A 71,266-nucleotide genomic window follows, 5' to 3' on the forward strand; every position below is an offset into this window, starting at 1 on the left:
TCTGAATGAAAATTCCAATAGATTTTTCTGAGTATCACTCAAATATTAAATGACACTGAATATATTCAAATAAGATTTGAATATCATAACAGTAACACTCAGGTCATAAAGTTCAATTGTTTCCCTTCATTTAAAAACTGCACTCGGTATTACATAGTAAGTCAATCTATCTTACATACTTTAATGACTAGTCATAATCTCTAAGGCATTTGGTTGTCCTGCCGGAGAGAACTGGATTATACTGAATGCAAATTGTTTTTTGTATTGATTTTCTTGTCTACATAGTTCAAAGCAACCATGACCGAATACTGTTGTACTTGAATGCAGAGTGGGGGTTCTGCTTCACCTCTACTGCTTATTTTACAGCAAACTGTTTTTGAAAGCTCTGTCCCTGATGTTGTGTGTGCGATGAATACCAGAGAGTTCCTTTTAAGTCAAATATAACATACCTTAAGAATCAACTGGCTTGAGGGTTGCAGAACATTACAATGGGACTGTAATAATGAGTAGAGATCAAGTCTCATACTTACTCAAAAATTAGTTAAAAGTTATTTCCTGTATCAGCACCCTTTACTCCAGTGCCCCCCAACTTTGTTCAAGGCCCGGTGCACACTGTCAAGGGTACTACTTATATGGCACGCTGGGGTAAGCTTCCCAGCCATCCCAGCCACCAGGGCTTGCCTGGGTCCGCGGCCTCTCCCAGTTCACTGCACTGCCCTGAGGGCGGAGGGTCTAAGTATCTTAGCAACCCTTTTCCCCAATTCAGGGACCCCAAAATGTCAAGGCTTAGGACACTGGGGTAATCCATCCCTATGCTAACCTGATTTCTCTATAGTACAACGTTTTGTAATTGGCTTAAGCGAGTTTAAAACCTGATAGCTGTTTGGCCATTTTATTTCTTTTTAAGCCAGAATAAGCATGACTGTTTTGTTGATTCTTATCTGCTTAGGTTAAGTTTGAGTTAGTCTTCATTCATTTTTCTAGAGTTTTAAATAATTAAGACTTCAGTGCAGATAGTGAAAAGAACACAGGAGTTGGAAGCAGGCGCATTTAGGTTTGAATCACATATGAATTCCAATCCCAACCCTGTTCTTTCCTATGTGACATTTCTTAAATGTTCTGATCCTCAGTTTCCTAATCGGTAAAACTGGAAGGGTAACACTTACATGCAGAGCTGTGGTGAAAATTAGAGATTTCACACACATGATGCCGGGGACAGTGCCGCGGATGTGTAAGATGTGCAGCAGATGACAGCTAGCATCGTTTGCTAGTTAAAGCTGAGGTGGTGTTTCAATTTCTACCACACTGTGAACACGTCATACTTATCAATATTTAACAAGTAAACATTCTATTACAGAGTATTCTCATCCTAGTGCAAAACTAAGGAACCACAGTTTCATGCCAGGTCACATGTGTGAAGTTCTTTAATGACTTCACTTGCATGGAGAAGACAGCTGAAAATTAATGCACCAAAAATCTGTCTTTTCTCTTGAAGCCAAAAGACAGAGCATGTAACATTTATGAACAGTGTCCCTTTCAAACACCTTAAGTGGGTGTATCTCCATTAGTTACCAACAGCTTACTTATAGTGAGTAGTCTAAACAGTTGATTCAGCCCTTTATCCTTTAGACAAGGAACAGTGGATTTTTAAAAACACTTCTTTAGAGATTAACTTTGCTTTTATTCACTTCTGATAATTATTTCAGAGACTGTCATTTGAAGATCAGTGCAACTTAATGAAATGTGTTAATATTTAGGCTCTCCGAGAATCTTTTCAATATGGAGGTCATATGATAGATACAGTAGTGCTCTGACATAAAATAAGAGTTACCGCAAACTCTCTGAAAACGTGATTTGCATGCACAGTCTTAAAAAAACGTCAAGTCAAGATATGAACATATTGGTGGCCTCTCGGGTTCCTCTAGTGAGTGTTTCCACAGGGATTGTCTGAGATCTGGCAGCCCATGTTCTGGCCTGTTACTTGTACTTTGAAGAGAGTTCCGTCCGCACACATACAGAGCTTGTAGCGCACCCAGTCGCCAGAACCGAACTGGTCTCCACTGGAGGAACTAGGTAGGCGAGTTGTGCTAACCATCACAGTCCCATTTAGGATGATGCTGTTCTCCTAGGAGGAGAATCATAATACGATTTGTTTACCTCCACAAGTAGTGACAGAACAAAGTTAATAAACAAAACTTAGAATATTAACAGGAAAAACAGGTAGTAAGAAACAGTAAAGTCGTGACCAAAACAACAACAAAGAAAACAAAACCAATGTCAAGATTCAACTAGTGGCCTCTTAGTAATAGTTCATAATGTAGATCAATGTGGTTATAGCACTTTCTTAAAATTATGTCCAAATTTCTAAGTGTACGAAACTGATACTGATAAAGCCTCAGATCATTTTCATTTGTTACTTCCTAAGAGACTTTTTACAAAGTTACTGATGATTGGCATGTTCTGATGATTAGAAGAAAAAGACTTGTTTTTCTCTTACAGAAAATTAATTTTGATTTCTCACGTTTTTGCAATGCCACAAATGAAGATTCGAACCAGATAATTTTGAAGACCGGGCACTCAAAGAAAATTGCCCGGAGGTTCGCTTCTTCAGGCCCACTGTTTCAGGAACATGTAGCCCTTTTCTTTTGGGGACCTCCTAAGCCTCTCCCTCCCGTCTTTCCTTTTCTTCTTTTCATTCGCTCAGCACATAATTATTAAATGTCTCCTATGGCATATGGAATAGATACCATTCTAGGTGCTTATACAGCAGTCAAGAGACAGGCGAGTCCAAGTTCTCATACCGTTGACACTTTAATGGGGGAGGGGCAGACAATAAATACATGAACAGGTAAAACAAATAAAACATCAGTGGAGAAAAATAACTCAAGGTAAGCAGAGACAGAGAGTGACCGGGCGGGGGCTGTGTTTGCATAGGGTGGTCAGGAAAGGTCTCTCTGATAAGGTCACAGTGCCGTGGAAACTGGGTGATATGAGGGAGAAAGCCAGGCGGGCAGGTGGGGAAGGGCACTTCAGGCAGAGGAAACAACACATGCACAGGCCCCGGTGTGAGGCTGTGCTTGGTGTTCGAGGGACAGGCGGAAGCCAGGGTGGCTAAAGCAGAGAGCACAGGGAGTCGACTGGTAGAAGAAGAGTCAAGGAAACAAGCAGGAGCCAGACATGTTAGGAAAGGGAATGGACTTTGGGTTTTACCCTGAATTATACAGGAAGCTTTTGGAGGGATCTGAAAACAGAAGTGATGTGACCTCTGAGAAAGGGTCCTCCTGGCGCTATACAGAGAACTGACCACGGGGCGGAAGTGGAAGCAGCCAACAGTGCAGCAGGAAGCGGGGGTGGTTTATACCATGAGGGGTGTTGTTGCTGGTGGTTGTGGTAGTGGAGGCGGTGAGAAGCAGCCAGACTCTTATCTTTTGGAGGTAGAGCCAGGCGGCTTCGCTGATGGACTAATGGGCACCGTTTAACAAGATGGGGACACTGAAAGACAGGCATGTTTGGGGAAGGGTGGAGGATATGAAGACTTCAGACCTGGTGAAACTGAGATGCCTATGATGTACTGGAGTGGAGAGGTAAGAAGGCAGCTGGTGGGTGTGTGAGTCTTAGTTCAGAGGAGAGATTAAAGCAGGAGTTCCAGAGGTGAGAGTCATCAGGTTATGCAAGGTATTTAAAGCAGTAAGACAAAGTTGGTTATGAAGTAATGGAAATGGCTAACTGACTAGTGATAGTATGCACATGGTATAAATATAATCCATGTGATGAATTTTGAAATTTTGTTCCAATGTCGCCATCTTGTGGACATTTAATTTATTTTCCTTTAACTACTAAAGCAGTTACTTCTTTAAAAGCAGTTTGATAAGTTTTTTTTTAATAAACTTCTTTCTTTTTAATAATTAGCTATATACTCAAAAACTAACCACTGATGTTAACTGAATTATAAAGCTAATTATCTTTTCAATCCTGGCTTGTCTTTCTTTCACTGTGGAGAAACTGATACATGTCTATGCGTGTTTGAAAGTATTTTAGTATCTCTCATACTAACAACAGTTAGAATTTTCAGACAGGACACACGAAAAGATTCAGGTAATATGCTAATGGCTATATACATATCTCTCACACTTCTTGCTTCTTTGAGTTTCCAGTGCTGTGAACAACAGCCCCTTCCACACTACTCTCTTAGAGGAATGGCTTCTTACTACAATACATGCAAATACTCAGTATCGCTATTGAGTTTCTGGCAAGAAAGACATTTTATGTTCATCTTTATTATTTAAAAATTGGAATATGTGCTTTAGGGGAGAAAAGCTATTTATGAAAATGGAAGAACTTAATTTTCCAAAGCTTATTTTTTCTAGAACTATGAAATTAAATGTAAATAAAAGGAAAGAATTATTTTATAAGTCCTTAGGTTCAAGCTCACTTTTGTCTTATTCTATGCTTAGTAAAATAATTTTAATTAATTTTAGTTAAGTTGCATATAGCAGGTGGGCAAAGACATCTGAATAAATACGCTTTGACCAGAATCGTGAGCAGGTAAACCATTTCTGAACTTCTGGCTCCCTTATGAGATATGTTACTTACTGAAGTTCAGGTATAATCTGTGAAGCACAAAATTTCGACAGCTATAATAAAGGCAAAATCTTTTCCTTTACAGTTAATAATACATGGGTGAGTAAAATACATTTTGTCCATGTGCTAATTGATTTTCACATAACTGGATATAAAACTCATGAAAGGATGTGAAAAATCTTTAACTAAAAAGTAAAAACCCAACAACTTCAGGGAATGGACACTTAGAGAATTCCTACTTTTGAGAATTCTTTCAGAATTTAAAAAATTTATTTATTTTTGCCTTTTAAACTAATACAGGTATTAAATGTAAAAATTTTTTTTTAGAAAACAATAGGCAGGCAGAAAGAAAAATAAAATTAAAATGATCTGTTAGCCTGCTACCCATAGACAGCCACTGCTGACATTCTGGCAGGCCTTTCCAGGTGTTTATAAATGTATATATATGTTTTGAAAAATAAAAATGAGATACTTCACAAATTGTAACTTTCTTTCACTTCAAAGTTCAATTTGAACATCTTTCCATATCAAAAAATATAGAACTGCATTACTGTTTTTACTAATTGTATACCGTTCCACATATGGACTCATGTACCCAAGAATCTAACAATTCTCTAAAACTCTTAAGGAATACTCACTGCCTTTAACTCCATATTACCACCCATGTGAAATTCAATGGTTTTGCCCATAATGAATACACCTTCATTTCCACGCACAATAGCACGACCATCAACTTTTATATTTAAGTCACTGGTAGCATTGCTTGTAATCTGAAAATTAAAAAAAGAAAGCAATAAGAAGCATTTCTAAATTAAGGTGAGAGTTAGTATCAGACACAGAGGGACTGGAGTTTCAACCATGGACTAAGAAAGGCCAGTGTTTGTGGTCAAGTGTTATAGGTGCTGAGGCAGAGAGACATGACTTGATAATGATGACAAATGTGGAACAAATCAGCCCTTCCCGCCATTCCAGAATTTATCTTCGCACATCACTATAAAACAGCAAAACTCCCCTCCCACTTTGTACATTTAGACAGTGATTCTCTTCCATTAAGCAAGCAAACAAAAGAAATCATACCCTTTCAGTAGATGCTTTTTGAACATTCAAACTTTTCACTCCACTTGGCAAGTGAAACTCATGAGTTTCATAGTCTGTGCTGAATAAGATATTCTGAGTCCTCGGGTCAAAAAACTGCATACCAATGTCACTCGTTATAGAAGTTTTGTTCTTTTCTACACTGAGCTTCGTCGTCCCTTGCTGAAAAACAATCTTCAGAAGAACACTTTATCATGAGTATGATTTCAAAGGAGACTGCATCCACAATTCATCAAGAACATTATCAAAAACACTTTATAAAAAGAACCTAACTGCAAATAATTTTAACTGCATCTGTCGGTCCCCTCCCTGTCCACTTGGGAAAAGAGGTCTTTAGAATGAGGGCTTCTATGCTCATTTGCTGACACTGCTCTGCACAAATCATGGGTCACCGGGCATAGCGACCTAGGCCTAAGATGGGCAGGGGGTGGTAAGAACACCTCCGTGAGGTTCTGTTCCATCGAAAACTCGTGTTATAGCAGCCACTAGGCATGGGCTGCCACAGGCTAGACTGGCATATTCTCTTCCAGCCTCCCAGGAAGTGGAGGGTATTCTGACCTGGGAAAGTGCTTCGTTTGCTGGTTACCTCATGTGGAAGAGAGAGTACACTCTGTGTTCTCATGGTAATTAATCTACCACAGAAAATGCTACCAAGTTAAGATATTAAGAAAGCACGTTACACTAATAGATTCTAAGACCAACAATATCATTAAATATGCATATGGATAGTCTCTCAAGGAAAATTCCATTTCCAGTAATCAACATTGGGTTTTTTATAAAGAATTTTTCTCTAATGTCCCTTAACCGATGTGATAACTTACAGGCTGGTTGTTGCCAGTAATGACCAAATTTTCATTTCGCCTTCCTCCTACTGTGCTCTTGTAAAGAGGATGTATAACTCCCATGTCAGATACTTGCTTAAACCGCAGCAGGCCACTTTCATGGAACTCCATGCTGTCACAGCCATTCGGTCCGATGCGGATCACCGCCCAGATAACAAGCGTTATCTAAAAAAGGAAACAGGCCCCCCGTTAATAGGTCATGTACATGTAACATTAACTAGAAAACAGAAAAGATAATTGCCAAAATGTCTCATCAGTGATACGAACAAATTAATTGGCTTCCCACTTATCAACGAAACCAACTTTATCTTTATCAAGGGAAACAGCTAAGAGTCAAAAAAAAAAAAGTGCTAAAAAAAGTTTTTTATTGCTTCTGCTCCCTCCACATCTCGTCCAGGGACAACCATTTTCAACAATTTTAGGTATTTCATCTAAAATTTATTCCATATTTTTAAGTAACTGGAACACGTTATTTCTTTCCTCATCAATTTTAGGCTTTATTTATTAATTTCCTACTTTGCCAGATGAGAATTTATCTTGTATCTTCTCCCCCAACTCCAATCTCAAGTTTTGGCTAGATCCATACTGGGAATTTTCAGTATTACGAGCACGTAAGCATTTTTCACTCCTAAGCCAAATACTGTAAGAGAGAGCACTTCCTTTCTTGTACGCTGCGGCTCCTGGAGTTTCACAGTTGTCTTTCTTTAGTGTCGGACCAGGTTTGCGGAGTTTCTTTGAAAGCCTGACTGAATCTTTTCAGAGCCTCTGATGTTTCTATAAAATGTCACTCAGTAAAATGTTCTGAAAGCCCAAACCTCTCAGTTTATTCTACTGGTTCTAGTTTTCTGTCTCAGGAAATCTTGCTGGAACTCACATCTCCTTGCTCCAGTCTGGACTGTTACCCCTGGGTCTGTTACACAACTGTAACTGTGCATTTTTCCTTCACTTCCGTACTGGAACCTCCTTCTGTCTTTCTCCGATGCTAGATCCCCAGTTTCCTGTATCCTTTTATTCAGCTTTCTGAGAGTTAGTGACTTCTTTGGGTGAGCACCTCCTCTAGTGGCCTCCTTAGAAAGACTCTATGTGAAGTAAGATTTGAGACTGTACATGGTTCAAAAATATCTGTACAAGCCCTCACCTTTGATTGATAGTCTAGCTTGATACATACATTTCTAGGTTTGGTGTTATTTTCTCTCTGAATTTTGAAGGCCCTGCTTTCTGGTTTCCAGGGCTGCATCTGAGAGGTCCAATGCCTCTGATTTTGGATTCTTCCTACATAATCTGTTATTTTTCCTGTGGAATATTTGAGGATCTTCTCTTTATCCCTGGTTTTATTAAGTGTTATAGTAATGGCCTTGGTGTGAGTCTTCCTTATGCAGAACACTGGACCCAGAATGGTGGTTTTCAATCTGTTCTAAGAAATTTTCTTGGTTCATTTATTTGATAACTTTCTCCTCAGTGTTCTTTCTTCTCGCTTTCTGAAACTCCTATTAACAGAATGTTACACTTCCTCGATTGATTCTTTAATTTTGTTAAACTTTCTGGAAAGGTTCCTTTTCTTTATCTACCAATCTCTCTCTTTCTCTCTCCATCCACCCATCCTTCCATCCCTGCGTATTTCTCAAGTTCTTCCTTATTCTTTAATCACTCCTTTTTCATGGCATGTTCTTCTTATTCCATGGATGCAATATACTCTTGTTTCTCTGAAGACACGGAGTTTAGTTTTTTTAGGTTTTCTGTCATTCATCACATTTTCTCTATCTCCCTGAATTCCTATTTTCTCTATGGTTTGGGTGTTTTTAGTTTTCATCATTTTTCAGTTCTGGGAGCTTTCCAAAAAATCTATTGATCCCTGGTGGCTCAGTGTTCATATTTAGCAGTGAGGTTTAAGTAAGTGCATAGAAAGTTCTCTGTCTGGGGTGGGCCTGTGGTAGACAGGCGAGATAGACGAGATGAGGTGGCTTTTTCACTGGGACCTGACAAGTGTCGGTATCTACAGGTCTTTTCTCCGGATGCTTCAGTTTCTCCAGAGAAGGCGGTTTCATCTCGTGCCTGGTGCCAGGAGGCTGGAGACAGAGGACCGGGGTAGTAGACAGAGGGAGTGGGAAACAGTCTCCGCGCTCAGGAGTCAGACTTCCTTGCTTCCGGGACGGAAAACCATCCCTACCCTCTTCTGCACAACGGTGTCCTCAGGCAGGAAGAGTCGCATCCCTTCCATAAAATACCGTGTGGGGATAGGAGGCAATAGTGGCCTAACAGCTGGCTGGAAGGGGCGGGGGGAGGCGAGGGATCTCACGGCTCCTTCTACAGCTTTTCAAACAAGTTGTTTTCAAACAAACAACTTCTCAAACAAGTTCCTGCCTCACTCCTGCTTTTTAAGGTACTTGTATTTCCAGTTCCTGGGGCAATCCCGACCATTCTGCAAGGCACTTAAATGGACACACCCTGCAGCCCCCTCCTCAACACACAAGCAGTTTCTCTTCTTTGATAAGTAATTTGTTGTTTCTCCTCCTACTTTTTTTGTCTTTATGTATTATGGTTTAGGATTTCAGTTGCCTCTTGCTTTCTTTCCAGGTATTTCTGTTTCTTGACATTGTTGTCTTAGGATGAGCTTTTTAAAAGGGATGGGAATAAAAAAAAAGTGTTCCCTCTGCCATCCTAATCGGGAGTTTCTAATAAAATAAATTTATAAGATAAAATAATTTCAGAATATGTGCTCTTAATAGAGGTATTTATAATACCAGCTCTTTTCAGTGTAAGGGAAGTTTTAGACACAAATGGTTTGGATACACACAGAAGAGAACAGGCTGGCTTAAAAGTACTGGAAGTAAAAAATAAAGTAAATGCACTGACTTTAGAACTGCTATAGGCCATGTTCACGACCAGTGGCTTAGGGATACCAAAAACCACCCTCTGAAAATGTCATCTACACACATGCCAGAGGGTTTCAAGTTTAACCCTTAGGTAGTTACAACCTTGGATTAAGTCTTCTTTAAAAAAGCCAGGTTTTGGGAAAAAGGTGACATAGTAGGTCGTCAGCACCTTAGCATAAACTGGCCTACCACATCCTTTCATTGTTCGACAACAGACTTAAGACTATAAAACATAACCCTTGGCTGTCAAACAAGGGTTTACAATTTTAAAATCTAGCTGAGGAGGTAAGACTTCATGTCAGAAAAGCTGAATGAAACAGAAAGGATTATTATTTTTTTAGGAGAGATGAAGGCAGTAAATTCATGGTAGCAAAGGTCTCTTCTACCGAGTTGACTTTACTCTTTCAAAAGTTAGGTCCTTTAAAATACTCCATGAACATTTTCTTCTAAATAAAATTCATCATGGCAATATTAGCATACTAGGTAACATTTATGACAACTCAAGTTGACAACTTGACAACTTCTTACAACTTCTTGTAAGAAGAGGTACAAACTTAAAGTTATAAAATAAGTCACAGAGACGAGAAGTACAGTCAATAACACTGTAGTACCGTTGTAAGGTGACAGATGGTGACCACACATACGGTGAGCCCTGAGTAATGTACGGAACTGCCAAACCCCATGTTGTACATCTGATCCTAATAAAACACTGTGAGCTAAATACACTTCGGTAATAAATAAAAAATGAAAAGGCCAGTGGGTCTTTCCTAAAAGTATTTAAAAGATGCAATCTCCTGCTGACTTTCAAAGTCATATGTCAGAAAAAGAAACATCTGATAAAATGAGCTCTTGGTTGTGAAGTCGGGAAGACGGGATTCTGTAATATAATATTTTGGAGAGCAAGCAGACCAGGGGCTCTCTGTACAAATGATAAAGGTAACGGGGCATCTAAAAAAACCCCTAAGATATAAAACATGTATAGAGAAGCAGAAAGTAAGAGGGCTTCAACAAGAAATTATACAAAGTCCATTATTTCGCTGGAAAGTTCCCCATGGTAATTAAGACAAGACAATTCCGCGGCATATACTTACAATTAAATTGATGACGGCCAGGATGAACAAGAGGATGATGACACAGATGGCTAAATTGCCCTTTCTCCCTCTCAGGCCCGTTTTGTGGAGGCGATCTTCATCAATTGGAATATATCCGGCTTTAAAATTACTGTTGTGCTCCTTATTAACGTTCCTCCTCTCGACAGCCTTCTCACGCATGGACTTCTTTACGGGACCATTGGAACTTTGCTGGAAACAAAATAACAACACAATGGAAGGGCCGTACCCGCTCCCTTCAACGACGCACTGACTTATAAAGTGTAGCTTCCTACCTAAAGAAAGCCGAACTGGTTAGTGTTATGGTTTCCATAAATAAACTTTAAGGTGTTGAGTTGCAGGCTCCAACTCAGGACATTACTTTGCTTAGAGGGCTAGTAAAGAAGAACCATTAGTGTGACTACTTGATAACACACTTCTGAATAGTCCTATTGTCACTAAAGCACACAGCTAGCTCATCTGGGGGAAGAGGTGACACACACATTCCACAGTCGGTAATTTTTTTTTTAAATTAATGACTTATAATAATTTGTTTCATTATATATATTTTTTCACTTACAGGAAAAGAATTTGGAAAGTCTGACACACTTTGCTATTTATGACCCCAAATGGCTAAAGATATTATGTTAGATCAGTAGTTTTCAAAGTATGCGGGGGTGGTGGCCTGGAGGAGCCCCTTGAACTCTTTCAGGAACCTGGGGGGTAAAAACTATTTTCAAAATAACACCAAGATGTTTTTATTCTCCTTCTTTCGTGAATGTTCAGTGGAGCTTTCCAGAGGCTCAACGATATGTGATGACATCATTGCTCTAACAGCCAATGGAATCTGTGCTTGTATGTTCCTGTGTTTTCAAATTTTCGCTGGTTTAATTTCTCATATAATAAATATCAATGGATATAATCCACATAAACAAAAGTTCTTTGGGATCCTCAGTAGCTTTTAAGGGCATAAAAGTAAGCTGAGACCGGAAAGTTTGAGAGCCTCTTAACTTAGACTATGGCTGAATGACATTTGTGGTAACACATCACACACACAAAATAGATAGAAAAGGATACTGCCCAGCTTGCATACATTTTAGAGCTCTGAGACAGTTTACTTTATTGAATAGGCATTCATTAAACATTTTGTGCTTAAACACTAATACCACAAGTAGGGATACAAAAGAAATACAGGGCAGGAGCCTTATCGTCTAGATGTTACAAATGTTATTTGGGTACATAAAGCAGTTAGCGACACAGTAAAGGATCCTGTATGTTCAGGAGCCAAAATCAATACGATGGGCAATACATGCCATGGAGTCCAAGGAGAGGAGACACAAGGGGGCTTGCAGTTTGTTTCAGGGAAACGGGAAGGAGGTGGTCAGAGCCGGCAATGTAGGGAGAAGAAAGTTGCAAAGTAAGGCAGGTTGGGAAAAGTCCTGGACTGTTGGGTACAAATTCCAGTCCTTCTCTCTGTTTGACTGGGAGTCACTGGAGGTTTATGAACATAAATGACATACATTCAGGATCCTAAATGTGTGGTGTTGGTAGGAGACAGGAAACAGGCATACCAGGAAAGTAGGTTGTCGGGGGCTGTTGTCATAATGGAGGTCAGAGGTAATGAGGGCCTGAACTAAGGTGGGATGGAAAAGGACAGATTGAAAAGATACAAAAATAAAGATAAAATAAAAAATGAAAACATACATCATGAGAAGAGTTAACTGAATTTGCAGCCAGCTTCAAAAGAACCCACATTTACTGAAGGGTGACTGGTGAAATATGGGGAAGGAAGGAGGGAGAAGACTCTACCTATGTTGCACTTAAACTGAATGAGAAATAACCACATGACTCAAAGGCAAGGGGAAGGCTGGGAGGGGGTACTAGGTCAGTCAGGGCTAGAGACAGAGATGTGAGATCCTTAGCCTCGAGGTAAATTAAACCCAAGAATGTATCAGCTTGGGGCGCCTGGGTGGCTTAGTCGGTTAAACATCCGACTTTCGCTTGGGTCATGATCTCACGGTTCGTGGGTTCGAGCCCCGCGTCGGGCTCCGTGCTGACTGCCAGCTCAGAGCCTGGAGCCTGTTTCAGTCTGTGACTCCCTCTCTCTCTGACCCTCCCCTGCTCACGCTGTCTCTTTCTCTCTCTCTCTCTCTCTCTCTCCTAGAAATAAATAAAAATTAAAAAAAAAAAAAGAATGTATCCACTTACTATGAAAAACAGTATACATGAAAGAGAACAAAGGGCCGAGGACAGTCTTGGAACAATTTAAACGTGCAGCTCCAGGGGAAGACGTAGACTACAATGAATGGTAAGAGAACCAAGCGTGTGCACTGTTGCTGAACTTGCTTTGTCAAGAAGTGCTTCCGTGACTTTCAGAGATGAACTCCTGAGTAGCAAATGGGTAAGCAGGAAACAGTCTGAAGAGATGCCACATGTAGCCATCTAGTTTTGAGTCCAGAAAGAGAAAAGAGGAAAGAGAGAAGACCGCAGCTGAAGAACCATGTACCATCAGAGGAAAACGGTGCTTTCGTCGTTGCAGCGTCTTCCTCCCCTCCCTGCCCCTCGCCGTGCAATCTGGGGAAAGACTCGTCTGACGGCAGAGGGCAAGATGCCACGAGGGGCAAAGACCAAAGGTGTCAAGAGTAGGGCAGGATGACGTAGGGAATGAGACCCTTGAGGAGGCAAGAAAGAAATGGATACAGAGGAATAGGCTTCAATGAAACCGCTGACACCCAGAAGAGAACACATCTTCTTCTTCTGGGATGGAAACGCAAGGCCATCTGCCAAGAAAGAGTGGGGATGGCTATGGGAGTCTTATCATGGCGGCTGAGGCAGCAGGCTGGGTTAAGGGCTCGTGGAAAATGTGAAAGGATGGGAATAATCATTGTGAGTAAACGCGGTGGGAAAAATTTTTTTTTAATCCCACAAAGCGGTAAGGAAGGCTCTATAGAAGATGACTCAATATACTACCAGATTTTTTTCACAAGACAGGTTGCCGTGTATGGTTGTGCAGGTTGTGTGTCTGGATGAGGTGCAACATCTAGGAGGGCACACTGACACTGCAGACATCTTCGAGCCGAATGTGCATTTTGGAAATGTTTGGGCTGAAGGTGCAGAATACCTTAAGGAAGGTGTGCTTCCTTCTAGTTTTCACAGACCCAGAGGGGCAACCAAAAGTCAGGGCTTGCATACAGGTCTACATAAGAGAGAGGGCAGAACTGTTCCCTCCCGGGAGGCATTTTTTACTCTTCTCTGCCAATTCATGTACATTATTATATTCAATTTGATGCATTTATAATGTGCTGAAGAGTCACTACTATATACCAGATGCCCCAGACCACCAAGACAAGCCAGCCATAGCGCCTGCCCTCAACAAACTTCCTCACAGGCCAGCACAATAGACAGGTCACTAACGACAGCAGTTCAACAAGGCGAGTGCAGTGGTAGCAAATACATTACTGAAACAGTACACAAGAGGAAGGTAACTCTACTTAGCAAGCAGGGGCATCAGGTGAAGGTTTTTAAGAATGGCTGAGATTTCATCTGAATTTTGGGGGAATAACTAGGAGTCAGCCAGGCAAAAGTGCAGAAAAAGGTATTCCAGGCAAAGGGAACAGCATAGAAATTCTGAATCCGAGTCACCTGGGTGTGATCCAATTTTGGCAGTTTCTGTGGAAGTTGAAATTGACGAATACAGAAATGGGGCCAAAAAATGCTGAGAGATGTGGGTAGGGGCCAGTAAATGAATGGACATAAGTCACCATGTCAAAACAACGGACTGTATCCTGAAGGCTATGGGGAACTACTGAAGATTTAAAATCGGTTAGTGATGTAACCAGCTTTGCATCACAGAAAAATCAAATTCACGTGCCAAAAAGAGATGGACTGCCACAGCAGGGTTTAGAGATGAAGGTATCAGCAGCGGGTTTATCTAACAGTCCGAAGGAGCGCTTGACTGAGGTTTGGCCGGGAGAGGCATTAAGAGGAAGAATGGCAAGGCACCTGGGCAGGGGGTTGCTCAGTCAGTTAAGCTTCTGATGCTCGATTTCAGCTCAGGTCATGATCTCACAGTTTGTGAGACCAAGCCTTGAGTTCGGTTCTGCACTGACAGTGCAGATTCTCTCTCTCTCTCTCTGCCCTTCACCCACTCATGCTCTTTGTCTCTCTCTCAAAATAAGAAACATAAAAAAAAAAAAAAAGACAACAGCAACGACAAAGAACTACAGAACCTGGTGACTGACTGGCTGCGATGCAGGGTTTGAACTCATGAACTGTAAGATCCTGACCTGAGCTGAAACCAAGAGTTGGACGCTTAACCGACCGAGCCACCCAGGGGCCCCTGTAGCCCTTTTAACGGCAAATATGATGGGAAATCCAGTTTTGCACATTTTTGAGTTTGGGGTGCCTGTGGAAAATTCAGTTCGTGCTGGAGACATAAATGCTCAACTCTGAAGTGAGATTGCCCAGTTTATGGGTAAAGCAAGACTAGAACCTTGGTGGAAACTCCAGAGTGTTAATAAGTGATGCGGATGAGGAAAGAACAGTCTGAAACAAGAGCTGATAAATCAGAAGGGAAATCAGGAAAGCCGAGGAACCTTTGTCTCCCTAACTTTCACTCATTCCTTTAGATACTGTTAGATCTGTAGCTTGCCCCTTTAGCTGATTTTTCTGCACTTACATGGCAGTCTGACTTTAAGCCCCTTGAAGGCAGGTTTCATGTCTTCTACCTTCCATGTCTGTTCCGGTTATATGTATCTAACGGGTCTCTAAAAGCAGTCAATTAGTTAAGAAGGTCTTTTCTGGGAACAGAATCCTGGCAAGGTAACTCGCATTTACTCTTCCAGCCATCATACTTTTTCAAAGAAAACTATCGTAAACTAGTTTTGTAAAAGAAATAGCAGTTTAGGAGAAAAGTGACTATGAAAATTATTTGTACCATGACAGAATACCATAGCAACGATAGGTATGTATATGTAACACACACCTCCATGTAGGTGCATGCATATGTAGAGCTTGTTTAGGGGAGGAAAATAGCCTTTTGAACTACTCCAAGTTACAAGTTTATAATGCAGATCAGGAAATATTTGATGAAGTATAAAAAAAAAAAATTTAAACCAAGCGGACAGGAGGCAGTTTTAAACCGGTGACTCAATCTGTAAAGCCAAAACAGGAGGAGAAACCTGATGTCTGCACATCGGGGATGGCAGACACAAGAAGTGGCCGCAAGCCGGCACCCAGGCAACAGCTGACTGTTTCTTGGCTGGAGTCAGGGAAGCCTCCCGGCTCGGGGGTGAGGCTATTTTTACCCGCATCTTCTTTGGCCACCGAGCCGGGCACGTCTCCGGCACGTCCTGGCGCAGGCTCGCGCCTGCCACGGCCGCCTCCGCGCCCCGCAGGCGGCGACCCCTCCCCAGCTCGGCCGAGGGGCAGGGGGCCTGGCCGAGGGCCGCCACTTGCTCCCCCTCCTCCGCCCGGAGCCGGAGCCCCAGCCCCGCGGTCCCGCCCGACCCTCGCCAGCATCCCCGGCTGCGGACAGCTCCTCCCGCCCGCTCCGCCCCCTTGGAGCCCGGCCCCCGGCCCCGGCGCGCCCTCGCGTCCCGGCTCCCCCGAGCCAGCCCCGCGGCGGGCCCCGCCGGCAGGACCCGGGCCTCCCCTGCCCCTCCGACCCCCAGCCGCGGCGGGGCTCCCAGACCTGCTCGGCCGCCGCCGCCGCCGCCGCTGCCGCCATCTTCCCGCGCCCAGCGCCGCCGCTCTCCGCGCCGCGGCCGCACCCCGCGCGCCTGCGCCTGCGCCTTGGCGTGGGAGGCGGGGGGGGGGGGAGTGGAGAGGCGCCGCTCGCCGCCCCCCAGCCCCGCCCCTCGGAGGGAGGTTTGGAGTCCCCCGGCTGCGAGCAAGGTCCGCCACCCTTCTCCCAGGCCTGTGGCTCCGGAGCGCCTTCCCGTGCACCGGTGTTCACGCGATCACGGGCCGCTTCTGGATTCTACCCGAAGGGCGCTTCAAGAGAGGAGGGCGCCTCTCCCTTCCCCCTCCGATGCCATCACGGAGAGCTAGCGCCGCCCTCCTTGATTGATGGCCCGGGGTGTCCCTGGCCGGGGTGGGAAGGGGCGTTTTGGAGAGCACGCGGGGGTCGGAGGGTGGTGACAATATGCATGGAAGCTAACAAGTTGCCAATTAGCCAACTAAAGTCTTGCAAACGGAGCGTCTACAAGGAGGACGCGTCTACAAGAAAATCGCGTTAAGGATGCTTCTTATCTTCGGAGGGTCTATGAAGTCTGACCTTTTCTTCTGGAGTATTGGGGGTGGATATTCCATTCAGTAATGGAGGCAGTGTTGTCGAGAGATACGTCTGGGGAACGTAATTTAATATATTCACTGCACACCCGGAACGTGCCACCCAAATGTACAAATGATTTGAGTATATATTACTTGTTCCTTGTCAGTATAATCCAACATTCCTCTTAGTTTGCTGTTGTTGCTGTTTGTTTTTTGTTTGGTTGCTTTTTTTTTAAATGCAGCGAGGGCAGTAGCAACCCAGGTGTAAGAACTGTTCCTCAGGTAGCTGAAACACACTTCTAGAAAGCACCTTTGGGCCCCAGGGCAGCCTAAGTCAGCAGGAGACAGCAAAGAGAACAGCTGGCAAAAGCTTTCTTTTTCTAGGAACTAGGTCAGTTTTGCTTTTTGATGACTGGAGCTGTTATTTCACTGCTCTGCTTGCTATACATCAGAACATTGCTGTTAAGTTTAAATTAGATCATCTGTCGCCTAATAAATCCCTCATAAACTTTTCCCTTCTCTCCTGATTTTGGCTGATGTCAGTAGCTCACTGGTCATCAATCTCTGTATAGCTTCTTTTCCAAATGCTAGAACCGCTGAATTATATCTCTGCTCAGACCTGCGGAGATCTCTAGGACAGCCCTAAATTACAGCCCGAAGCTTTGAGAGTCAGCACTAAGTCTTTAACACTCTGGCTCTGGTCCCAGAGCTGAGTTATCAACTCAGATAACTGGGCTTTTGGCTGATCCTCAGTTCCTGTCCCCAGTGCTGGTGCCACAGTCCTTACGTCCTATGCTTTGCCTCTTTTTTCTCTGCTTGGAGAGAGCTTCTCTTTTTCTCTCTGGCAAGCACACTCCTATTCATCCTCCAAGAATCCATTCAAATGTCGCATTCTTTCTAAAGCCTCCTCAGGCTCCCACAGGCGTTTTGCTGGTCTGTCCCTTAATTAACTGTTCTGTCCTTTGTAGCACTTTATGTTGCATTGTATTATATCTTGTTTATCTGTCTGATGTTACCTGAAAGATGGGGAGCTCTATCTGGAAGGTTCGTGTCTTACTTTTCTTTGTAGTGCCTAGCATAGCAACTTCATGTCTTAGAAATCCGCCTGCTACCCCAGTTTCTAAGACCAGAAGCCCTGCCTTTATTTTGCCAACCTCTCTTCCACTTAGATGATGATAACTAATTTTCTTGATGCCAAATGCCCCTTTGACTATCTGAAAAATCACCTTCTCTTGGGAGCCCTCATTGCTGATCTCCATCTCTCTGACAGGACACCTCACGATTCTTCTTGATGCCAATTGCTATTGTCTTTGAAGAGATCCTGTGCACTCACAGGACCCCATCATCAATGTGGGTCATTCCCAAATGTGTTATCTTCCGGTAAATAACATTTTGAGTCTACCATATGCCTGGGAATGTCTCTCCAATTACCCTGACAATTTTATGTTTAGATCATATTATCCGCATTTTACAGATGAGGAAATCAAGACTCATAGAGGTTAAAAGCCTACCGAGTTTTCAGCTAATACAGAGCTTGGACTGAACTTAGGTCAATCTGACCTAAAGTCTGCTCTCTCTACTTCATAACACAGTCTTTAATTCTGCATTTCCTTTTGCGTGTAGAAGTCAGTTATCCCTTCATTCATTTTGTAATGCATTGAATAGTGTCCCCCTACAAAGATACATCTAAGTCTTAATCTCTGGTACCTGTAATCATGATGTTATTTGGAAATAGGGCCTTTGCAGATATAATTAACTTAAGGATCTCAAAATGTGATCACCCTGCATTCAGGTTGGGCTCTAAATCTCGGGAATGGTGGCCTTAAAAGGAGAGGAGAGGACAGAGACACAGAGGAGATGATGATGTGAAAACAGAGGCACAAATTGGAGGGGTAATGTTTCTAGAAGGCAAGTCATGCCATGACTTGTCACCAGAAGCTAGGAGAGAGGCCATGGAACAGATTCCCCCCCGGGAGCTTTCAGAAGGAACCAGCCCTGTTGAATTTCTGAACTCTAGCCTTCAGAACTGAGAGGAAAGAAAGTTCTGTTGTTTGAAGCCATCAAACTTGTGGTAATGTGTTACAGTAGCCCTTTGGAAACTAACACACCCTTCAAGCTCAACACATCCAAAAAATGAGCTGAAAATCTTTCCCCTCAATCTGCTCTTTGTGAATTCCTTAGTGAATGGCGCTGCCATCTAGTCAGAAACATTCAAAGTCATTCTACACTATTTATAGTGTGATCCATCTCCTCTCCTTCCTTCCTCCCTTCCTCCCTTCCTCCCTTCCTCCCTTCCTTCCTTCCTTCCTTCCTTCCTTCCTTCCTTCCTTCTTCTTCCTTTTCTAGACTGCACAAGTTGGGAAGAGGGGCAGAAGGAAAGAGAGAGAGAGAGAGGGAGAGAGAGAGAGAGAATCTTAAGCAGGCCAATGTGTGGACTCGATCCCATGACCCTGGATCGTGACCTGAGCCAAAATCAAGAGTTGGATACTGAACCGACTGAGCCACCCAGGTGCCCCTGATCTTTCTGAAATCATGACACTCTTCATCCTGGACTTCAAAATCCTCCAATAACTTTCACAATGAAAATTAAATTCCTTATATTAGCACATAAGTTTCCATGCTTTCTGGTCCCTGTCTGCCTCTTTATAGCCTCATTGCCTGCCTCTTCCACAAACCCCTGCTCACTCCAGCCTTGCACAGTATTTATAGTTCCCATCTATTTGCCTGAGTGCATCAAGTTCTCCGTATCTCTGTGGGTTTGCATGTGTGGATATTTCCCTATTTCATCTAGCTCTTCTATTTGTCCACCAAAACTCAGCTCAAGGGATATCTCTTCTGGGAAGCCCTTCGTAATCTTTCTCCTCATCACAAATTTCTGAGTTTTGTGGCCCTCTGTGTGATCCTCAGCATGCCTCTATGGTCACATTTATCCCCTTACAGTGGCCTTTATTTACTTGCCCATCTGTTTTATTTATGAATTCATACCTCCCTAAATTCAAACTGTCTTTAAAAGACCAACCTGAGTCCCGCTTCCTCCTGAAAATTACAGCCAATCATTATTGCTCTCTCTTTGTAATTGTTATTGCACCAATTTGCTATGATGCCCCTTTGATACTTAATAATATACTATTTTGTGTTGCTTTACTTTTCATGCATCTATAGTTTGCTCCCAAGTAGATTATAAGTTCATTACAAAGCAGGGACAATGGGTTACCACTTCTGCGCTCCAAATCTTGAACACACTGGGAACCAAGTACGTAATACGTACTTAATAACTCTGGTGAATGAATATTAGATTAATTTTTCCTACTGGGTAAAAAATATTACTAGCATATAAGTGGCTGTGACATATGTCCATGCTAATGTTCACCATGCATTACTCCAGAGAAGGTCATTAACCCTCAAATCTGTGTCTCCTAAGCATTCTTTCTGGGTGCAGCCGTGCCCCAAACTTCACTTCTAGGAGCTCCAAGATGATATAAAGAAGAGACTCAAACATATCATTTTTCTGTTTACAGCTTTTTGCTGCTTCCCCATTGCCTACAAAATAATGATCGACGTCTTTAGCCAGAGATATAAGATCTATCACAGCTGAATCCAGGACTATCTTTTCAGTCTTGTCTCTGATTCCCTGAACAGCCTACAGTCACGCAGGACTAGCATTCATCATTCCCTGCCTCTCCATGCAATTTCATTCCTCTTTGCTACTGTCCATTCTGTTCCATCTTCTCTTCTCGGTGAACTTCTCTCCATCTTCCAGAGCTGGCTCTAAATCTCACTCTTTTCCATAACTTCCTCTGATCCTTTCTTCAGGGGGCTGGAGGAGGAAGCAAAGGAAGAGTCAGTGTTTCCACAGAATTTTTTATTTATTATTTTAACTGGTCATGTTGAACTATGATTGTGTAGCTCTCTTCTGAAATGATTGTGAGTTGCTAGGGAGCAGGGACTGAGTCTAATCCTACCTTATGATTAATGCAGATGTTTTGGTTGCCTGAGAAATTCAGTACATTTTGGTCAAATGTGATGAAAACCTATTTCAATGTCCTTCATTTTAGGCACTGCTGTCTCAGGTCCTCTCTTGTGATGTTTAAGGGCATCTTACGGTGTAGATGATACCCATAATGCACATTTGCAACAGCTTAACGTATCCTAAGTGCATTATTTTCATAGAGCCAAATATTGGCCATGGCATTTAGCTGGCCGAGCTGAAAAGGCTGAAGACAAGGATGCCTCCATCTTCCATCATAATAGTGGAAACCTGGGTTAGATATGAGGGGTGTATTGTGGCTCTCAAAAATCACACTAAATCTGCTTCCCCACCTTCTTCTTTTTTTAATTTTTAATGTTTATTTTTGAGAGAGAGAGTATGTACATGGGGCAGGCAGAGAGGGAGACAGAGGATCCTAAGTGGGGTCTGTGCTAACAGCAGCGAGCCTGATGCTGGGTACGAGCCCACGAACCCGTGAGACGATGACGTGTACCAAAATCAAGCATTGGATGCTGAGCCGACTGAGCCACCCAGGCGCCCCTTTCCCCCCTTGTGATCTGTATTTGCCACAAATGCTCCGAGTTACTTAGATGCTAAGGTGATACAGTTGTGCTATATTAAAAATTTCCTCTTGTTTTTGTAATTTAACCAATAATGGCCATGGAATAATTTTACAGAAAAATTTTGAACTGTTGCTGTGAGCAAGGCATGCTTCTTGGTACGAAACAAGAATTATCCCTTCCTCTGTCCATTGGGGGAAACTGCTGCTCGGATCCCAACCAGTTAGTTCTTTCTCCAATGGGTGGTGGTTTTTTTTTCCTTTTAAAACCATTTTTCTTTTCTTTTTTTTTTAAGTTTATTTATTTATTTAGAAAGAGCATACATAGACACATGTGAGTGGGGGTGGGGGCAGAAACAGAGGGAGAGAGAATCCCAATGTCTGTGATGACAGTGCAGAGCCCAATGGTGGGCTCCATCCCATGAACCCCAAAATCATGACCTGAGCCAAAATAGAGTCAGACATTCAGCAGACTGAGCCACCCGGGCACGCGAAATCTTTTTTCTTTTTAAATCTTTCCTTTCCTGCTACATGGCAGAGAACAAAAAGGACCAAATGAAGCTGATAAAATGAGTACGGGCAACGCTCAGATTAGAGAGCAATGAATCAATTGGCAAGTGAGTGTTTTGCTACCCGTGAGTAGAGACAGTGCTTTAGCAATGCCATTAGTAAACACTGCAGTTAAAGGAAATTTCTTGCAAGTGGGTGAGAAAAGGTTAAAAGACTTTCTTCAGAGGGTAACAGGTCCCAGCCTAAAGAAGCGAGGTCCTTGGGGTGCCTGGTGGCTCAGTTGGTTAAGTGTCTGACTTCACGGTTCGTGGGTTCCAGTCCCGCATCGGGCTCTGTGCTGACAGCTGGGAGCCCAGAGCCTGCTTTGGATTCTGTATCCCTCTCTCTGCCCCTCCCCCACTTGTGCTCTGTCTCTCTTGCTCTCTCAAAAATAAAAATAAACATTAAAAAAAAAGAAGCAGCAGCAGCAAGGTCCTAACACACAAATAGCTGTAGGACACGAATAGCATGGCGCACAGAAGAGGGAGCAGGGACGCCTACGAAAGCCTCCAGGCCAGAGCAGAACAGAGTATTCTCTTAGCCAAACTAACTAAGGGTGAGGAAGAACTGGAAATTATGAGGATCCCACTGTATATCCTTGTAGTTTATTTGTATATAGTGTAGCATGGAATTACATACACGCTTCTCACTACACTGAGTGGCTTCGGTTAATCTCTCGTTAGCTTCTTAGAATCTCGTTGGCAGAAAAATCTGCCCAGCTGACCGATGGAGGCAAAATCTAGAGTGGACAAAACAAAGGACTTTTAGAAAGCCTATTCCATCCAGACATTGATTACTTGACACTTGTCTAGAACAAATGGCTCCTGGCTGGGCGGTGGAATTATGATGCCATAAAAACAACCAACTGGCTATTAAACTTGCTTTCTTCTGCCTCAATGGGATTATGACATCAGATATAGAGTAGCCAATCGTCTCCTCCCTCCTTCCCTCCCACCCTCCTCTCCCCTCCCTCTCTCTCTTTCTCCCTCCCTTCCTTTCTCTCTTTCTCTTTTACTCTCTCCCTTTCTTTCTTTCTTTCTCTCTTTCACTTTTTAAATTTTTTAAAATGTTTTATTTATTTCTGAGAGAGAGAGAGAGAGAGAGAGAGAGCGAGCAGGGAAGGGTCAGAGAGAGAGGGAGATATAGAATCTGAAACAGGCTCCAGGCTCTGAGCTGTCAGCACAGAGCCCGACACGGGGCTCAAACCCACAAGCCACAAGATCATGACCTGAGCTGAGGTCGGACACTTAACCGACTGAGCCACTCGGGTGGCCCATCTTTCACTTTTTATTAACAATTCAGCATGACAGACTTTATTATAGAGGGTCTAGAATGTGTCCGTTGCTGTGCTGAGGAAAACCTAAACAAGATCACAAACTTATTGGTTGAGTGTCTGACTTTGGCTCAGGTCATGATCTCACGGTTCATGGTCCGTGAGTTTAAGCCCCACATGGGGCTCTGTGCTGATAGCTCAGAGCCTGGAGCCTGCTTCGGATTCTGTGTCTCCCTCTCTCTCTCTGCCTCTCCCTCACCCCTGGTCTGTTTCTTTCTCCAAAAACAAAAACAAAAACAAAACAAAAACAAAATAACTCAAAAGCTTACACTGGAGTCAGACAAGTATGTTTAGAACAGTGTGATGACTGCAGCGATATCAGCATGCCCACAAGTAAAAGAAAGAAAGCCATGAAGAAGAGCTGGACAAACTCTGAGAGACTGGTGTGTGTGGTGGGGGTGGGCTTAGGAAGATTTTGGCAGTTTCAGTTGGGTTTAAATGTATTAAAAGTGCAACTATAGATAAACCCCTTGTTTATTTCCCGGAGGTTAGGTATATTAGTGATTCCAGCAAGGCTGCAGAATAAACTGTGCTCAAGAAAAAGGCTCAACTTTTGGTGACTGACTAAATGCTCTCTGAATCAAGGCTTGATCCAAACTGAACTTGTGAACCACAAATTGGAACAAAGGGCGAGATTTGCTCAATTTGAACCATAACCAGTATGTTAAAAGAAACAAACAGAACAACCAGCACTAAAGAATGTCAGAACTGCAAGAGATCTTACAGCTGATCTAATCCATGTTTTTCAATATGTAAATGTGAAAAAAATGGGGCTCAGAGAGATTAAAGACTTACGTAAAGTCACAAGAAAACTTACTATTTGGCAGAGGCTGAGATAAAGCAAGAATTTCCATTATGATCCAAGTTTATTGTTCTTTCAACTTCTTCAAGATACCAGATAGTGTACCACAAAAGAAAAACCTGATTTTCATTTTTTCTTTCCAAATAATTGCCTAGTTGATAATACCCTAAAATAATCAAATTGGGACAAAATTAGAGCATCAAAGTATTGTTTAAATAGAGCCTTTACTAATCTGATAGTTCTTCCATATGTATAAAAAAGTAGGTTTTAAAAATAGAATTTCAATCTTATTGTCTGCATCCTTGTAATATGAAGCATATGGATTCTTCTTTCATTAGCAACATGGACTATTTGCACCCCAGGCTCTAGTTCTCTCTTAGATTGCTATCCAGCACCCATCAAAAGCTCTCTGGAGGGGATCATTATTAAGGGCACTTATGAGGATATCCATTTATTCTTACGGGTATGGAAGTTCCAAATGTGTATCAGAGAACATCACCAGAGAGCTAAGAAATGGGATGTCAATTGCTTGGCCCTCTCTATGAGGACATGTGTTCTAGCATTCCCCCTTGGCATCGATCAAAGAAAGGTGACCACAAGAAACAATCATATCAAGGCTGCTTCTGTATTTTCTAAAAAAAAGTGGGGGAGGTATGAAAGACACCATCATCTGTTTTGTTCTAGGCTCTTTGGAAAAGGATAAGCATATCTTGGAATTGGTACCAGGAAAACGTGTTTCCATTCAAAGAAGTGGTTTGTGTACTTTTAAACTCAAATAGTAATAATAATCATAAAAGTCATTTTCCTTTCTGTGTTGGTTTCCACAGGCACAGATTAAATGTTAAATGAAGCTCAGTCTTAGTACACAGGCTTATATTGGGGGCATATTTGCTTTTTCCACTAAAATATATATTTCTATAAGTCTTTTACTGTAAGTTATCTCAGATCCTCTTTTGAATGTAGTGGGGAGTAGTTAATGAATAAATACATAACACATTTCCTTTGTTTTGGGTCATTGATGACTTTGCGGCTTTGTTATTGATAAACATGAAATTCCTACTACACACAGCCCATGCTCCAGAGTTCTGGGGAAACCTAGGGGTCCATGAAATGACTGCAGGCCTTATAAGGGTCTTGAACGCACCTGTAGGGCTAGAGTGTATGTAGAGATAAATAATACCAAGTAGCAAATTCTAAAGAGATTTCAAAGATCCATTCCAGTCGAACACCCTATAAGACTATTAAATTAGTAACTTGGAAATTTGGTCAAAGAGCATTCTGTTTTGAATCAGCTTAAATATTGATATTTTAGCTAACATTGTTCTGAAGGTGGCAAAATTCTTGGGTAACTCTGCATCTGAATGAATTTTCACAGAAGTAATTAGTGTTAATGGTGGAAGTTCAGAAAACCGGAAAAGTATAAAGGAGCAAATTAAAATCTCTATTCATGCTTTGGGTGTATACTGTATAATTTAACACACATACATAATTTAGTGTCCTGTTTTTTCACCAAACTTTATATAGGGCTAATTCCCAGATCCTAGATGTTCTTCATTAACAAGATTTCTTTTTCTTTCTAATGTTTCTTTATTTTGAGAGACAGAGAGCATGAGCAGGGGAGGGGTAGAGAAAGAATCCCAAGCTGCCTTTGCGCTATTAGTGCAGAGCCCAACGCAGGGCTTGAACTCATGAAACGCAAGATCATGGCCTGAGCCTAAACCAAAAGTCCGAGGCCTAACCCACTGAGCCACCCAGGCAACCCTCTTCAGTAACAAGATGTCTATCGTGCAACATTTCATTGAAGGAGTTGCTCAACAATTACTCTGTTGTTGGAGATTTAAATTGTTTCCAACCTAGTTTTCTTTATTAAATATAGTACTGTGATCTACATTGTAGTCATAATCATGCATTTATGAAGCACTTAACTATCGTATGTGCCGAACAGTGTTAAACACTTCATACAAATTATTTGGGTCTCCTAATAATCCCATGAATTAAAAATGATTGTCCCTTGTTTGTAGATAATGTAACCAAAGAGTAGTAGTTAAAGAGCCCATAGCCAGGAAGAGGATTTCACTCCTAATCTGACATAAGCAAATATCCCAACTTGTTTTTATGAATAAGTAAATAGGACTGTTCAACTGCCTACTGAAATATGCAGCTATGAGCTCCAAATTAAGAAATTTGTGGGATTTTTCTCTATTCCCTTCCTCTTTCCTTATATTTTTAAAGGAACAAAGTTTCTAATGAATATTTAGTGGGTTTGTTTTCCTGTTACTTTAGTAATTATTATTCTACTATGATAAAGTGTGTTATGTACCCATAGAGCCCTTATTTTGTTTTTATTGAGATATAAACAACATATAACATTATATTTGTTTCAGGGGCACAGCATAGTGCTTCAATATTTGCATATATTGTGAAATGACCAACACAATAAATCTACTTGACATTCATCGCTCACTTTTTTTTTTCTTGTGATGAGAGCTTCTATAGTTATGATTTTGTGGTCTACAGAAAATAGTAGGAACACGGGCTCCAGAAATGAGCCTCTCATTTTTACTGGAGGACAGGAAACCATTGTAATTAAGAGAAATAAGAAAAAAAAAAAAAGAGGTGGCAAAATTCTGAATATTACTGTCCTGGGACATGAGCAATGTTCTTGTATTTTCAAGTACCTAAAGAAAAGGAACTGAATCAAAGTAGCTGGCTGAGGCCCGGGACATCCTGTTGTTTTGTGACCGGATAAGGAGCATTTGCACTCAGCTCATCATTTGATGCATATAATACAAGGGTTTCTAAAGTGCTTTAACGAAGGTTGAAATGGGTTCATTTCTTAAGTAGTTGAAACTATCCTTGTGGCTTAACAGTGCCCTTTTGAACTAGTGCCAAACCTGGTCTGAATTTTCACAAAATTTCACTTAGAGAACGAGAATTAAATGAAACTTTAGAGGACTCAACGACTCTAAAAATATTACCAAATCTTTCCTAAACCCGAGGATGAGCTTTAGTTGGTGAACATCCTGAAGCTTGAGATCGCCGACTTGACTCACCAAATCCTAAGCGTTACAAATGAAGCACTCACAGTCTGAGAGGTTAAATAAAAGAAGGCGTGAAATAGGTGCTTTCCTACTGCCTAAGTAAAATGTCAATGGACAAACAAACTTTGCTTTTCTAGGCGAGAGGCCTCCGGTTACCTTCAACCCACACTGCGGGTGCGTCTTAGTCCATCAAGGGATGGAGGAGGCGCCGTCCGCAGTCTTAGCCGCTCCATCCCCCGAGCCCACCGGAGTCTCGGGGACTTCGGGTGGCCTCGCCTTCGGGTAGCAGCAGCAGCAGCGGGAGCAGAAGCTGCGACAGGGCGGGTGCCGGGACCTGGGAACCGCCGGGAGCGCGGCTGGGTGGGCCCTGGGTGGGGCTTGCTGTCCCCGCTGCGCGCAGAGGGGGGCGTTGCCAAGGCGCGCGGGGCGCGCGTCCCTAGCAGCTGCCCGCCCACGTCAAAGTTTGTTTAATAATCGCTCAGGTATCTATGGCTGGGGCTCTGGTCGGCCGCTCGGGAGCCCGGAGACCGCTGGGCAGCGCATGAGGCGCGGCGGCTGTGGCCTAGGGCACCTCCCCCCCGGCTTCCCGAATCCTGCCCGGTCAGACCCGAGGGGGAGGATGGAAGAACCAGCCGCGCTCTGAGCCCTCCAGGAAAATAACACCCTTCCGGCCACATCACCCCTCCGGTCGTGCAGAGGGACCACCGCCTCGTCCCCTCCGCTTCTCCATCTCCCAGAGCCGGGCCGAGTGAAAAAAGTGAGCGATGGCAGAAAATCTGAGAAAACTGGTCTCGAGCGAAACTTTACAATCGATGCACGACAAGCTAGAGTCCTGGCTGAGGGACTATAACGTGAGTCGGGGTGGGACAGCCCCGGGAGGCTTTGATTCCTTGCAGAACCTTCGGCCGGGGTTTCTTAGGGCTGGCTCGGGGAGGCCGCTTCGCAATGCCCAGGAGGTTGTGATTCCTAACTGCGATCCAGTCCCGGACCTGAATCGCGGGAAGGAAGGGCGGGCACTGGTCTGCTGGTGACCTTTTCTCTCCGCGGCGCCAGGGGGCGCTGGGGAGCATGGCCCGCGGAGCGCAGACTCCGGAGTAGAAAGCATTCCACCCAGCGGTAACCAAGGACGCTGGCGGCCCTAGCAACGGGAAAGACCCGCGGTCCCGCAGAGATCCGCTCCAGCCGGCCACTTTCCTTTCCGTCCCTCCGCTAGTAATCCACCTCCCTACCCCCAACTCCAATGACTTTTTTTTTTTACTACCCCCACCCCCCACCCCACCCCAGCCCCCCACCCCCGTCCTGCCTTTCCGCAAGTCTCTGAGGATACTTGGGGATTGTATCACAATGTATTTTTATAAAAGTACTCCCAGGAGTTGTTAGCCAGAAGTCAGTGAAATAGACACTTGCCAACTTTGCGAGTTTCACTTGTGTGCTCATCAGCATGGCAAGTAAGGCCCAGTTTCAACACTTAGGCAGACTTTCGGAGGCCCGTTGCCAAGACATTTGTAGGAAGCAAATATTCTGTCATCAAACCCTTAGGTGCTCTTCAAGTCTCATTAAGCCTTAAACCTGCTCTGCTTTGCGTTAATCTTCCCTGCACGTTAAGGACAACTCAGTGTTGCACTTGGTGGATTTTATCTTACTGTCTGAAATAGGACAGTCCCACTCGTATGGCGAGTGCAATGGAGAGGCAGACAGAACTGGGCACCTGTGGACCTGGAGTCAATCCCTACCTCCATCCCATGCAAGTTCTAGGTCTGGCTCTAGATAGAACTAGCTGAATGACCTGGGACAATTAATTTCACCTCTCTGGGTCTCAGTAACTCACCTGTTAAATAGAAGAGATTCAACCATGATGACTCATGAGTGAGTCATCATGAGATGATTTATAGAGTTTTTTCAGCTCTCAATTTTGTAAATTTATTTATTTAAAAAGTTTTAATGTTTATTCACTTTTGAGAGAGAGAGAGAGAGAGACAGAGCATGAGCGAAGGAGAGTGAAAGACAGAGGGAGACAGAATCTGAAACACGCTCCAGGCTCTGAGCTGTCAGCATAGAGCCGATTGCGGGCCAGAACCCAGGAACCTCGAGATCAGGACCTGAGCTTAGTCTGCCGCTCAACCAACTGAGCCACCCAGGTGCCTCAATCTCAATTAAAAAAAAATTTAAATTGCTTGTTTCTGAAATCCTACCAGGAAACTCGACTGGATGCTGCCTGAGGCTCTGGGCTATCCCATTCACCATTTGACCAGGGCTCCTATGATGGAAGGGCTCAAAGAACACCAACAGCTTTCTCCTTGCCTCCTTACTAGGGTTCAGTGTTTACCACCTTTGCCCACTTTTAAAGAACGAGCTCTGTGACTATTCTTTCCCCATCAAGATTGCAGGAAAATTAAAATGTACTCTTATTACATCTTACAGCATTTTCCTTCTTTTTTTCTTTTTCTCTTATTATTGCCCTGTGGCTTAAATAAACTATGAATGTTAAAAGTCTATTCAGTTTGTCACAAGATGATGTTTACCACAGATGACACTAGCATTTGTCTGGGTCATATTAAATAATTGGTTCAGAAACTGCTCATAAGTACTGAGAAATGCCAAAGTTTATTACACTTAACTTTCTCGGTGACCATAGTCCATCCCACTTCTGTGTTGTCACCAAAGCATTTCAGTTAGAATCTCTCTCCCATGCCCAGCCTCTCCCCCCACCTTTATAAAGACTGCATTCTTGGAGACCAATGCTTTTCCAAAAAATTTGTGGCTATTTCCCTGTGGGATCATTTCTCTTGGGCTATCTAGTATCTCTGTTGCATTTGACTGAGGACACCACCATTCTTCTAAGACTCTAATAATTTCTCTTCTTGCCTTACCCACTTCTCTTGAAGAATGGCAGTTCTTTGACTTTAGGAATCTTCCCTTGGGTCTCCATTATTGCTTCTCTCTTACACGTATGTCCACGAACCTTATATCTATATTAAGGCTGTGTTCTCATCTGTGCTCACTTCTCCAATTGTCCATTAGATATTTTCAGTTGTGCTACTGTCATCTCAACGTCAAATCAATCTAAAACCTACCTGAGCCTCGCCCATGCCCCAAACACAGGCCTCTTTCCTGACTTCATTGTCTGCATCATGTCATACCCCACAACCTTTTCACCAGTTTAATTGGTTGGCACCTACTTTGAAATTCACAAAGAACCCTTTTACCACCTGTGCTGTAACCACCCTCGTCTACCTTCCATCACCGTTCATCTAGATTACTACAAAGATATCTCAAAGTGATTCTTCTAAATATCAAGTCAGATCAAGTTACTTCTCTGATAAAACCCCCAGACTTTCTGACCTACTTGGAATAAAAACCCAAAATTCCTACAATGGCCATCAAAGTCTTACACAACTGTGCTCCTTTAGAGTCTAACCTCATCTGTTACTCCCTTAATTACTCCAACAATCCTGGTCTTGTTGCTTTTTCTAGAGTAAAGCTGTCCACTAGAACTTTCTATGATGGACATGTTCTATACAGGCACTGTCCAATATGGTAGCTTATGTTGGTACTTGAATTGTGGCAAGTAGAAACTGAGGAACTGAATTTTACATTTCATTTAAGTTTAATTAGTTTAAATCCAAATAGTCACATGTGGCTAGCGGCACTCTATTGGACAGAAGAGTCTAGAGCATGCCAACCAGTCTCCCGAACAGGGCATTTTGCACTCCCTGTTCCCTTCTGCCTGGAAAGCTTTCACCTGTGCATATTTCAGTAAGATAACAATGCCTTCGCTTTCTCTCCCCCTTCAAGTCTTTGCTTAAATGTCACTTTCTCAGAAGAGACCATCCTCTTTACAACTGCAATCTCCTACCCCTGACCCCGGGACTCACTGTGTGCCTTCCCTGCTTTATGTCTTCTGGAATAGCTATATCTTCTAATTTTTACTTATTCTTTTGTGTTTTTGCCAATCTTTTCTCGCCACCCCCCCCCCCCGACTCTTCCCACCAAAATGTAAGCTTCAGGAGGACAGAGATTTCTCCCTTTTTCTGCTCATCACTGCATTCTCAGCTCTTAGAATAATGCTTGGCTCCTAGAAGTTGCTCAATAATGACTGACTGAATGCCACCACCATTCTCCCAGACACCTGGGTTCCTGGACTCAATTCTCTTCTTAAAACCTCATATCCAGTGCAGAATTAAAAATGATCCCCAAATATCTTTTAATTCAGCCTTTATTAAAACCGAATTGAAGCCTTAGGGGCATAATTGAGAGGATGCAAGTGTTTTGTTTTTTTCCCAACAATTTTTATGTCCATGTGTGTCACTAAAGAGGGAAGATAAAAAAATGTCCATATCCTTCTTACTAAAATTTAGGTCATATCTAGACTTACTCAGCATCTTGTCACCTAGAGTGTGGGTTTGGGTCAACTGCTAAGAGCTTTCCTGTCATACTGGAAGCTTGTTTTACTAGTTCCAAGGACTTTTTCCTTGAAATCTTAAGATGAAGAATATTCCTTGTAGCAAACTACATTTATTAAAAGGTTGGTGGTAGAGGTTTATTCATTAAAAGTTTTAAATTATGTTCACTATGGAAAGTTGATTTGGCTGACTGTGACCACATTGATTTAGTACTAATTAACTCAAGCAAAATAAAAGGCTATAAATACTAGTCTAGAATTAGGAATGTGATTAAAGTTATCCCTTAGGAAACTTATTTTCAGTGACTTAAGATCAATGACTTGAGCAGATTAGTTATAAAACACAATGCAGATTTTTGATTTTTCTTCAAACTAGCTATTTTTTGGATCAACAGCTAGATCCTAGTTAGTTTTTCTTCTAACTTTCTCTCATATAATTTCCTTCATATGGAGTCCTATCTCCTCTCTCTTAAACTGTCCGTTAGCACTATCTTCTCATTGTGTTGTATGTATATTGTCAGACACAGTAACTTCTTTAAAAATGCAATTTTCTGGGGCACCTGGGTGGCTCAGTTGGTTGAGCATCCAACTACAGCTCAGGTCATGATCTCCTGGTTTGTGAGTTTGAGCCCCACGTTGGGCTCTGTGCTGACACTGAGAGCCTGGAGCCTGCTTCAGATTCTGTGTCTCCCTCTCTCTCTGCTCATGCTCTGTCTCTCTATCTCTCTCTCAAAAATAAGTAAACATTAAAAAAAATTTTTTTTAATGTAATTTTCTGCCCCAAAGCCTTTGGTTTTTATTTGTTGGCTTTTTTGGGTAATTTAAAAAAATGTTTATTTTGTGTGTGTGTGTGTGTGTGTGTGTGTGTGTGTGTGTGCGTGTGTGTGTGTGCATGAGAGAGAGAGAGAGAGAGAGAGAGAGAGAAAGAGATTGAGAGAGAGAGAGATCCCTGATTCTCAGTACAAAAGGTTGTTGTGGTTACTATGGTGTTGTCAAACAGACTCCCTGGCTGCCTTTGCCCTTCCCCTTAGTGAACATACTTCTACATTCTTGGAGATCCATCTAATTAGTAAGTTTATAGGAATCATTTCTTTCCCTTTATCTCTTTACTACTATGCTGCAGTAATGAGTAAAACCCCAAGTCTTAGTGTCTGAACTTTGGTAAAAGAGATTTTTCATTCATGATAATATGATACAACTCTTCTCCACCATTGGCTCAGTTTCAGGTGCCCTCCCTCTGATAGAGCAGCCTTGCATCGCAGGACCTCAAAGGTCTGCAGGGAAAGAGAGAGAGCACTTAAATTATACACATCATTTTCACTCATCTTCCTTGACCAGAAGAATTGTTATGTGGCTCCAATCTAATGGTAAAGGAGCCTGACCAATGGGGAGTGAGTGGAATATTTATTTGGGGCCACCATTTCTGCCATAGCTATTAATGATGAATTTGTGGTTCTGAAAGAAATTGACAAGGGATTGAAGCAGTTTATTTTATTTTTAACAGGGGGGCTGTTGATAGCCCTTTCTTATTTTCATCTTGGACAAGCCTGTTAATGGAAACATCATCATTGTTTAATATTTAAGGGAAATAATTCATTAAACAAATCTAATAGAAATATTAGCTGCAAGTCAAGACACTAAAATCCAGTGATGATGTCGAAATAGAAGCTTTTGCTAAATTGTTGGATATATAGGAGCCTACTTGTCTTATATCTAAAATTCAGTATTTTGGTTTTAAAACGTTGTGGAGGTGGTGCTGTTGTGGCAAAGTCAACCATCCTATAATATTGAGGGTTGATTCTGCAAACAGAACTACTTGAAAACCTGCCTACATATGGGGCAGCCATTTCCCTGAAGGTCTGGCTGTAGCCTGTTATAACCCACGTCATCAAGACTTTCAAAGGACTTGAAGGCTTTCAAAGCACACTTCATGCATCATTGTCCTTAAACTTTATAAGGACTTATGAAATAGCAGGTTTTATTTTCTACATTTTACAGATGAGGAAACCAAACCTCAGGAGGGCAGCTCACCTGTTTGTGGTCAGTCCAGTAGAAAGGGTAGAAGGTGGATTTGAAACTAGGTCTTTTGCTTGCCAAGTTTATTCTCTTATCTCCTCCAGGGGGAGGGAAGGTGTAAGGAAATTCCACTCACTTGCAGTGTCCATTTCCTGCCGTCCTTCTGTGACCCTCCCCTCTCATACACATGTGCTGGACCGTGGGGAAAAGAAGATAGAAATTAGGGCTGTTGTTTCCCATGTGGGAATTTCCATGACTGTCTGCAAGCAGCTGCATAATTCTGTCCCTCAGACTAGTCTCTACAAGCTTACTGTGATCATTTCTTTTCCTTGCTCATCTACTAATTCTCTAACTGGCAGGTTTGGAATGGCATTCTTATTGTATATAAAATTAGTTTTTTAAATGTTTATTTATTTTGAGAGAGAGAGAGAGAGAAAGTGGCAGAGTAGCAGAGAGAGAGGGAGACAGAATTCAAAACAGGCTCCAGGCTCTAAGCTGTCAGCACAGAGCCCGATGTGGGGCTCGAACTCATAAACAAAAAGATCATAACCTGAGCCGATGTCAGACTCTTAACCAACTGAGCAACCCAGGTGCCCTTTAAAATTAGTTCTTTTATAAAACATAAAAGTTAAAGAATAAAGTCAGATAAATAATTTAATGTTGCAATAGGATTCATATTTTAAACGAATGTTGTGATGAATCCTTTGTACTATTAATTCTTATCTAATGCATAGGAAGTATATTTTGTGTGTGTGAGACTGAAGTTTCTTTTTTCCTTTTAAAAGTTTATTTACCTTGAGAGAGAGAGCACAATTAGGGGAGGGGCAGAGAAAGGGGAAGACAGAATCCCAAGTAGGCCCTGTACTGTCAGTGCAGAGCCAGATGCGGGGCTCGAACTCATGAACCACAAGACCGTGACCTGAGCTGAAGTCGGATGCTTAAGCAGCTGAGCCATGCAGGTGCCCTGAGACTGAGGTTTCTTAAAATAAAAATCACGGTATTTTGGGCTTTTCAAACTTCCGTTTGAAAGCTGATTAAAGATATTCAGCAATACATTTTATTACTTTAGTGATGAAAAGGTTTCTCTTTTTCATGTTGTGGAGGTGATTCAAGGTTAGGGATAGAATTGAAGGTGTGAGAGAACCGTTGGGAAAGGCGTGGATGATCGGGCCGTCGCAAGGAGAAATGGTAACACGTCAGGGCTGCTCAGTAAAGGGCATGAAAGGGTGTGAAAGGATTGGCGGTGGCTCTCCGGCATATGTCACGCGTGCAAAGGCAAGGCGGGCTGGTGGCCGGGGCGGAGAGAGTTGCTGGAGGGGGGCGCAGGGAAGTAAGGCTGCACAAGTCATGCGGAGGCTTGTTATGAAGGATTTGGGAAACCAGGGAACTTGATATTATCAGAAGCTTTTTTGTTTGGGCAAGAGAGCAAGGACCTTGAAGGGACGGGAACAAAGCCACTGTCCTGCCATTCTTCTCGCCCCTGGGAACCTCTTGAGTCATGTGTCCTCACTGTCTTTGCTTCTTTGCTCACATTGGCCCCTCAACCCCGTGCAATCTGGAAATGCAGCAAATATCCCCATGCCATTCTGCTCTCACTGCTCTCACCAAGGTCACCAGAGGCCACCGATGGCCAAGTCCTACTTCTTTTTCCTCCTTGATTTCTCTGCAGCAATTGATGCACCAAGTTCGATGGCTTTAGCTACTTGTCAGATGCCGGTGACCTCCAAACCTATCCTTACCTTGCGGCTTTCTTTGGAGCTCCCGACCTGGGTAATCACCAGCCTTCCGACCGGGAACATGGGGCCATGACATGGACCCAGCAGGGCTAATTTCCCCCGCTCCAGCCTTGCTGCTTCTCTCCCTTGGGTCCTCTGGTTGGGCAGTGGCACCGCATTCTCCACTGTGGCCCCAGTCATGAACCTGGGGCCCCTCTCTCCATCATGCCTCACAAATGGGTTCGTCACTCCCTCAGGATTCTACCTTTAGATATCTGCCAAGTATTTCCCATTTACCCCCCTCTTACTACCATGGCCCTCACTCAAGCTCCCATCACTTCTTACATGTGTGGGAAAACCTAGGGTAAGTAAGGGCGTACCTCAAGCAAACGTTATTGCAGAAATATCTGCACCTGCAGGGAGTAGACTCACAGACCCAGGAGCTTCATGCTGTCCAGGGAACTCTGCCCTTGACCGAACTCACACGGTATGTTTACAGCCACCGTGGTTACAAAAGGAGGCTAGTAGCCTATCTCTATTGCACAGGGATTGGTGGTTATAAAAGGTCACATTTTGTTAACAATGCTGGTGTTTATACTCCTGAATATTCCACTTCTTTCTGTTACCTCTCACTTTCCTATCTGCACAAGCCTCTAGAATAAGTTTGAAGTTTACGTAAGTTCCACACTTGCAAGATGGTGCATATTCCTGTTAATTTTCCTGCCTTCCTTCATGCCCACCTCGAGTCCAATGGTTACATAGCCCTTTGCAGGATCGTTTTTGTGGCTCCTCATTGCCTATACCAGAGATTCTCAACACAAACAAAGCACCGTTCCCTAGGACGGTGTTTTCAAAACTAACCCACAGAAATCAATTTTATTTCACAACACAGCACACCTACATTCTTATACATATTCCGGAAGCAAAGGTTTCTTGAATAATTCTTCTCTTTAGTAATTGTGATATACTCCATTTTCTCTTTCATTAAATATTTTTAAGGGGCGCTGCGTGAGACTCACTAAATTGATCTTACTCCCCATTAATGCTGAGGTTCTCAATTTTGGTTGCACATAATCATTTAGAAAACTGTGCTCAGTGCTCAGGTCCCATGCTAGTGCAATTGGAAAATAGGAGGGGGTGCCCACGGACTCTGCACGTGAATGCCTTCCTGCATCTTATTGGTTCCATACCACGTTCTCCTTTGAGCCTTACCTGTGAGATCTAGGCCTACGTTTGTTTTTTGTTTTGTTTTGTTTTGTTTTTAATTGCAGGTAGTGCTGGTTTCACATTTATTTGCATGTTTATCTCAGGCTATAAATTCCTTGAGGGCAAGAGCCAGTCTCACCCCTAGCATCCAGCATACTGTGGCCTCTTCCGTAAAAATGTGTTGAGGACCTAAAAGTGTTAAGTGAAGCAGAGAATAGATCATCTCCTTCTCTGGCTTCCTGGTTCTTTGTCTTTCTTGCTGGGTATCCTCGGATTTCTCACTGCTCTTGTTCTGTTTTCGCTAACTGGCCCTTCTTCCTCAGCCCGCTTCTGAAACAGCACAGCTGCCCTCTGCGCTGCCCTTTGCCTTCTTCCACCCTGGAGATCTTGTCTAGGTTTAAAGCTTCCACTCCCTCCATCCGCTGAAGGGTTCCGGAGCCACACCTCTGACCCCCACCCATCGGCTGAGATCCAGATTCTTTTCCTGCCGCTCTTGGCGCAGTGCCAATGGTTGAGAGCTTGGCTCCACACCAAAGGCTGCAGGAACAGGCTTCATTTCCAGCTCAATCAGCTTTGCTCCGAATTATTTAAGATCTCGATTTTTTTTTTCTCATTGGCGACTTTGGGATGACAGGTGGTATCCAGTTTGTAGAGTGGTTTTGAGGATTAAGTGAAGCTGTATTTAGAGCACTTTGCACAGGGCTTGGTTGGCACGAAGTAAGTGCTCAATAATGGTTAGGTATTGTTACTCTGTCTCTGAAGGTCGTGCGGATTCATACACTGTCTGAAAACAGTACCGTCCCTCTGACATCCCATAGCTCTTTCCCAGCCTTCTGACGTCTTCCTCGGGTAAGGCTAGAACCGGTGGGACCCTGGCTGATGCAGATGTGATTCGGGGCTGGGAAGGGCCTTCAAGGGACCCATGGGCGTCTCCACAGCCCTCAGCATCTCTCAGCCAGACGGTCACCACTGCCCACCTTCCCACCAGCCCTAGTCTGTCATCTGAGCTCTCTGCTTCTGCTGGAGTGATTTCATAAAACGCAGAGTAAATCGGACCATGTCACCACTCTACCTGCCCCCTTCCATCTTTAGTGATGGGCTGAAGCCCACAGCCATTCGTGTGGCATATAAAGTTTATCATTATCTGGTCTCTGGACCCCGTTCCTCCCCTCCTCCGCCTTGCTGCTGAAATATCCTGATTTCCTACCCCTCGCTGCTCACTAGGGGGCGCTTTGCTGCTTCTACAGCTCGCTATCCTGGAGCCCTGCACGCATTATAAGGTAACCATCAGCCCTCTGGCCATCTCGTGTCCCCATCTCCCGTCCTCAGCTGGTATGCCCGCTGCCAGCAGGCAGCTGTTAGTTTTTTCAAGGCAGCTTTGTTTCCCCGAGCTAGCGGCCCAAGGCCTTCCGAATGATAGGAACGCAATGATTTATGAATGGACGAGCTTTGGAATTAGGAGGCAGTACAGTTAGCCTGCATCTTTGCTCTATTCGTTTGGCGCAAGTGATTGTTAGAATAACGGGACTCACTTGTGGGGATGAGCACTGGGTGTTATATGGAAACCAACTGGACAATAAACTATTAAAAAAAAAAAAGAATAACGGGACTCTGCTGCAACTTGAGTGTCTCGTGTGGTGCTCTGTGTTTAGAAGCTGCAGCATGTTGGGGCGGGTCTTGGAATCAGGAACTCTCTCACACTGTGTATTCTCTTCTGTCATTTAAATTGTGTGAACAAACCCCTTTAAGAGACACGCTTCTGGACGCCTCCTTTGTACCAGGCGCTGGGCCAGGCATAGGAGCGTTTGGTAATAATACTACAATAATACTTGGAATTATTATGCACCTAAGTTAGCTCATGAGGTCAGCTACCTCCTAAGTATGAGTAAACAGAGGCTCCTATTTAAAATTCCTTTTCTAAGAGAATATAGTGAATAAGGGTAACACCACATTTGAATCGAGGCTTACCTTATCCTCTACCCACTGCCCCCCTCAGTACCGCACACCACCTCCTAGGTGCCGATTGTTGAGTGCCTTCTGTCTCTGAGGTGCTAGAGAGGCATTATTTGGACTTAATTCTCCTAACACACTCTGCAAAGCATTATCCCCATTTTCCTGGAAAGGAAATGGGCTCAGACGGATTCACTAACCTGTGTAGGATTGCACAGCACGGTGGCGGATGGCAGAGCAGAGATAACCAGTCAGGTCTGCCGGACCCGCAAGCCCCATCTCTGTCCACTTGGCAAATGGCATCATCTAGCCAGAGGGCAAAAGGCTGTTGGCGAGGCACAGGTTCGCTGTGATGAAGGCAGGAGGGAAACAGCAAGGTCAAGGAGCTGCTGGTTCAACAAGGGAGGGATGGACACAGCTGTTCAGCTGTAGGTTCCCACTGTCCTGATTATGTTGTTATTTATGCCCTTGAGTTATTCATTCATTCATTCGTCAACTATTTTGGGGCCATTCAATTTGTGGTGCATACTAGCGCAACTGATACAAACAGGCAAAAGAGAAAGTAATTTTTTTGAAGAGCTTCTGGTCTTTTTAGGAGAAGGAGATAGAAAAATGAGACAGAAACAAACAGCTGCATCAGAAATAGGTGCCACAACAGAGCTTGTCCCCAGGTACTATTCACCGGGCATGGGCGTAAGCCAGAGGCTACACCCAGGTTGGGGTGGGTCCGTTCCATCCAAACTCCTTACCGGGCCTCTGGGATCTGTCCTGCCAACCCCTCTCACCTCGGTGCTTCTGCCACATGTGTTTACCTTTGGTTCCCAAGGCAGCTTAACTCATTCCTGCCCCTGCCACAGGGCCTTTGCCCCTGCTGTTTCCACAGCACAGTTTTCCTCTAGGAATCCGTGTCCAGACTTGGCTCTGTGTCTCCCCCTCCCTGTGTCTCCCCTCAGGGAGACCTTTCCTGATGGCCCTGCGCATTCACTGCACATTCACAGATACCACATTATCCTGTCCTCTCTCAGCTCCCAGCACTTCTCATGAGCTTAAGAGCCTGAGCTCTGGAATCAGGCCGCCTGGGCTCCAATCTCAGTTCTGGCATCTTCCTGGCCCCGTGACGTTGGACAAGTTATTTAGCCCCTCTACGTGCCAGTTTTCTCATCTGAAAATGGGGGTGCTGACATGGGACTCCTACTTCACAGTGTACTATTGCGGGGGTTGATTGAGCTTACGTATGTAAAGCATTGACAGTGCCCGGCACATGGGAGGTGTGCAATAAACACAGAGGGCATGAGTCATCTTGTCATTTGTCCGTCCAGTACTTACTGGGTTGGACTATGGAGACCAAAGAATGCAGGGCCGGGAGTGCAATAGCGACCAGGCCGGCACAGCCTCTGTCCGCATGGAGCTTACTGTCTGCCCAAACCACTTCCTTTATTGACACACGTATGCTTTTGACTTGTAGCCTTTTGCCTGGAGATCATCTAAACGTTTCCTCTTTGTTCTGGTTTTTAAAAAAATGTTTATTCATATTTTGCGAGAATGAGAGAGAGAGAGAGACAGAGAGAGACAGAGAGAGAGAGAGAGAGGAGTGGGGTTGGGGCAGATGGAGAGGGAGACACAGAATCCGAAGCAGGCTCCACGCTTGGAGCACAGAGTCCGACGCGGGGCTCAAACCCACAAACCGTGAGATCATGACCTGAGCCAAAGTCGGATGCCTGGCCGACTGAGCCACCCACATGTCCCCTTGTCGTGGCTTCTAATTGTCCTCACACCCTCATCCTGCCTTGGGATTTGTGGTGCCCAGGAAGCACCCACTGCTCGTGCCTTACCGTGGCTGGAGACACCATGCGAATCTATGCATTTTTACACACACATGATCTGTTTGTTGCTTGTAGTTCCATTCCTTCCTTTGGTGTTAGAATCAGCTAGAGGTTTGGTTAGTGAGGACATGGTAAAAACTCACCAAGGAGATGAAAAGCGCAGAATAGTTAAAGGCCCACCTCTTGGCTTCTTCGTGTTCTGTTGAGGTTTCACAGCCATTGGAACTGCCCTTTTCCCCAAGTCTGCCAAATTTCTCCTGGCCTAGATTTCACTGCCTCTGACTTTCCAAGACCCCGGGCTCTGGAGTAGACCTTGGGCTCACCCGTCTGGTGAGACTTACTCTTCCACTGTGTGTAACTGTCTACACTCCTACCTCCCCTACTATTCTGCATGTGCCATCTGGCCTGGGCCATCTCTTTTGTCTTATTCTTCATGGTATTACCACCCGCCCCACCTCTGGTACCTTCTTACTGTAACAAATAGTGTTCTTTATGTACATAATAAACTTAGGTAGAAGACGTGAACCAATAAAGCAGGTAAATTAGGAAGCAGTGGTTTACGGTGTGTTACAAAAGGTCTCTTCACTTTTTAAAAAATTTTATCAGTTTATTTATTTATTTTGAGGGGGGAGGACAAGTGGGCTAGGGGCAAAGAGAGAGAATCCCCAGCAGGCTCCACACTATAGTCACAGAGCTTGATTCAGGGTTCGATCTCACGAACTGTGAGATCATGACCCAAGCTGAAACCAAGAGTTGGATGCTTAACTGACTGAGCCACCCAGGTGCCCCAGGTCTGTTTACTTTATAAAAGGAATTTTTTGCAGGTTCCAATGAGTAGGAAGTCAGGATCGTTGCTATTAAAATACCCCCCAAATCTCAGTGGTTTCTCACACACACACACTTTCTCGATTATGTGACAGTCACTGCAAGTGTTCAATGAGTAGACTTTTGAGTCTTGTGGCTCCACCATCCTTTATGGCCTTGGGGTCCTCTGCTGGGTCCTCTGCACCTGGCTGGCAGATGGGGAAGGAGAGAGAAAGGAGAGAATCAGTCAGGGGGTTTTCTTCTGGGTCATACCTGGAAGTGGCATGGATCCCTTCCTGTCCCAATTACCAGAACTCAGTTACACAGCTGCACAGACCGCTAGGGAAGCTGGGGAAAGCGGTCTAGCTGTGCACCCAGGAGGAAAGGGAAACAGATTTTGGTGAACACATGGAGGTCTCTGCACCTGCAAGCCTACCAGAGCGAGGCAGCCCCTGTGTAAAGTCAGGGAAGCCCCCTGTCTACCTGCAGTGGGTCCCGGAGGAAAGCAGTTGCACTGATCTTCTGTTTTGGCTTTGTAGACAAACACATGTGATCAAAATCTCAATCATTGCCTTGAGTTCATCGAACAAATCTCCAAAGTGCAAGGACAACTCTTCAGGATCCTCACAACGGCTGCCCAAGAAGGTGAGAATGGCCTGTGCTTCCCTATCCGGCTCTCCCTTCTTTTGTTTCTCTTCTTTGTGCTCTCTCCCAGTATGGCTGAACTGCTCTCGCTGACCTCGTTTGTGGATTCTCTTAGGAGGACACTATGAAGGTGTGGAAATAATCAAATCGCGCCTTTTGCCTTGGCTGGAGGCCTCCTTTACTGCTGCTTCCCTGGGAAAAACTGTTGACGGCAACGTCCCCTCTCTACAGGTAGGGATGCTAAAGGATCACCCTTGACTTTCAGGCACCCAGATCAGGCTCTGGGAATTCAGACATGTAGAAGATACAGCTTTTACCTAGTGAGGGACTCAGCTCTGGTTAGGGAATTGGGGCACAAATACCAAAGGTGAGTTTCTGTTCACAGTCGTATGCGGCATAATGGATCGAGTTGTGTCTTCAAACAGACCTGCATTCAAATGTCAGCTTTGCCTACTTCCCAGCAGGGTGACCTCAGACGAATGAGCCTCTGTTTCCTCAGCTGTAGAAAGGGACTGGTGATGTCCTACATGTGTCCTACTTTCAAATGACAAAGTGGTCACACAGACAGTTTGGGCACCATGGGTCCCTGAAGAGAAAGAGACCATCAGATGGGGAAAGCTCCCTATTCTGAAAAAGCAAAATAAAACGAATGGAAAGCTACCAACAGGAAAAGAAAACTTAGTTCTCAGAGGCTGACAAAGAATGTCATAATTTGCAGTCGCTACTGGTGATTTCTGTGGGACAGTGTTGGCTTTGGAAGAGTTGAAGCCCCAGACCGGAGAGAGAATACATAACTCGTATAAGGCATTGGCATCATTAAATATTAGTAAACTTGATTTTAAATATTTATATGGATTTGCGTAAGTTCTTTTCTAAAATGAAAGGATTTAGAGCAGGCTTTTTTTTGGCAGCCGTAAGAAGCAGTGGTGGGAAGTCTCCTGCTTGGAGATCACTGGGTAGAATTCCGGTTGGTCTTCTATGGTCTTGGGTAGGTTATCTAACCTTTCAGGTCTTAGTTTCCTCATTTGCTGAATGGGGACAATGTTTTTGCTGACCCGACAGGGCCATTTTGAAAATTCAATGTGATCAACAGCTGACATAGGATAAGTACTCCATAGACGTCAGTTGTTATTAAGTAAATTTTTCTCCCCTGGGGATTTTCACGTGCTGCTTAGATTTTTACCCCGTGCGTGTTATTCTGAGTATAAAGATATGGGATTATATGTCAGAGTCTTTTTAAAAAAAATTGAAGTGTAATAAAAAATGGTGGTAGAGTTTACCTACTGTGAAATTCATTGGTCGATAAATGCATATATCCATGTAATGCACCCCCTATTAATTTATAAAACATTTCCATCTCTCCAGAACTTTCTCTGTGTCACTTCCCAGTCACCTCCATCCTCCCCGATGGCAACCACTCTCCTGATTTGTATCATTCTGAATTAATTTTGCCTGAAGTAGACCAGCATACAAATGGAACTATGCACATGTGTTCTTTCGTGCTTGACTTCTTTTGCTCTCCATAATGTGTTGTAACCCATTATGCTGTCTCACGCATTCAAGACTCTTTTGATTTGTGTATCATTGCAGGACACGTTTGATAAGGAGAGACATAAAGAGCTTGGTGTTCGGGATCGGGACATACAACAATTAGACTCCGAGTTGAATTCAACTCGGAATCAACTCAACCAGGTTCAAGACGAGTAAGAGGAATGCAAGTTATCTTTTTCCAAAACGAATTGTTTGTTCTTAATTTTTAAGTTTGAAAGGAGAATAATGGCTCTTGTAAAATGTAGACATCTGCAAATAACTAGTGTGTGTGTGGGGGGCTACCTTTCTCTCCACCCTCATCTCATGCCAAGGTCCCCTCACCTAGTCTGTTGTCTACTTCCTCACCTTGAAGCCTTTGCCTGTGCTCTTTCAGAAACATGGAGGTCTTCCTTTGGTCTTTTGCATGTCTTGTTCTTTATTATCTCTCAGGTCTCAGCTGCAATGAGATTTTCTCAGAGTCTGTCTGTGACCATGTATATCAAAAGGTCTTTGCTTTCCCCCTCTTTCACAATGATCTGAGACTAGCGCTTACCACAGTTTGGAACTTTAAAACATTTGTTTGCACGTTTATGATCCACTTGGCTGGAAGAGAAGGGGTACTGTCTTGTATTTGCTATTCTGACCATTGTGTCTCCAGCACCCAAAATCATGCCTGCCACAAAGTATATTCTCAGTGAATGAATACATCTCTAATTTAAAAAAATATGTTAACTTGCTTAAAATAATGCTTGGTACATGAACACACCTCCCTTTCTTCTCTCTGTATGTCATCCAAGGATGCCAAATTAGCATATATATCTGCTTGTATGTATGTGTGTTCACATATGTGTGCCATGTCTTGAGAGAAAAAAAGAACTACTTTATTCCTTTTGATGCTCTCCTTCCTTCCTTGGTCTTTTTCTTCTTTTAATTTTCTACAATTTTCTTTTGACAAAAATGTTCATTTTTTTCTCCGTGTATACTTTATTTGTTTAAATATTTTTTTTAAATGTTTATTTATTTCTGAGAGAGACAGCATGAGCAGGGGAGGGTCAGAGAGAGAGGGAGACCCAGAATCTGAAACAGACTCCAGGCTCTGAGCTAGCTGTCAGCACAGAACCCGACGCAGGGCTCGAACCCATGAACCGAGAGATCATGACCTGAGCTGAAGTCGGACGCTTAACCAACTGAGCCACCCAGGCGCTCTTCTCCGTGTATACTTTAAATAAAAAACCTGTAACATATTCACCTTTGAATTAAATCACAGCAATTTCCTTTCAATCTCCAGTAGCCCTATTGTGAAGTTATTGCTACTTTGGCTTTTTTTTTTTCTAAGACTTTAGACATTTTGTTTATTCATTTTTCATCTTAAGAAATATCTACTATGTTACAGGCATTGTTTTAGGTACTGGGATAAATGAATGAATAAAAAAGTGCTTGCCTTTAAGTGGTTCATGGTATGGTTGTAATGAGACTGTGAAACAAGTGTTGGAGGTGCTCAGGAGAAAGGGAGACATGCTTTGCTCGAGAGAGTCAGGGTGGCATGTGCACGGGCATTCATCAGATGAACGGGTACTTGTTAGGGGAGGAGGAGGAGGAGACCACAGGATGTTGGGTAATCACACCGCCTCCTATGTTGCCTGAGTGGCTGGGATCTGTGGGGACTTGGTAGCCATCCTGCTAGCTCATTTTTTCTCCATCTGCTTCACTGTCTGGGGGACAATTCCAGTGTTGGACCTTCCCTTCTTCCATCTAAAGGGAAGGAAGAAGACAGGTGTGAGTGTAGATGGCAATGGCACTCTCTTAGCCCCACGACGATTGTGATGAAAAAGCCTGGATGTTACAGGAAAGTAGGGTCAGAGAAGTCAATTAACCTTTGCCAACCTATGATCTCTTGCTGGACTAGGGCACCTTAACTGAGAACCACTGGTCTCTATTCAATGTCATCCGCACACTCCCATTTCTTTTTCACTTTTAGATAGACCTAAAGAAGTAATATGATTTATTATGATTTGCCTGCAATGAAGAGAGTCCTTGAAACTAACAATGACCAAGCTATGTTGAAAACTCAGGAAAATCGTGCTCAATAAGTGGTAAAGGTCGGAGGCAGGAAGACATGAAATACTTGGTAGTCAAAAGTGATTGTGGAAGACTTTCTTTGTAGGTGGGCAAATAATGTTTTCTTCATATTTAGGGAGTCAGGGGCAATTAAGTCAAATGCAACTCTACAGGGCAAAGTGACGAGCATTCTGCAGAAAATGATATGAGTACACTGCAGATAGTTATGAGTACCATGCAGATAAGTATGAGTATATTGCAGAAAGTGCAGATTTTATAGGAAGATGCAGCCTGAGGGTTTGGTGTAATTGGAGCAGATGAAGAAGGAGGGTCAGAAGGAGGAGGTGAACCAGTTTCTTTGTCCTTTACATTCTAATGTTAATAATTATTACCCGGTCTTTTAGTGGTAGTAGCTCTGTAATATCTTTGCGTCTCGCATTCAGAAAGAACGCTAGCATGTTTGTGCATAAGGCACACCGTAATATTTGCTAGAGCATCTGATTGAATGCAGATGTCTCATAATTTGATCTTGTTTATGTCCAATTTATATCATATGCCAGAAGTTCCTGGGAGAACTTATATCTTGATTTAGAAAGGCTGCCAATTTTGGAAAATCTGTCATTAGTTATACTGATTTCTCTTACAGTCTGGCTGAAACGGAAAAGACTCTTGAAGAAACCAAGAACAGATCGGCCATATCCCTTTTGGCTGCAGAGGAGGAAATAAATCAGCTAAGAAAGCAGTAAGACAAAAAAATGACAGGATTATCGCAGCCTCTGACTGCTCTTTGAATTTAGCTTTTGGCACTCCACTACAGTATGAAAGGAGTTGTTCACAAAGAGAAAAGGCAGCAATACTTTTATTAATGTTTTATATATTTTCACTTACCGCAAAAACATTACCTATCTACTATAGAACATTTTCTTTCTTTTTTTTTAATTTATGTTTTAAAATTTACATCCAAGTTAGTGAGCATCTAGTGCAATAATGATTTCAGGAGTAGAATCCAGTGATTCATCCCCTACACATAACACCCAGTGTTCATCCCAACACTCATCCCAACACTCCTCAATGTCCCCCTCCCGTTTAGCCTGTCCCCCCACCCACACGCCTCCAGCAACCCCGTTTGTTCCCTATATTTAAGAGTCTGTTATGTTTTGTCCCCTCCCTGCTCTTATATTATTTTTGCTCCCTTTCCTTAGGTTCGTCTGTTTTGTATCTTAAATTCCACATATGAGCGAAGTCCTATGATATTTGTCTTTCTCTGACTAATTTTACTTAGCATAATACACTCTAGTTCTATCAATGTTGTTGAAAATGGCAAGATTTCATTCTTTTTGATCACCGAGTAATACTCTATTGTGTATATATACACCACATCTTTATCCATTCGTCTGTCGATGGACATTTGGGCTCTTTCCATACTTTGGCTATTGTTGATAGTGCTGCTATAAACATTGGGGTGCATGTGCCCCTTCAAGACAGCACAACTGTATCCCTTGGATAAATACCTAGTAGTGCAATTGCTGGGTTGTAGGGTAGTTCTATTTTGCCCTTTGCTCATCCCCTCACGCCTCTCCCCTCTGACAAGCACCAGTGTGTTCTCTGTATTTATGGGTCTGTTTCTGCTTTTTGTTTGTTACTCATTTGTTTTGTTTTTAAAATTCCACATATAAGTGAAATCTTATGGTATTTGTCTTTCTCGGTCTTATTTCACTTCGAATAATACCCTTTAGGTCCATCTGTGTTGTCACAAATGGCAAGATCTAGTTCTTTTTTTGTGGCTGAGTAGTAATGTTCCATTGTATATATATGCTACATCTTTATCCATTGATCTGTCAGTGGATACTTTGGTTGCGTTATTGTAAATAATGCTGCAATAAGCATAGGGTTACACGTATCTTTTCAAGTTAGTGTTTTTGTTTTCATTGGGTAAATGCCCAGTAGTGGGATTCCTAGATCATAAGGTACTTCAATTTTTAATTTTTTGAGGAATCTTCCTATTGTTTTCCACAGTGACTGCACTAGTTTACATTCTCACCAATAATGCACGAGGGTTCCTTTGTCAACACTTGTTGACACTTGCTATTTCTTGTCTTTTTGATTCTAGCCATTCTGACAGGTGTAAGGTGATATATCTTCCTTGATATTATTTTTTATTTCCCCCCCAAAAGAGCAAGTGGGAGTTGTTTTAAAATACACACACACACGAATACTTTTCTGTTGCTTTCAAACATATTCCATTGTTCTGATTTCTTGGGGAACACCTCCACATTATAGCTGGGAGTATTGCTCTGTTTTCCACTTATATCTCCCCCCTTGCCTTTGTTTTCATTTCTTATTTCCTTTTTGAAAGACCTTCTCACATCCTGTGATCATATAACTCAGTGCTTTCCTGTAGCAGCGATTCTGTTCTTTACTGTCGCCAGTGCGGCCTTTAATTCTGCGATTGCCTTTTTAGCTTCTCTATGTACTTCTCTCTTTTTTTGTGTGGTTTTGTTTATTTATTTATTTATTTATTTATATTTTAAAATTATTTATTTACAGCGTAGTCTTGGCTTCAGGAATAGAACCCAGCGATTGATCTCATATATGACACCCACTGCTCTTCCCGAAATGTGCCCTCCTTAATGCCCGTCACCCATTTAGCCCATCCCCCCACTCCCCTGCCCTCCAGTAACCCTCAGCTTGTTCTCTGTATTCAAGAGTCTCTTATGGTTTGCCTCCTTCTTGATCTTCGCCCTTGCCTTTTCATCCTCTGTCATTGCCCTTTTCCTCACAGCACATCCTCTCCGTGTAGCTTCGCTCCTGTCTTAGGTAGTCACTCCTCTTTTTGTCTTTATAAGAAAGCCAATTGTATTTCTGAAGCTTCATTTTCAGGATACATTATTTTTACAAGTTCACCATTCTGCCTAGTATTGTGGGTCCTGTTCAATCTCTATTGTTATTCCCCCCCCGCCACCGCCCCCATACCCCATCTGTTCAGAAAGTCAAAGAGCTAGTGAAGATAGGAGAGTATATCTTTGACCAGCTTCTGGACCGAGGCTTTGGAGGTCAGATTCTTCCAGAGTTCTGTGTGGCATCAGGCAAATACGGCGCAGGGGGACTACCGGCCCGCTCTGCTTTTGTAGGAGGATCAGCATGCATATTCTTTTTTCAGGAGTCTCTTTTCATGCAAGCTGCAGGTGTTCACACTCCGGCACTCTGACCTTGGCACTTTTGCTCTTTTCTAATTTGTGTTTGTGCCTGTGTATTTCCATCAGAGGTATCCAATGCAGTAATGGCATACTAAGAGTAGCCTGTGTCATTAGGTAAGCCAATTGTCATTACCTTTCCTCATTCCTCTCTCCCTCTCTGTTTTTTCCTCCTTAATTTTTTTATTAAAAATTTTTTTAACATTTATCTATTTCTGAGAGACAGAGCATGAGCAGGGGAGGGGCAGAGAGGGAGAGACACAGATTCGGAAGCAGGCTCCAGGCTCTGAGCTGTCAGCACAGAGTCCGATGCGGGGCTTGAACCCACCAACTATGAGATCTAGACCTGAGCTGAAGTCCTATGCTCAACCGACTGAAGCACCCAGGCGCCCCTTCTCCTTAATTTTTGTTTTCAGGCTTAAATCTCTTCAAGCCCTGGAGGAAAGCCGCCACAGAAACTCAGAACATAGAAGCTCAGAGAACCGGAGTACGGACTCTAGAAGCTCAGAACCCAGGCCCTCAGACCAGAGGAGGATGGAACAGCGGGTCCCGGACAAGAAGAGCACAGAACACCGGCCTGAAGTGATATCCGATTATGAGAAACAGCTCCGAACGCTGAAGGACGAGATAGCGGTTTTGTCCGCTGAAAAATCTGCCCTCCAAGGAAGGTCGGACAAATTCTCACAGATCTTTTCATTTAAGCTCCTTTCGGTAGTGGTGGCTGGGAAAACCTGGGAAATGACATCTTGCACCCAAACTCCTCCCCCCCCCCCCATATGGGAAACTTTGAATTGTACAGGGGTTGTTTTCTCTAACTGCATCCTTCCAGAGAGAGGAAATGCCTCCCGGATTGCCAGAGCTCAGGCACTAATTAATTTGGGGCTGACATTGAAGCCCAAGGAATGAAACTGAGAGATACGTGAGGGGAAAGTTCTTTGGCTTGAAAGCCAATTTGTGTGGGCCTGTGATGCCTGGGTGGTACCCTGGCTGAAAGATTGGTCCCTGATATGAGGGTCCTGTTCTCTGAGGCCTGGGAGTCCTCTCTCTGGGATCACCGCCTGTCATTATACTTGCTGTATCTCGTCTTTTTTCATGGAGTGTATAGGTTAAGTGTTCTTGTGAGGGACACACTCACAAGAGTGAGGGACAGAACGCTAAGCTCAGTCATTCGGAGTTAAGTGAGGACAAAGCAGAATGTTTCTCTGGAGCATCTTTCTTATTCTTTTTTTTTTTTTTAAGTTTATTTATTTATTTTGAGAGAGAGAGAGAGGGAGGGAAGGATAGAGAGGGTGGGAGAGGGGCAGAGAGAGAGAGAGAGGAAGAGAGAATCCCAAGCAGGCTCTGCACTGACAGCAGAGAGCCCAATGTAGGCTCGAACTCACAAACCATGAGATCATGCCCTGAGCTGAAGTCGGAAGCTTAACCGACTGAGCCACGCAGGTGCCCCTCCTTGTTCTTGTTAACACCTGCAACCTCCCTCAGCCCCACAGCATGGCTAGCAAAGCCACTCCCACACCTGGTCCCCGTTCCCCTAAATGCCACCTTAGTTTTTCAGTGTCGAGAGCCACTCTGCTACGTTGTGGTGGCACCAGCCTGTACGGGCTCCCAAGAACTGATTCTGTGCAGTGCTGCCTAATAACTCCCAGTTCAGCATGATGTCACATTCGCTGCTTGACATTGGCCGCGTGGGAATATTTCTTGCACCATGGAAATTGTCACACTGTAACTGAGGGCTTCCTTCTCCACCTTCAGGAGAGCTTCGTATTACCGTTTGCTTCACAGTGTCTTCTATAACACCTCCCTCTCTGGGGGCCCATTTCCTTTGGCAATTTATCCTTGATAGCAATGCGTTTCGCTGATAACAGGGCTTTACAATTTACCAAGTACTTCCACCTCCTTTAGCTCACGGCGTCTTTCAGCCCCCCAACTCCCGGCCAGAAATAGGGCGAACATATTGTAGGTGAAAACTTAGGCTTTGGAGAGAAGAGATGAGTGCAAACAGTCCCACTGCTGTGGAAGGAGAACGCAGATCTTTCTTACTGTTCAGGTTTCATCCCGTTTTATACGATAAGGCCTCTGGGATATGTTAGTACCCCTAGGTTGGGGGAAGAAATACTGAAAAGCTGATCTCTTTAACTGCGGCTCTTGCTAGCTGTGTTAACTATCAGCTTTTCGGAGCCTCGGGTTCCTCGGCTGTAAAATGGCCAACAATCAATGTTGACCCCCCGGGCTTAGCATGAGCTGCAAGCTCACCAGGCAGATGGAGAGCATCTGAGCGCCTAGGTGATGCGTTGCGGAGAGGTCACCGCGGCAGCACCGAGGGAGAAGTGCATCAGAGTGCTTCTCCGGCTGCTTCTCGCTTGCCCACAGGTCGGTCAGGAGCCGCAGTCCCAGCCCAGTTCCGCGCAGCCGCAGCCGCAGCCGCAGCCGCTCCGCCAGCCCCTCCACCGCCGTGGCCAAGATCCGGAGCCCGTCGCCGAATCGCGCCAAACTGTCCAGCGTGGCGCGCAAGGCTGCCCTCCTGTCCCGGTTCAGCGACGCCTATTCCCAGGCCCGCCTGGATGCGCAGTGCTTGCTGAGACGCTGCATCGACAAAGCCGAGACGGTGCAGCGGGTCATCTACGTCGCCACAGTGGTAGGTGACGCTCCGGTGGCGGCTGCGCTGCGCAGGTCCTGGGGCGCAGCGGGGAGACTGCGGTTGGGTAAACTGAACAGGACGGCCTAGGACGACTGGTGCATCCTGAGGTCACTGGAGGAGGCTGGCATTTTCCTTTGCCGTCTGGCTTCCTTCCCTCCTTTCTTCCTTGACATATATTTGGGATGCATAGTTTTTCACAATCAAGAACTATTCACATGTATTGATATTTATATCGACCAGATATTTGTTGAAGAAATATCCAGAAATCTAGGATTCTTGCAAATGAGTATATACTATGTGGATTTGCACTGAAATTTACAATGTGTGCAAACAGTGCACCAGTGAGGAGATGTTACTGCTAATGGCCATCATTTGGTTGATCTCCTTTTGTTCTCAGAAAAATCAGAAGGCTGTGCTTGTGTTAACTCTTGTGTGTATCTACCTAAGAGTAGTTACTGAACCAGCTAGCATATCGGTTCCTTGAATATGGCAGATTAAAAGTGCTCATATGTAATCCTTAATTCCCAAAGCAAATGGATTTGCTCTAAGAGTCCGTTATGAGAAGTGAGTCCAGTATGCATCCATTCTGAGAAATGAGAACAGTCAATATTTAGAAACAAAACAAAACACTGGTTGGGACAGCAGTATTATCAGAGCCTACTGAATTTTATTCTGCATTAATTCATTTCAGAGGCCAGCAAACTGTGACCTGTGGCCCACATCTTGTCCCAGCCAGTATTTCCAAGAAAAGTCCCATCAGAGAGCTAAGAATATAAGAATGGTTTTACATTTTTTAACAGTTGCAAAAAAATAAAAAGTGACAAGAGACTGTATGGATTTTAGGGAAAGCCTGAAATATTTGCTCTCTGGCTCTTTACAGAAAAAAGGTTGCCAACCCTGGCTTATTTCATTAAGAAGTTAAGGTTCTGTAAGCTTAAGGGTCTTTTATGCATAACTCGGTTTCCCCAGTGCCCACCACACAACATGCATTTAATAACTATTTGTTGATTTAACGTATGCCAGGAAACGTGCCACAGACACTTGACATGAGTCTCGGCGTAACATAAACACTAGATTGCTAATTTCATTTCTTGACCAGTAATATGACATTGCTGTGGGATCATGGCATCAATTGACACTTCTTAAGTGTTTCTGCAACTGCAGATGTTCTTTCCTTGCACCTCTGCACTGTCCTGCCTCCTGCACTCAGAATTACTGCCTGCACTCAGAATTACTGGAACAATGATCACCTGTCTTGAAATAAGTGAACGTGCAGGGTCCTATATGTAGTTATATACTTTTCAAAATTGAGATATATGTTTTCTCCCAGATTAAAATTAGTTTTGACCAACTGTGTTTAGTTATCAGAAGACCCATATGATGTCGAATCTTTGGTGGGTATTCTTTCTTTATTCCTTACTTTGGGCCTCTTTACTTCCCTTCTTCTAGCTAATAAATCTGTATATTTCTGTGCAGGAGGCATTCCACGTAGCTAAAATGGCATTCAGACACTTCAAGATCCGTGTGAGGAAATCGTTGACACCATCTTATTCGGGGTCCAGTAACTTTGAGGATGCCGTCTCGGATTATATCATTTGTCATCTTGATCTCTATGATTCCCAAAGCAGTGTTAACGTAAGTGTGGGGTCTCTTAGTGGGACTGATTTGCTGTTGCTGCTCTTTACACGGAATATTAATGACTCAGAAATCCATCCCGTGCTTCTTATTGCTTTTATGTAACAGGATAGCAGAACTGAATGGCATTTGTAGACCCCGGCATTATTGGCTGTTTCTTAGACATTTTATGGGGAAAAAATAGCCTGACCTTTATAGTTCTCTTCTTTAGATGAGCCCTTAAGATTGGGGATAGAATTCCATAGTGCTTAAGAGCAATGGCCCTGGAGAAGATAGGTGTAGATTTGCACTCCTGGCTCCACCACTTGCTAACTGTGTGACGTCACACATTTAGTTAACCTCTGTGTGCTTAGTTTTCTAGTCTTTCAGTGGGAGCAACAATGGTCATGACCCCATGGAGTTCTTGAGAGGATTAAATGAAATAAAAGCAAGTAATTTGCTTAGCTCAAGACCTGACACCCAGTAAACACTCAATAAGGGCAAGCTATTGTCATTGCTGTTCTCAGTAGGTTATGAGCAAGTTGGCACATCTTATACCTACCCAGAATAGGAACATAAGGGAGTAATAATAGATAAAAGCCACAAAAGGTGTTTTCTTTAGTTTATTTGTGGGGAGGGGATTCTCTTGGCCCTTTCGTATGCCTTTTGGCCTCTGCTTCATCTTTCCTCCTTCCCTAGTTGTGAGCCTTTCTCCTTTAGCACATGTACAGCTTTTTTAGTTTACGATATCTTGACCCACATGCTCTTTCCCACCCCCCATAACATCTTTCCAATGACAGACCTTCTTGTCACAGGTTGGTAACAAGGCAATGCCATCTCTTTGTTTTTCAGGATGTGATCCGAGCCATGAATGTCAATCCCAAGATTTCATTTCCTCCTGAAGTTGACTTTTGCCTCCTCAGTGACTTCATCCAGGAGATATGTTGCATTGCTTTTGCAATGCAGACTTTAGACCCACCCCTAGATATTGCATTTGGGGCTGATGGAGAAATTTTTAATGATTCCAAGTAAGAGACATAAGAACAGAAGCTAATGGATTAAAAAAAAGTGACCTCTATTTCCTGGAAACAGTTTAGGGCAAAGAACTCTGGGTGGGGAAATCAACAGACGTGACCTGACTTCCAGGTCCTGCCATATACTTCTCTATACTACAGGGTGGAGCCTTCTCCTGGGGTTATTTTCTCTCTCAGTCCAACATGATTCAGAGGTGAGGTTATGATTTCCATTGAAGGTATTGGTCTTGGGCAAAACTAATGAGAACATGAAGCCTGTCTGGAATACTTTTAAAAGAGGTGCTATGTAAATACAAATATGTACTTTTTGTTGGTTTCCACTGCATTCTTTAGGCCAGGTTTCTCCAAATATGTTATATGGATCACTTGTGGCAGAATTACTCAGATCTTGTTAGAAAGGCAGATTCCTGGATTGCACTTCATGATAGTTTATGCAGGCCTGGGATGGAGCTCAGGAATCTGCCATTTAGCAAACTCCTAGGTGTTCCTTATCCACCCAGGTGCCCCAGAAACATGTTATTTTTACTTATACTGGGGTTAAGTCTTGTATCCCTCCTATCTGTGCAGTCGTACACTTTTTAGACTCAAGTTCAGGACCTCATATGTATCCACATTACGTGGTATCATATTAGATTCAGCTTATTGTTCCTGCCTGTTGAGCTATTTTTTTGATATTGTCATTTGTTCCTTCTTTCCTACCCATCCCTAACCTTTGAGTGATTTTTCTATATTACATGCAAGCCATTGATGGGACATGTTATTAGTCAAGGGATTGAGAGAGAGCACCCTCATTCAGGTTCTCATTGACTCAGTAATTATCTTACTTCAGATATGATCATTGAACCACTTTCTAATTCACCTACTTAAGTCAATCATCCACCTATATTTCTCTTATTTTGCCCACAAAGATACTGTAGGGCACCTACAGGATTTCAGAGGGTCTCCATCTCCAGTGTTTCCCTGTACTGTAGCTCTTACAATCCCGAGATGGGAAGGAATGAGTTTAGTCTGATGGGACTTGTTCTATGTCTGTCCATGTTGGGTCCTTGTTATCCCTGGTTCCTATTCTGAAAGCCTGCAGCCATGAATCAGGATCCATATTTACCTAGACTAAGCTTCCTTGGAAATAGTATGCTATTATGAGGGTGAAGCTCTTTGAGCGCTTCTAATTGGAGGCTCTCTATAATTAGCAAAAATAAAAATTTACACCAATGTTCATCTCTCCAGTTATGCTACATCATCGCCTAAGTTCTCTTTCTTGTTCTTTTGTGTGTTTAAAATAGGTACCGTCGCAGCTATGACTCCGATTTCACTGCTCCCTTGGTCTTCTATCACGTGTGGCCTGCTCTCATGGAGAATGACTGTGTCATTATGAAAGGAGAAGCTGTCACCAAGAGAGGGGCTTTTGTACGGTGGCCTTGCATAGTGACAATTCATCCCAAGTGTTTGATTCACAAGTTCGAGAACATTTATAAACCCAGAGATTCTATAGAAGAAATTCATAAAGAATTGCTTGATAAGATTTCATACAAAGGAGAGGAAACGGACTGGCTAGGAAAGAAGAGATTCTTTTCTTTGATTCGTCCATGATTCTTCATATTTTTCTGGCAGCAAATTCTTTGTTGCTTTATTTATAAGATGGAATTTGTCATATTTGCCTCCTCCTTAAAAATAGTATGCTCTTATAAGGGCAAAGCTCTTTGAGCCCATCTAATTGGAGGCCCTCTATAATTTTAAGCATTTCGAAGTGATCAATTAACCTTCAGGAAACAGTTGGCCAAAGTTTTACTGACAGTGATCCATTTTGGGAAATGATGAATGTACTCTGTTTTCTCTCCTTGGTATGATGTGTAGGAAAAGGGGAGGTGTGGGGAAAAAAGAAGGTAGAGGAGGTGGGGAGAGAGTAGTCAATCAGTTTTGGAGGGTTGCTTCTTATATACATTGGTTGTAAAATGTTTTTAACATGGTAAATAATTGGGCAGCCTTCAAAATGGTGTAGTAGGTATGAAAGTCTGTGAGTGTGTGTTGTGGTGGGCGTTGGGTGGCCACGGGGGCTTGGATATTCTGGATAGTTCACATGATGGAGTTTTAACCCTGCCCTTACTGGAAAGGGTTAAGTGAATTGTGAAGAGAAGCTCTTCAGTCCAGTGCAAAGCCACCATCTGGGTGGTCTAAGTTCCTGTTCTCTTTGAGCAAGAGAATAGGGAAGTTCTTCATGGCAGCTTTTCACACATACATTGGAGAACGGGAGTAGAGTATCTTAAAAGAACTTAAAGGTTTTGCAGCTTAAACATCCTACTATAGTGAATAGTATCTCAACAAAATATTTTGTGCCATGAAATTGGGTTGGGTTGATCTGACAACCATACATGGTCTGTGATGTATGACCTCGTAAAATGTGTTTCTTGCTCCTACAACAATCAATTCATGTTAAGAAATTCCAATTGTCAACTCTCTGCAATGCAATTTGGAAAGGAGGGAGAGGAAGCAGCCACTATTCATTTATTTTACATCAAACAGGCATTTTAATATCCTTCCTTTCCCAGCTTAAACTCCTAAAACAAAATGTGAGAATCCTAAAAGGAAGTACTTGGAATAAAGGAAAGGGTTGAGTGAAGTAATTTTAAGAAGGATTTTGCTAGTAAAATCTCTTTATGGTGAATGCAGTTTTCTTATTCATTAATTTAGTTAGTAGATGGGCAGCAATGGTGGTTCATTCCCTCCATCCTTTCCTCCCTCATTTATTATTCATTTCACTCAACAATATTTATTTTTCAATGGTTATTCATGACCCAAGCACTGTGTTCAGGTGCTGGGGATTCAGCAATGAACAAAAGAGACCCAAATCCTTGCCCACATGGGGTATACATTCTCCAGCGCTTGCAAGCTTGAATGTAGGTCTAACAATTTACTCATCAAAACAAAGTTCTAGCACCAGGAACTTGAATATTCCAAAGTTCATTGAAATGGAATTTGATTTGAGAAATACCCTAAAGCTATAGTCAAATATTGGGCAGCTGTAAGAAATGAAGAGCGTGGCCCATGCTGATTGATGCCCAGTAATCGGCAAATATCATAACAGCAAAACCTCTCATTCTGTGGGATATACATTCGTTTTGAGCCATGTGAGTTTTCGCAAACTATTGACTATTTCTCTCTCTTTTTTTAGTGGAATTCAGTGCGACCTATAAGTCGATGTCGAAGCAGGAGTTTAAGTCCCATCTGCCCCCGTAGCCGTATTGGGTTAAGCATGGTACATATTTAACAATTTTTACACAAAGCATCGTAATAGTTGACACTGTTTTCCTCAATAGTCACCATTAAAAGAGGTGATTGTATGTCTGTAGGTAGAAAGAGAACCTGTTGCAATAATCCCAAACCGATTTTTATGCTACCTTGGGCTAAGGAATTTATCCTTCTAGAAAGAAGGAAGTAGAGGTCATTTTTTTCTTAATTACTTCAAAAAATAATAGACTTTTCTTATTTCATAGTTTTATTTTTGCTTCGGAATGAAAATGAGCTAATAGATAAAGTCTTCTGAACAGAAGATGGGCATGATCTGGGCACAGGCCCTTGAGTTCTCTTAAACTTATTGCATGAATTTGGAGAATTGCTTAAATGGTCTGGATTTCAACACTGTATGAAGGGCAAACTTCAAAGTAGGAAGAATAACATTAGTCTTGTTGAGTATTAGATCTTGGGGGGATTACTAGAACCTCTGTTAAAAAATATCAGCAAAAACATTTCTGAAAACCAAAACATTGTTATGATTCACCACTGTTAAATTTATTCAATGAATAATATTTAGTCAATGCCTTTTGAATATAGGCCTGGATCAAGACATGTGGACACCAGATAGGCTAAACAATTTGCTGTTCCTTCAAATAAACATTCTTTAAGCATCTGTTCAGTCTTGTTTTAGGGAGCGTGGTGGAGAAGGAGAACCAGATCTGGCAGGTGGAGAAGGAGAACCAGATCTACGAATATTTTGAAATTCGTAGCAGTGCATTTCTGGCTATAAGCTTCTAAAACTCCCTCCATAAAATGAAACCAAAAACAACTGCCACCACTCCCCCCATTAATAAGATCTTCTTTTCTGAGTTTAGTGAGCATCTACTACTTTAGCATGCTCTTTATCAAATACTCCTTCTGTTTCTGATGGATGCATGCTAGATTTGGAGGGGGACACACACATGATGAAAATATGGGTCTCTTCCTGAACGGGTTGCAATATAGGAAGATCAATATGATATAAACAGAATAACTGAGTGTGGTGTATGCCACAGGCTATACAAGAGGCATGAAGGAATAGAGCCATGAGAGAAGGTAGGAATTCTTTCTGTCCTTGACAGTGAGGAAGGGGCTCATGGGGAAGGTGGTACTTGATCTAACTATTTAGAATGGATCCAATTTTAATGCACTGGGAAATTGAGGAGGGATATTCAGAAAAAGGAAATGGCCTGAGAATGGAAAGGGCATGTATCTGACACAGATCTTTTGCTCTTGGAGATTTTAATATCACTTACTTATCCATACTCACAAATGGGTTTTTATAGTAAGTTAAAGCAAAAGGATAGTGCATTTAGTGGACTGATAAAAAGGAAATCTTGAGAGTTTCATCCTGGCAGAATAACAGTTCCTTTATTCTAAGAGGACATGGCTTATCCAAAAAAGTACAACCTACAGTGCTTGTAACCATGGTAGATATTTCCTCTGGATTCTCACTAGAAGGCTTATTGGTGGGCAATGTTCCTCTAATAAAGCCCTTATACATGTTTCACACACCTTCTTTCTTTTTCCTGCTTTGTGCCCAAGGAGAACCAAATAATTTAAACTTTAGATGAGAATAATGTATATTCCTCTTATTTTTTTCAAGTAGGCTCCATGCCCAATGTGGGGCTTGAACTCCCGACCCTGAGGTCAAGAGTTTTATGCCCTACGACTGAGCCAGCCAGGTGCCCCTCAAATATATTCTTAATGGTGAAACTGCTGCCCATGTTCTGTCTCTTTGCAGCATCCTCTGCTTACGATGACGGGGTACACCTATAAAATATAACACAAATCTTTTTAGTAGTCCGGTTTTTGGCTTATTTGAGGTCTTGATGCATCTGGAAAAGCTGTCCTCTTTGTTAGTGTTTCTTTATCTAAAGTTTGTGAACGTTCAGAGGAAGACTGTTGCTTGTGGGATGTTATCTCCGAGCCAGGACAGGTTTGTAGGTAGAGGTGTTGGCTTTTGCTTAGTGAAAGCAAAGGTGAGGTTTGGAAAATGATTCTTTTCTGGCTCCCTAGGGATCCTTCTTAATAGGGCAAGATTTTGGACACATGACGTGATTCATATAAAGGTCTGTCAGAGCATTTTATCATTTTAACTTTAATTAATGAATTATAATACTACGAATTATTATTTTCTGGAATGCATTGAATTCAGCATGGCCACCCGGCATCCAGTCTCAAAGTCTTCAGCAACTATTAAAGCAACAAACAAACAAACTAGGCCACTGAGCCCAGATTTTAATCAATGGCATAATTTAAGCCAAATTGAGTGCCCATTTACTTCAGGAAATATAAAAGGAATCACATTGTTCAACCTTAGGGGTGACATCATTGTTCTAAAGTACCTCAGAGCAACTATTTAGCTGGTTTTAGAAATAAAATGTCAAAAAAAGATTCATTCTTTGAGCTCCATCCACCGTGTAATTAACATCACTCTTTTATTTTTTCCAGATATCTCGAAGCCGGAGCCCTTCTCCAATAAGATGCGGATTGCCGAGTAAGTGGGATGGTTTAGACGGCACAAATGCTCTTTTCAGCACTCAGCACTGTGCTGCAAAATGAAAGGTTTGCCTCCTAGGGAACATCTTTGACCCCCACCTCATACCTTTCATTTCTGGGCCCTCTCGTTGATGGTGCCCGAGCAGGTCCCATGGTTGATCCAGGGAGGAGCCTCCGATTGAGAGGTTTTATTGATGTAAACCCAGACTGACCACCCCAGTTTCATTTAGGCCCTTCCGAGAGATATTCTGACAAAGTGACCATAATCATGAACTGTTTGTTTTTCTCTCTAGGGTTTTAAAACCACCAGACATGTTACGTTGCCACAGGACATCTGCAACAGCCACCTTCCCCCGTGCCTCTGTCTCCTGTGTCTGCCTCAGAACTCACTTAAGATAATGTGAAAAGGCAATTCTGTGTATCACTCCACACAGAGAGTTAAATGTTTTGGCTTAGTGTGTTTGTAACTTTCAGATATATTGCATAATTATTTTATAGATACAAAATTCCATTAATTTGATAAAAACCATTGCATAGGTGTTTAGGATCATATTTATTTGAAGCAAAGTCCATCACAGAGGTTTAGGGTTTTCATCCTGAGAATACTAGGCTGTTTTACAGCAACTATACAAACTAAAGTGGTAGATCTTTACCATGCTGAGTTCAAAAGACAGAGTCAGTTTAGCTTATAAGCTGGTTGTAAATATTACAGTTGCTGGTATAGTTTTGAATTGAAAACAATATTGGGTGTTCTAATTATCTTTTGTCTGGAAGATAGCCCTCATCTCAGGCTGGGGAATGGTAGTAGGTAGCAGCGGCTTCAGGCTGCATGTAGATGGCAGTGATTTCAGGGAATATAACACCAACAAACCAAAAAAACAAAGAAAGCAAAAAAACTTCTCTGAAGCATCTTGTCCCTTGTGCTGATAGCTAGAGATGATGGGAGAGACCTTCTCTACCTCTGTCTCTTGGGTCTAAAGGTCACCCACTCATTCAGAACTGTGGGGTTAATTTTTCTCCATCTGTGTATTTTTATGTAGTCATCACATTGAGACAAAGCAGCATGCTGGAGGGAGGAATTGGTGTCCTGGAAGCTCCAGTTCTGACTTGGTTATCAGTTTGTCTTTGTGACCTTGGGCAAGTTACTTCATCTCTCTGAGCCTCAGTTTGATCGTAGAGTGAGGAGGTTGGATGAGATGCATGGTTCTCAACTCTCCTAGATTCAATGCCCATTTACGACAAATATTCTGATCATTCTGAGATCAAATTCAAAGTTAATATGATCCAAATGCATATATACTTTTAAACAATGAGTCTAGTGTCCTAACTTGAATACAAAGCAGAACAAAGAGAAAGCAGTTCTTAGTATTATGTATTTCAGGAAAAAGCCCCTGGTATTGCCATCCTAGAAGATAAGGCATCAGATGCCTACACCTGTGTAGAGTCATGAACTACAAATGCAGATCAAGGTGTGCTCACATCACAGACAGTTTCGGATATGATACTCTAAAATGGTGGACAGCTCTTGGTAAAGTTTTGAACGAAAAGCTTAGTTATACCTTGATCTACATAGTAAGTGCATTTCTGGAAAAGTTGGTTAGCTTGATACCATGAAACTATTACTTTGTGTTATATGTTAAAGGTAATTTCTAAAGTCTCACTAAGTAATGAGAAGAGTTTTTAGGAGTCGAATGGGGGGATACATACGCTGATTTGCAAAATGTTCACATGTAGCTTAGTTTATTTGCTCTGTACCATGTCTGGCCACTTGTCATTTGTCAAGTCTCTGATTTGAACTGTAACCACACAGGGAGTAGTGAATAGTCTAGAATAACTTTTGAAAAGGTTCTACAAAATCAAAGGAGGCAGACCTATACTCATCTCATATGGGCATTCACCTTAACCTTAGCAACTTTTGAAATGTGAAAAGCTCTTACTTTGTAACCGGTAAATGTCAATTTATATACTGTTGGTTTAACATCTAATAATAAAATCAAGAAAAAGAGTCTGTCTGTATCTATAGGTTCTTTGCAGTGAAATGCTTTCTTTCCAGATCCTCATGTTCAGCAATATCCTTTGCCCATCTCATTCTGTAAGGTATGAACCAGGGCCATGAATTCATTTAGTAGATAGTGGACTCCTCTCTTGACTCTGGAGTTGACCCTGTGAAAGCTGCAATTTTATGCTGTAGCTTAATTGCCAACATTAGTTAATATGATTCACAACCCAGTGTCCTCATATTCAAGATGCTGTCTCTGAGTAGTGTTTTACCATTTCAATGGAACTTGCACTTATATTATTTGCTCCTACAGCAAATTCATGCATGTCTTCAACTTATAGGTAAGGAAGCTATGCCCCAATACTCCATGCAGCCTTCTTCCAATGCCTTTTCTTTCAGAAAAACATTCTATCCTGTCTTTTTTTGTTCTGCCATGACTAACACATCAGTTCTTTTGTTTTTTGGTTCATTCACTCATACACATATGAATATTTATTCAGTGAACACCTCCAGCATGCTAGATTCAGGACCTATTACTAGGGATATATTGGTGGACAGGGTTCTGGCCCTTATGGAGTCTAATGTCATGTCCAGTTGCATTCTTTGGTGGTTTTCTTGTCATAGAGAGCAGATAATGATGAAAGACAGAAAAGAAAATGGGATCAGTACAGCATATCAACTAAGAATTTAAATATATTAATTGGGAGGGCAAATGCCCAATATAAGAAAGTTATGCAAGGAATTAGGAGAAATGTGGTGATAAGAGAATGTATCTCAGTGTAACTCAGTTATGTCATTCACAGGTAAATTACTCAATCTTTTAACAAATATCTGTTAAACCTACGATCCCAGGATCATTAATGATAAAATGAATGGGGGGGGGGGGAAGAATTCAAAAGATCAGTTCTAACACTTCCCATGACCAAATATGTGTGCTCAACCTGCTATATTCCTAAGCAAGAGGGCAATTTGCAGACCATTTGAATTCATTTCTAGGGACCCCACATCCTTCATGGGGTGGATTGCTGCCAACAAACAGTGTTCTATAAAGTTTGATTTGAGTAAGAGATTTCTTAATAGTATGACTTTGGATAATATCACACCTATAATTAAGGGCAAAGTGTTATGGAACTTTTAAGAAAACTGGTATTACACATTGCATTAGGTCATTGAAATGTGAGCCTAGGAACCATATGGGTGAGTGACATTCGGTGTATGCCATTTAAATACCAAAGCAGTGAAGTGTGTTGGCCTTAATACAGTGAGTGGACGGGGGCCTTGAAAATAAAGCAGGAACTAATTTTCTTACCTCAAAATGAAATGTCACAGGACAATTTTATGCTTAAAACATTGCCCACTGGGTGCCAGCATGAATATAATACTTTCCATAGTATCACTGGCAATTAGTATATCAAAATTGGGCAGCTAACTTTATTTTCTATTGGGTGAGAAACAAAGGAATATGACAAATAGGTATGTTATAGCTTTATTTCAGCAGAGTTTAAGCCAGACTTTTAGCGATACAAACAAAATAACATATTAAAAAGTGATGTGAAATATATTTTAGAAAAGATCTTTGATAATTGGGCAGTTGTCAGAAGATCTTGAGTGTCATTTGATGAATCAGGCCCTTTAGCAGTTGATATTGGCTCTTGGGATATTGGGGTTGGGGCATTACATTTCCCTTATACTTAGTTCTATCTTCTTAGACCAGGGAACAAGTTTCAGAACCATGTCTTCAGAATAACACAGGTTAGTATTGGCTCAGCTGGGTGAGCCACAAGTTGAGGCAAGAATGGAAATGTCATTCGTTTAAGAAGCCTTTGCTGATGTCGGTTAAATGATGTTCCAGACACTGTATTAGGCCCTTGTCCATGACGGTGAACAAAATGTTTGGTTGCAAAGAGAATGTGCTCAACACTCGTTGGCAGTGTGTACCATCCTATGGGATGGGTCTGTGGTCCCTCTGAAAGATGGAGTCAGTGACTGGTAATGATCTCTTGCTTGGGAGATAATATTATCTCACCATGATGGTGTTGGTGGGTTGCATCAGTCTTCTTTGGGAGGTAATCTTGAGTCTATTGTGATGGTGAGTTGTATCAGCCTTCCATGGCACTGTCACCTAGAAACCTAGACTTGGAACCCAGTGATGGTTCTTTCAGGGAGGCGTCCCGCAACATAATGTAACATCTGAAGAGAATGCTCTGAGAAAATAATGTTCAGTTTACATCATGTGCTGGAAATGGCAAGGAGGGCATAAAGGACTTTGTGCTAATGCTTAGAAAGGAGGCATGAATCAGAACCAGACAAGATACATTGTCAAGATTGAAGAATCCACGTTCCACAGAAGTCATTTCCAGAACCCTCTCAGGAAGGCCTCCCTACTCTACTTGCATTTTCTTGGCATATCCTTGACATTTACATTTTAGAGCTCTCCTCAGACTTAAGTCTTTGAAGGAGGCTAGAATGCCGATGACCAGGAGCAGTAATCCAAGACCACAAATGAGGTGTTGGATTCTTTCTTGAAAGTCATATGGTTAGAGGGAGAGACAGGGATGACAAGGGCCCTGAGTCTGTGACTGACTAGCATTGGCAGGTTATGGAATAAGAGAGGTTTTCCCTTTGAATGGGGTGGCCGAAGGCATAGAAGCCAGGTTTCACCTACTCTATTGCTGTATTTGGTGTGAGCAGTCTTACTGGCCAGTGAGGGTTTTGTCTTTTCAAAAGGCAGCTTCATCTTAGAGATGGTTGCTACAGACTGGATATTAGTGTCCCCCCAAATTCATGTGTTGAAACCTAACCCTCAAAATGATGGTGTTTGGAGGTGGGGCCTTTGGGAGGTGATAGGTCATTTGGGTGAAGCCCTCATGAATAGGATTGGTGCACTGATGAAAGAGATCCCAGAGAGCTCCCTCACCCCTTCCACCATGTAAGGATACAGCAAGAAGATGGCTATCGATGAAGGACAAAGTGGGTCCTCACCAGGGACCAAATCTACTGGTACCTTAATCTTGGATGTGCCAGCCTCCAGAACTGCAAGAAATAAGTGTTTGTTGTCTAAGGTACCCACTGTACGGTATTTTTGTTATTGCATCATCAATGTACTAAGACAATGATTACCTTTGATCTAAGAACTATTTGCATCCATACTGTAGCCTTTTGCTGCAAATCACTGGCTTTTATGTGATATCACTGACTTCTGACTTTTCTTGGTTTGATTTGAAATTGCCTAACTGAAAATAAAAGGGGAGAGGGCATGGGGAGGAAAAGAAAAGAAGAACTTTCTGGTTTTCTTTGATCAGAAAAATTAATTTCTTCTGGATGTTTTAAGAGTAATGGTGTAATTTAATATTTATACTTTATATCAATAATTTGACAGAAATCTAAAGAAGATCTTTGTTTTCCAAGAAAATCCTCAGTGGAATAGTAATAAGTACCTCATTAGACATTTACTGTTTGCCAGATATTGTGCTAAGCACTTGGTGTTATTAAGCCTGTTTTACAGATGGAGAAACTAAGGCCCTAGGTCACTAAGTCACCTAATCCCAGGAAATGTTGGAGCAAAAGTTCAAACCCAGGTTTTCTCATGTTGAACCTCTTTTCACTGAGTCTGTGGGATATTCAAAGATGTGGAGTGAAAAAAAGCATTCTATGGCCCTATCAGTTTGGGAAAATGAGTTAAAGGGTGAGGTGAACAAATCTTTTCTGGCAGACCCTGAAGAGCCCTTAATCATCTGCTGTTTCTGGAAACCTTCAGGTAGAATGTCATGCGCAGAACTCTCCAAAGTTATTTCACCATGGAGCCTTTTTTCATGGAGCTCTTATAAAGATATTGTTCTAGAAGACCCGTTTCAGGAAATGTCTCATTGGGACCCATTTATTCTTTTTGGGTTACAGATGCCGCTGACCATTGGGAGTTAGGCTTTATCAACTTTTACGACCAGAGGAAGAATCTTGGTTTTATCACCTGTTAAAACTTTCCCCCCAATAAATCAGTTCCTAAATAAGAGACCTGAAATGAAAATCTCTTCTTTCTTTCTTTATTTTTTTATTTATTTTTGAGAGACAGAGCATGAGCTGGGGAGGGACAGAGAGAGAGAGAGGGAGACACAGAATCTGAAGCAGGCTCCAGACTCTGAGCTGTCAGCCCAGAGCCCGACATGGGGCTTGAACTCACGAACCACGAGATCATGACCTGAGCTGAAGTCGGCCACTTAACCAACTTTGCCACCCAGATGCCCCATCTCTTCTTTATTTTTATCCTGTATACGTCTGCTTATCTTTCCCCTTAGTCTTATTTTCTTCACCCTTCTATGAATTGTATCATAAAATAGAATTCCCTTGAACCCAGCATCTATGGCAGGGTGGTTTTTCTAGCATTCGTGGTTTTCCTTAAACCTGGACCATGTTAGACCTTTGCTACTTCATTTGTATTTTGTCTCTCATTCTCTCCTACTGTCGCTCTTTTTCAGGATTTCAGTTTTCCTAGCTAATATTCCTAATGCACATTTATTTACACTTCTTAAAAATAGGCACTTAAACTTTAATTATGAATTACTCAAAGAGACAAATGGATAGTCTTCAAAATTAAAGCACTAAATAGCATTCGAAATAAAGAGGCACACATCCTGATTCATATAATGCATTAATTGTATGAAAATGTCAAGTAATGACTTTCTAAAATTTTGAATATTTAGGATGACAAACAATGCTTAAAATTATACTTAAACTTCCAATAAGTCTGAGCTGTAGACATATTTATGTCTTAGGTCACTTCAATAAAAATGTGCACTAGTATTTACCAAATTTGCCCGATGATGAAAACCACTGGGCATGTTTATCAGGAAACAGACTATTGGGCTCCACTCCAATCGTACTGAATCAAAAACTCTGGGGGCATCTGATTTGTTTTTAAAATTTTGCCCATGTTTGTTTATTTTTTTAAAGTATTTTTTTAATGTTTATTTATTTTTGAGACAAAGAGGAGACAGAGCACAAGCTGAGGAGGGGCAGAGAGAGAAAGAGAGCCTGAAACAGGCTCCAGGCTCTGAGCTGTCAGCACAGAGCCCCATGCGGGGCTTGAACCCACCGACCGTGAGATCCTGACCTGAGCCAAAGTCGGACGCTTAACTGACTGAGCCACTCAGGCGCCCCTGTTTATTTTTTTAAATTTACATCCAAGTTAGTTAGCATATAGTGCAACAATGATTTCAGGAGTAGATTCCTTAATGCCCCTTACCCATTTAGCCCGTCCCTCCCTCCCACAACCCCTCCAGTAACCCTCTGTTTGTTCTCCATATTTAAGAATCTCTTATGTTTTGTCCCCCTCCGTGTTTTTATATTATTTTTGCTTCCCTTCCCTTAGGTTCATCTGTTTTGTATCTTAAAGTCCTCATATGAGTGAAGTCATATGATATTTGTCTTTCCCTGACTGACTGATTTCCCTCTAGTTCCATCCACGTGGTTCTTTTTGATTACTGAGTAATACTCCACTGTTTATATAAACATCATCTTTATCCATTTATTCATTGAGGGACATTTGGGCTCTTTCCATGCTTTGGCTATTGCTGATAGTGCTGCTATAAACATTGGGATGCATGTGCCCCTTCAAAACAGCAGCGGCATCTGTATTTCTAATATCAGCAGACAAGTTTGGAAAACAGTGGTCTATATCTGCTTTAACCATCCATAAGCAAAATATTGTAGAGCTAATTTGTTGCATATATTATGCTGTCCTTAACTTTCTAAATGGAAAACAATGTATTTAAAAGCTTCTGAGAATTTTAAATTATTTGCTATATTCTAGTAATAGACAAATTATGGAAATTTAGCATAGTCATGCTTTAAAACTACATTTTTAAATGTTTTTGAAAGAGAGAGAGAGAGACAGAGAGGGATCAGGGAAGGAGCAAGGTGGGGGACTAGGGGACACAGAATCTGAAACAGAGCTATCAGCACAGAGCCCAATGTGGGGCTCCCACCCACCAACTATGAAATCATGACCTGAGCCGAAGTTGGACGCTTAAACAACTGAACCACCCAGACACCCCTAGCATACTCATTCTTTATCTGCATACATACATATAACAATACGGTCAATTGTGAGCTATACAATTAGATTTTCAATAAAAGAAAAGGATGCAAAACAATAGCAACTTTATTTTTCTTCCCTCGAGGCTAAAATTGCCCTCCCTTGTGTTTCCTGTTTGGATAGCTTCTTTGTTGGGCTGTCAGAATATGTATTTCTTCCTAAACTCGTAAGTTACTCCCTTCAGCCCTGTAGATCCCATGTTCTCTGTGTTTGACTGAGAGAGTCATAGTTAGAATAATGAGTCCCCATCCACCATAGTTTGCCTAGTCATGGTTGTGTGCCAAACAGAGCTAGTCACCTGGATGATTCAGACATAGGAACATCTTTATGATTGTTCATATGAGTCTCTAGTGAAAAATCTAAAACGGAGTGAAACTGACATCCCAGTATTGGACCTCACAGGTGGTCTACCTCCAATGAGATTTTCCCAAACATTGACCAGAGGAGAGAAATTTGTCTCTTTTTGTTTACTTTGCAAAATACCAAATGACCCAAAGAGAAGATTGGGAATAAACCTGTTTCAACTTCCATTTATGAAAACTGAAGCACATTTTCTTCTTTTCTTTTTAGAGCCCAAGGGAATCTCTCATCAAGGCAGTGTCTAAGTTGAAAAGCAAGTTCTAAATTAGCTCCAGAAAAGAAATTGATACAAATGGGCCAAACGTAACCCCAGTTTGAATGTGCCGGGACTTGAAATGCATGGGCTTATAGTTGTCCTAGAAATGCTTTGATGGAAACAGGAGATTTTTCTCTTAATGTTTTTATTGCCTGATTTCAGCTTTTCTTCATCAACTAGCTAAAGGTGGTAACGTAAGACGAAACAACATTGATTATTGGAAAGTAAAGTTGTAGAATTTCTTGATATGATTTCTCCCTTCCTAACCAAGTTGATCCACAGTTGGAGGAAATTCTTGCAACATAAATCAATTCTAATCTTTGGTGCTTTCTGGGTCTCTTTTGTTCATTTAGGCTTGTTTTTCCCTGGGAAAAGTTATGGATTTAGCCACGAGATGGCAATGTTGCATAAGAAGTGAGATAAGGCTTGGGCTAGGAAATAAATAGCAATTCCTTAGATAAAATATATAACTTAATTACTAGTTTTACTGCTCTCCATAAATTTGGAGAATAACTTAAATTAATGGAGGATTGCCAGGCATTAAATACAGGGTGTGATAGAAAATGTGAGTGTTAAATAGCTATATCATTATACCTAATAAAGGATTTTGCATTTAATACCCAAGTCTCAGGAAGCAATTCCTCTGACAGACCAAAAATTTTGTGTGTGTTAACTTTAAAATCCTCTCACGCAATCTAACACCATCACCATGTCAACTTAGAGTTCTTACTGAGACATAATTCAGTTTGTTAATAAATGTTTGGAACAAAGTTCTTTGCCCTTAAGCAGGGAAGAGGAGAACTTGATGGCTTTTTAAACGATCTTCTAAGATTTCCAAGATTTTTCAAATTATTAGCCTTTCCCATGGCTCCAAATCCCCAGGTCTTGAATAGGGAGCTCAGTTTCAGAAACCCTTAGTGTTATTTCAAGCAAATATTTTAATTTTCACCTGGAAAGTGGGATAATATTGCTAAGAAACTCTCTTAAGAAATTGCAGGTACTCATTGGAATAATATTGCCAGAATGTTTGAAAAAGCCACAATTCTGTATGAAAGGAAGAAAAATTTGTAACATTAATAACTATTTTCTTTAAAATCACCTCTCAGAAGCAGAAATGTTTCCTGTCAAATATGAAGATTTCCGAGGCACCTAGGTGGCTCATTCTCTTAAGCATCTGATTTCGGCTTCGGTTGTAATCTTGCGGTTCATGGGTGTGAGCCCCACATTGGACTCTGTGCTGACAGCTCAGAGCCTGGAGCCTGCTTTGGATTCTGTGTCTCCTTCTCTCTCTGCCCCTCCCCTGCTCATGCTCTGTCTCCCTTTTTCTCAAAACTAAATAAACATTAAAAACAATTTTTTTTAAACAAAGATTTCCATTTTGGCTTCTCTAAGCCTACTTTAACTATATTTTTCTTATTTTATTTTTTAACACAATAATTTTTCAGAAACGCCGATCTTTAAATTTATGTCTTTAGAGTCAGTGAATTGATAAGTTAAATGTCCTTCCTGCCAATGACCACACACCCAAGTTTAAGTTAAAATACTAGTCATCAAGCAAAAATTTACAAAGGACTTCCTATTCCCCCCTTCTCACTGAGGCTTTAACCCACTTCTTAAGGGGGTTAAGACTTTTGGAAAGGGGTGCCTGCGTGGCTGAGTCAGTTATGTGGCTGACTTTGGCTCAGGTCATGTTCTCCCAGTCTGTGAGTTCAGGCCCCAAGTCAGACTCTGTGCTGACAGCTCAGAGCCTGGGGCCTACTTTGGATTCTATGTCTCCTTCTTTCTCTGTGTCCTCCCAACCCCCACTTGTGCTCTGTCTCTCACTCTGTCTCAAAAATAAATGTTAAGAAATTTTTTTTCAAAAAGACTTTTGGGAAAAGGCCTCAATCCCCAATTTTTCTGGCATCCTCAGAGATATAACAGTCATAAGACATTGTCACTGAGTGGCTGAGAGAGAAAGGAAACTCTTCCTTGGGGGGGGGGGGAGTAGAGCATCCACATTATTTACATTTAATTTTAACAAATAGATATTGTATGTGATTGCAGGATTGCAGAAGTCCTCCTGGGTAAGGTACCTTTCTTTCTTAACAAGAAAGTATCATAGAGCCTTTATCTCATAGCTGATCCAGAAAAGGGAAAGAAAAGCTTTCAGATGTTGAAGATGTCAGGAAAAGAGGGTGAGGTTTAAAGGGGAGGTTGAACAGATCTTTCTGCTAGTTTTGCTGGGGTGGAGACACGTCTCTCAAGAAGGTAGGAGAGGTGAAGACAGACTGTCCATATTTAGTGCTACAGATTCTGCTTTTCATAATCTGAAGGAGCCCTCTCATTCAGATCACTGCTACTCCAAATGCCCGTCTTCAAAACATTTGGACCAGAATGTAAATCACTGATTCCTTCATTGACAAAGTCTTGCTATTGAAAACAACTGCATTACATATTAAGCTTAGGGACACAGTTGATTAAATTCTGATGCAAGCTCTTTATTTAATGGTGGACCTACGATCAACAGCTGTGGACAGGCAGGAGCACTGAGGAGCCCTAATGAGACTACACTGAGAACAGGGTTCCCTAGAATTGCGCATTAAAAAAAAAATAATTTATTTTGAGAGGGACAGAGCATGTGCACACATGGGAGGAGGGGCAGAGAGAGAGAAGGAGAGAGGATCCCAAGCAGCCTCTGCACTGTTGGTGCAGAGCCTGACAAGGGGCTAGATCTCGCACACTGACCTGAGAGATCTCATGACCTGAGCCCAAATCAAGACCTGGACGCTTCACCGACTGAGCTACAGGCACCCCGAGACTCACTTTTTTTGATGGAGAAAATGGGATGCTTACTTAAGAACTAAATCTGACACAGTGTAGAGCAGTTACTAAGTAAGTGTGTTGAGAACCTAAATTTCCATAGAACATCAATGATGCAGCTGTAAAAGTTAAGCTGTTTCTTGATGAAAATGCTGAGCACCTCACTTCTCTGCCTGCCTCCCTCCAGCCCTAGTCCTTCCTCCCATAGAGATGGGGCTCCTTTCCCTAGTTCTCAGGCTTTCAGTTTTCTGGCCATCAGTTTCCAGGCATGTGTCATTGTGGACACTTCTAGGAATCCTGGGATTTTCCTTGTGAAAAGCTGCCGCCAATGAG

General features: G+C 42.5%; 2 protein-coding genes and 1 long non-coding RNA gene across 6 annotated transcripts in view; 1 reads left to right on the forward strand and 2 right to left on the reverse strand.

The window, feature by feature from the left end:
* The window catches only part of SGCB (sarcoglycan beta), a 17,240-nt gene extending 1,032 nt beyond the window's left edge, over positions 1-16,208 (reverse strand). Inside the window, exons 1-6 of the mRNA XM_039241118.1 lie at positions 16,172-16,208; positions 10,483-10,692; positions 6,498-6,683; positions 5,659-5,850; positions 5,220-5,351; positions 1-2,125 (exon numbers count right to left, since the gene is read on the reverse strand). The exon at positions 1-2,125 is cut by the window's left edge and continues 1,032 nt beyond it. Of these exons, the coding sequence (XP_039097049.1) occupies positions 1,922-2,125; positions 5,220-5,351; positions 5,659-5,850; positions 6,498-6,683; positions 10,483-10,692; positions 16,172-16,207 (960 nt within the window). The 5' untranslated portion in view covers position 16,208 and the 3' untranslated portion in view covers positions 1-1,921. The remainder of the gene's footprint in view (positions 2,126-5,219; positions 5,352-5,658; positions 5,851-6,497; positions 6,684-10,482; positions 10,693-16,171) is intronic.
* A 4,056-nt stretch (positions 16,209-20,264) lies between these two features.
* On the reverse strand, positions 20,265-27,472 carry LOC120237716. Of its 2 annotated transcripts, XR_005530019.1 has the most exons (5): positions 27,181-27,472; positions 26,962-27,071; positions 23,999-24,149; positions 22,488-22,587; positions 20,265-20,569 (listed from the first exon to the last, which is right to left on the reverse strand). It is a non-coding gene; the product is annotated as an uncharacterized LOC120237716 (long non-coding RNA). The 2 variants fall into 2 exon arrangements; XR_005530020.1 differs by lacking the exon at positions 26,962-27,071.
* Positions 27,473-27,525: 53 nt separating this feature from the next.
* On the forward strand, positions 27,526-59,892 carry SPATA18 (spermatogenesis associated 18). 3 transcript variants are annotated; one of them, XM_039241121.1, is made up of 13 exons: positions 27,530-27,875; positions 41,480-41,585; positions 41,701-41,816; positions 43,176-43,288; positions 45,820-45,915; positions 48,784-49,035; positions 50,738-51,002; positions 52,482-52,640; positions 53,472-53,647; positions 54,937-55,060; positions 56,823-56,906; positions 59,378-59,423; positions 59,719-59,892. In XM_039241121.1, exons 1-13 carry the CDS (start codon positions 27,789-27,791, stop codon positions 59,724-59,726), a joined length of 1,632 nt encoding a protein of 543 aa, XP_039097052.1. In that variant the 5' UTR covers positions 27,530-27,788; the 3' UTR covers positions 59,727-59,892. The 3 variants fall into 3 exon arrangements, with proteins under 3 accessions (XP_039097053.1, XP_039097052.1, XP_039097054.1); XM_039241123.1 differs by lacking the exon at positions 45,820-45,915; XM_039241122.1 differs by lacking the exons at positions 59,378-59,423; positions 59,719-59,892 and having other exon boundaries at positions 27,526-27,875; positions 54,937-55,110; positions 56,823-56,903.
* The last annotated feature ends 11,374 nt before the right edge of the window (positions 59,893-71,266 follow it).

This window comes from Hyaena hyaena, unplaced genomic scaffold (assembly GCF_003009895.1).
Source record: "Hyaena hyaena isolate Hyena2069 unplaced genomic scaffold, ASM300989v1 scaffold_187, whole genome shotgun sequence".
Lineage (NCBI taxonomy): Eukaryota > Metazoa > Chordata > Mammalia > Carnivora > Hyaenidae > Hyaena > Hyaena hyaena.

Coding starts and splice junctions, on each gene's coding strand:
- SPATA18 (XM_039241121.1), top strand. CDS start 27,789: ATGGCAGAAAATCTGAGAAAACTGGTCTCGAGCGAAACTTTACAATCG. Junction 45,916..48,783: donor ATAAATCAGCTAAGAAAGCA/GTAAGACAAAAA, acceptor TTTTGTTTTCAG/GCTTAAATCTCTTCAAGCCC. Junction 52,641..53,471: donor ATTCCCAAAGCAGTGTTAAC/GTAAGTGTGGGG, acceptor TTTGTTTTTCAG/GATGTGATCCGAGCCATGAA.